This window comes from Orcinus orca, chromosome 10 (assembly GCF_937001465.1).
Source record: "Orcinus orca chromosome 10, mOrcOrc1.1, whole genome shotgun sequence".
NCBI classification, from domain to species: Eukaryota; Metazoa; Chordata; class Mammalia; order Artiodactyla; family Delphinidae; genus Orcinus; species Orcinus orca.
Window position 1 is genome coordinate 84,524,415 of NC_064568.1, and position 59,759 is coordinate 84,584,173.

Genomic DNA, 59,759 nt, shown 5'->3' on the forward strand with positions numbered 1-59,759 from the left:
GTGGGGGTTTGAGCATTTCGCTCAAAGAAAGGCTTGGTCTTGTTGTTGTTGTAATCATCGCAGGACAGGAGCTCCGTGCGTTTTGAGTGATGTCCGGGCCGGAACGGGACAAGTTTTGTCTAGAAGCTTGCGTTATTGTGGTGAGAAACGGTTAGCGAGTTCCTTTCTGGGTAACTTCAGATTGTCAAATTGATCAGTTTAAGAGGTTAAGTATAAATTCAGGGAGGAAAAAAGCTTGCCGTAGTCGGCAGGATTCGAACCTGCGCGGGGAGACCCCAATGGATTTCTAGTCCATCGCCTTAACCACTCGGCCACAACTACATCTGCGCAGCGAAGGTGGAGTGACAGGAATCACGTGGCAGGGACAAACACGTGTCCTTGGTGAGCTGAGTGGAAACGCTGAGGTGAAACGAGAATTAGGAAGAGAGGCCAACCTCGGACATCCCCTGGAATCAGAACACCGGAATGAGATAGAGCCCTCACCGCGTGGGCATTAGCGTTACCAGCAAACTTCAAATAACACTCCGGGGCGCAGCCTCTGGGGAGCGTCTGCAATCCCCATGCACTGGCACCAAACCTAGCCCATATCGAGGGAGAGTCAGGACCTAACCGTTTTCTAGTCCGGGATGTTCGGACTTCCAAGGGTCTGCTCCGGGATGAAGGTCGCTGTGCCAAGTGGGTTCCAAGCAGAAAATTGCTTCCGCTGATTTGTGTCCCAGGTGGACCGCGCGAAAAATGACGTGGAAAGCTGCCTTGGTATTCCCTCGCCACGATATTGCTACGGCTTTAGGCTCATAATCTGGTTTGATTTTTGGCCCGCGCAGGGGCCATTTCTTTCTAAAGTTAACCAACGCAACAGGTTGTTGTGTTTTTGTTTTTGTTTTTCTCCTTATATTTCGACCTTAGTTTCTCAGTCACAATGTTTTCCCAAGTCCTGAAACTGATTTTTGTCTAGCCTACTTAGAAGGTCTTAATCTAATTTTTAGAAGAAGACGGACGAGGACAAGGGGGAAGACAAAGAAGGGGAGGAGGAGAAACCGAAGACAGAGGAATCTGTAAAGCGGTCCAAACAGAAGAGGCGGAGGGAGCAGAGTGGTGAAGAGAAGAGTGCAGCGGCTCAGGGGATGAGGAGAGATTGTTTTCCACCGAAATAAAATCAACCCTAAGAAACCTCAGGGTTTAATGGAAGGAAGGGAATCTGCTCTGAGTATTAAGCCGAGTTTTGGGTAGAGAAGCCAGATTCCATATCTAAGCAGCCTATTATTTGAACTGTCTTTCCTTTCAAAATGAAAATCACATAAACATTCTTCAAAACTCATGGCAAGTTATCACATAACTAATTGCAAATTTAAAGTAAAATATAAGTTGTGATACAGATGTTGCCATATTTAGTCATATCACAGCCTTTTTATTTGGTCTACACATTTTTAACAAGCCTATAACATTGTAGGTAAATTCCTTTGGGACTCTAGTTTGAAGGGAGTTAAACACTGAAGAAATGACAGAACGTTTCATGCTTTAAAAAAAATCTGATCCTCCCCCCTCAAAAAATTGACTGCAATCAAGATGAACTGAATTTAATCATTTTTTTCACTTACAATAAAATAAACAGAGATCCTTGTAAGTTTCAACCTTGTTTATTTTTCTCTCCATTAAATGTATGGACTGAAAAAAAAAAAAAAAGATAGCCTGGCAGAATCGATTCAGATAAAAGAAGTGAATCTGAGTTCAGCTTCATGAAACAAAATCGTTCTACCCATTTTAGTCCCAAACTGGAAACAATCCAAAGTTCATCAGCAATAGAAAAGATAAATAATTGCTTTTTATACAAAGGAATAGTAGAGCAATGAGAATAAATGATTTCAACTGCACACAAATTGGGAGAATCTCACAACATATTATTGGAGTGATGCCAGACATAAAGGCATACATAGCTCATGATTTTATTTATATATAGTTCAAACCAGGCAAAACAAATCTTTGATGTTAGAAATCAGAAAGGTGATTGTTGAAAGCAGAGAAAGGCCATGAGGGGGGCTGTTGGAGATGCTGGGAATGGTTCTGTTTCTCATTCTGGGTGCTGTCTACATAGGTGTGTTTACTTTGTGGAAATTTCTTGAGCCGTAAATTATGGTTTATGTACTTTTCCACATTAATATTGTGTTATATGTCAAAAAATTACTTAAGAAACAAAGACTCTCAAGCTATTTTAAGCAAAAGGGGGATTAATAAGAACACAGAAGCTTACAAACTTTTTGGCACAGAGGGATGAAGGGAGATGCCAGCTCTAATTCACCCCTGCAGAAATTCCCAAAACAACCCTGAAGTAATAGTCTCCCAGAGAGGTTGCCATTGTCTACAATGAAGAAAATAGGAAATCAAAATGCTGCTGCTGAAATCGTTGATTTCAGGGGTCTATTGCCTGAACTGTAGTGGATATCTGTAGGCTTCTGCAACAGCAGTGTTCTCTCTAGGAAAGTTGCTCTCAAAATTCAGTATTAAAGCTATCTATCATGACAGAAAGCAAGCCAGCCAGGTCTTAATTTACAAAGGTGAGTGAGAGAAGACAGGGAGAGGCCAATGCCACCAAAGAGAGGTTTGATGTTACTCACAGTTTCCCTAGAAACAGTTCCTCTAGAAACTACTCAGGGCCCCAGGGGGAAGTACCTGGTGTTGGTCAGGAGGCAGAAAAGAGCAAGAGGAAGGCACAAGTTACAGACTTTATTGGGATTTCCATAGGAAAGGAAAGGCAAGTCAGAGTAAACAGTTTAGGATTAGATCATTTTAATAATCCGGGGAGCTTGGGGGCATAGGGCCTGTCCCTAGTTATCTGGTACCTGGCCCTGGGCTTATTTAGGGCAGGAGAAATATTGGCTTGACGTGTGAGAGCTAGATAAATGAGGTGGTAGCAGGAAATGTAAACAACTCTGGTAGTTAATTTAGACCTGTGGTTAATGGGTGACAAATAGACAAACACAGAACAGTCAGAAAGCAACTTACATTTCTAGGCAAGGTGCCAAATGTTGCTGCTGGTGTTGGTGTGGGGACCACACTTTGAGAATTCCATGTTCTGGAGTGTGCCATGCTCCTAGATGTGAATTAGCAAAACAACTGACACCCCTCAACTGTGTTCCTCTGCAGGAAATCCCAATTTTTCCATAACAATGCTTGTTAGCACAAAACAACTGAATTAGAAGGTGCCTTATTTCCACCTTAGAAAACTCCCAGAAAAAGCTTAAATCACACCTAGCTGCAAGGGAGCTAGGAAAATGTAGTGTTAACCTTCTAGCCTCTGTAGTACAGGAAGGTTCTCTTGGGAGAGATGGAAATAGATGATTACTGGCCATCTACTATACCCTGTACAGACACTGAAGCGGAAATGTTCTGTCAAAAATGGAGGTTCTTCCCAGAGAATTAAAAATAATGTGTCAGTATTGTGCTGAGAGGGAGCTGATTGACACTGTCCTTGAAAGAGGACCCCTACAGTGACCAGCTTATCAGCCATCATCAGAAGAGATACTACCCAGATTCCCACCATCTGATTTATTACCTATTGTCTTTTTTCTTACTGATTTTAAGGAGTTCTGTATGCAGTCTAGACATAAATCTTTTGTCAGATGTACTTATTAAAAACATCTCCTACTCTGTGCCTTTTCACATTGTTAATGGTGTCTTTGGATGTACTGAAATTCTTAAGTTTAAAAAAGTATAATTTACCTATCTTTTATGGTCATTGCTTTTTGTGCTTATTATACAGGGAATCCTTGGCAACCCAAAGTTCATGAAGATAGTCTTCTGTTTTCCTCTGTAAATTTTATTATTTTACCTTGCACATTTAGGGTTTTAATTCATCTTGAATTAATTTAGGGAATAGTTTACAGAAGAGGCCAATGTCCACATTGTTTTCCTTTGTATATCCAGTTGACCCAGCACCATCTTTTGAAAAATCTATCATTTTCCCCTTTGAGTTGCAGTGACACTTTGTTATATGTATGTGGTTTTGTATCAGCATATCTATTTTGTTCCAATGATCTCTTTCTTTATCTTTACGTCAATAGTATATTTTATTAATCACTATAGCTTTAGAATAAGTCTTGTTATGTGGTGGTAAAATTCCTCCAGATTTGTTCTTCCTTTGCAAGATTTCCTTTACTATTCTAGGTTCTTTCCACCTGCACATATATTTTAGAGAGAGTTTGTCAATTCTATCAGAAGTACTCTTTGAGCATTTTATTTCAAATACATTGAATCTGAGCCTTTCAATCAATGAATATGATGTATCTTTTCATTTATTTAGATATTACTAAAAATTCTCTGCACAGTGATTTGGAGTTTTTAATATAGCACTCTTGCACATTTTTATTACATTTATTATTGTATTTATTATTAGGATATTGGTAGTTTTCTTGCTATTGTAAATGACAAAACAGTTGTCTATTTTTGCCAGTATATATGAATACAATATATATTTGAATATGGGGTTTTGTATCTAGTAAATTTGCTATTTTTACTTATTAATTCTAATAGTTTGTATATCTGGGGGGATTTTCCAAGCACTTAATGATATCATCTGCAAATGATGACAGTCCTATTTCTTCATTTCCAATCTTAATATCTTTTAATTCTTTGTCTTATTTTATTTCATGGCCTAAGACCCCCAATACAATGTTGAATAGCAGTGGTGATAGTAGTCCTGATTGTCGTGGTCCCAGTAACTGGGAGAAAGTGTCAAATATTTACCATAATTAGGATGATAGATGTAGGATTTTGTATATATGCATCATGGGATTAAGAAATCTCCTTTCTATTCGTAGACTGCTGGAAATTTATAATGATTGGCATTGAATTTTTTCAAATGTTTTTCCTGTATCTACTAATATGATCTTTTGTTTCTTCTCTTACATTTTGTAATAAATTTAAAGTGATTGATTTTTATATACAAAACAAATTTCATATTACTAAAACAAGCATTACCTTTTCACTTTGACTCTTCTCTCTCTATATTACTGGATCTGATGGCTATTATTTTGTTTAATGGTTTTGCATCTAGAATGCTTAACACAAAGTTTGACCTGCACTTTCCTCTCTAGTAACAACCTTCTCAGATTTTAGTATGAAGATTTTGCCGGCCTCATAAAAAGAGTTAGGAATTAAGTTAATTTAAGTTAAAATGAGGCTGTTAAAATGGGCACTAATTTAACCTGACTAGTATCCTTATAAGAAGAGGAAATTTGGGCACACAAAGAGATGCCAGGGATAAGCAAGCACAGAGGAAAGACCAGGTGAGGATACAGAGAGAAGGTCACTATCTGCAAGCCAAGGGAAGAGGCCTCAGGAGAAACCAAACCTGTGGACACCTTGATCTTGGAATTCCAGCCTCCAGAACTGTGAGAAAATTAATTTCTGTTGCTTAAGCCACTTGATCTGTGGTATTCTGTCATGGCAACCATAGTAAACTAATATAGAAGGTAATTATGATTTTTAAGTTATTTAATGAACTTCAGACTATTTAAACTTTTCATTTCTTCTTGTGTCTGCTTTGGTAAGTTGTGTTTATATAGAAACCTGTAATTTATCTTCTATTGTCAAAGTTATTCCCCAAAACTATTCATTTTATCCTCTGACTCTAATTTGATATCAGTAAGATCTTTAATGTTGCCCTCTTTTTATCCTTGTTTTTTCTTTGTTTCTTTAAAAAAAAATCAATTTGGGGTAGCAATTTTACTAACAAGTGAATTTTTGCTTTGTTGATTTTGTCTATTTTTCCTTTCTTTTTCAGTGATTACAGCTCTTATTATTTCTTTCTTTCTAACTTTTAGAGTTTAATTTTTTAAACTCTAAAACCTAGCTATATTTTTAAGCTAGGTTCTTGAGATGAAAGCTTAGATCATTAAATTTCAATTTTCCCTCTTTTTAATATATGAATCTGGAGATAAAAATTCGACTTTAAGCACTGTTTTGGCTTCATGTCACAAGTTGTGATATGTCTTATTTTCATTATCATTCAGTTAAAAATATTTTATAGTTTTAAAAAACTTATTTGACCCATGGGTTTATTTAGCACTGTATTACTTAATATTGCAACATTTAGGAATTTTCTATTTATCTATGCTATTGATATTGATTTTTATTTAGTTGTACTGTGCTCAGAGAACATATTCTGTGTGATCTCAATCTTCTGAAATTTGTTGACACCTGCATTATGCTTACCATTTGCTGATTTTGTTAAATGTTTCATGTATACCTCAAAAACAGAGGTATTCTTCAGTTGGGTATAGTATTAATCCTATTGCTTAACATTTTCTGACTAAACTTTTGTCTGTTTGTTGCAGTAGTTATTTCTATAGAAGTGTTAAAATATTCAACTATGATTATGGATTTTTGTATTTCTCCATTTAGCTCTGCCAATCTTTTGTTTTCTATACTTTGAAGCAGTTATTATGTGCATATAAAATTGTTATATCCTTTTACTAAATTGACCCTGGAGGTTGTGAAATAGCCTCATTATTTCTAGTAATGCTACTTTCTCGAGAGTCTACAAATACCACATTATTATCACTAAAATGGTTCTGGTCTGCCTTTTTTGGTTACTTGTTCTGATATGTCTTGTACATTCTTTTACTTTAATCCTTTTTTTAAAAACAAATATATTAAACTGTATGCCATATAAAGAACATGTAGTTCGGGGTAAATTTTTTCCAGTATGACAATCTTCGTTTTTTAATTGAAATAGTTAGTCTACTTACATTCAAGATAATATTTATTTAGTTAAGTTTAAGTCTACCATCTTGCTCTTCTTTTAATTTTGCCAGTATGTTCTTGTTCTCTAATTTCTGCTTTCTTAACCCCTTTTAGATTGAAAGTATTTATATTATTTTACTTCTTCTCTTTGGATTGATTTTTACTTATATTTTTATTTTATTAAATTTACTTTTATTAGATTTACTCTTAAACAGTTGTTGTTTTTGATGCTATTGAAATGGAAACTTTAAATTTCCAATTGTTTGTTGTTGGTACGTATTAACACACTTGATATGTCGTATACTGACCATGAAACCAGCTACTATGTTAATTCACCTATTAATTCCAATTTTCAAATCTTTTATTTTTCTTTAACCCAGGAATACCTTTTATTATGTCTTGTAATGCACAGCTGCAAGTGAGGAATTCTCCTTACTTTTGTTTGAGTTAAACCATCCTTACTTTGCTTTAATTTTTCTCATTTTCTAAATTTAGGTGTAATTTGCATACTGAAGAGACCATAAATCTTAATTATACAGTTTGATGAATTTTTACTTATGCATATACTTGTGTAATAATCACCATGATCAAGATATAGAATATTTTCTATTCTCTGAAAGCGTTTCTGTAAGATTGATACTATTTATCTCTTATTTGTATAGAAGAATTCACAAGAGATTCTACCTAGGCCTGGAGGTTTATAGGAGTGACTTTTTAAATTATGGATTTAATTTTTTAATAGGCATAAGACAATTCAGATTTCCTATTGCTTTCTGTGTCCCTTGTGATATACTGTATTTTTCAAAGAATGCATCCATTTTATTAACTGCTTCATGTATATTGACATAAAGATGTTTATGATACCATTCTTATTTTTAAAATGTATCTAAAAAAATAAACAAATAAAATATATCTAGGATATATATGAATATCAACTATTTCCTTCCTGTTGTGGTATTTTGTGTTTTAACTTACTCTTTTTTTTATTAGTTATTCTTGTTTGGGATTTATCTATTTCATCAATTTTTTCAAAGAACCAACCTTTTACTTTGTTGATTTTCTCTGATGTATGTCTGCTTTCCATTTACTGATTTCTGCACTTATTTTAATAGTTCCTTCTACTTTTTGCATTTAAGTTCCCAGTTTTTTATAGCTTCTTGAGTTAGATCACTGATTTCCAACCTTTTCCTTGTTCTAATACTTGCAACTAAAGACAAAAATTTCCTTCTAAAAATAGCTTTAGCTACATTAGACAAATTATGATGTGTCATATTTTCATTATCATTCAGCTCAAAGTATTTTAAAACTTCTATTGTGTTTTCTTCATTGATCCATGGATTATATAGACATGTATTGCTTTCTTTCCAAACATTCAGAGTTTTCTGGTAGTCTTTCTGCAATATACAAAGATTGAGCCTTTGTTATGGTCGGTCTATTTAGTTTTTCTTTACTCTGAAGACATAGCCCTTGCTCTTCTTGTTTGGTCCTTACAGCTGGGTTTGTCACTTACTGCTTAAGAGGTATGCTTCTGAAGTCTCAAATGACAGCTGATAGTGTTTATCGGGTTCCCTCCAACTGGGAGAGGTATGAACTTGTTCTCCAGAACTAAGCAGCTGCTGAATCTCTACAGATCATTAGCCTTCCAGCTGCTCTTTCCTACAGAGTTTTGGAACATCTTCCTGTGTGTGTGCAATTTAGGAATCAGCCGATGCTGTAAGGAGAATTTATACATGGAAATTTGAGCTCCTTCTCTGTGGTTCCCTCATCATCTGAATTTTGACCCTCAGGTCCTATGGATTTTGGTAGCCAAACACTGACGAGTGTCTCCTCAGTCCAGGGCAACTGCTTCTTTCCACTTGGAGTCTATTCTAAAATGCTGCAAAATAGAACATGTCCCTCGAGGGCAAGCTCTTGTGCAACTCATATCATGTGTTTCCCTTCTCTCAAGGATGTGGCCCTTCAAGCACTGCCTGTATTGATTGCTCATCCATGCCCTTATAGTTCTTATCTATGATCAATCATTTTTTCCTCTGTAAAAAATAAAAAAGAATATTTTGTCTATGATGAAAAGAATTAATAGTTAGAGACAAATGAGATTCAATGTTAGTTGAAAAGGAATGGACTTTGATCACTCAACTGTGCAATAGAATTACTGAAGAAATAATCTAGTGTCTGGCAGTGCTGCATAAAAATATTAACTTTTAAATTCGACTAAATTTGATAAAATGTTAAAAATTAATTCTAAATTAAAATTTCAAATTTATTCTTATATTTTGGAAGGATGTTCCTTCATTAAAAAGAAAAGCTGTTTGGCTTTGAACATGGCCCACAAAAATACTGATTTTAAGACTCATCCATTCAGCAATTGGTCCAAAGTATGTATCATGTTTTGAGTGAACATCTAATTCTGAACTTATTCATTATTATAAAGGAGCATAGAATAATTTGGATTATGGCCACACCTTCCCATCATACATGTTACTGCTGTTTTGAATTATAGTACCATCTTATTTTCATATCCCAAAATATAGTCATTATTGAACAATACTGTTTTAGGCACGCACTCTCTATTTAGCTCTTCTCATGGTTATGAATTTTCTTGCTCACTGTAGCAGTTTGCATCCCATTCCTTCATCAATTCTAAACTCTTATTCATTAATTTACTTCTTATCTCTTTTATATCTATGGTTCAAATTGCATATCTGTGCTTTTAAATGTCAATGAATATATTTTTCATTTATAGTTTTATTAGTCCTTTTTCTTTTAACTTTTTATTTTAAAATAATTTAATTTTGAAATAATTTCAGAGTGACAGAAAAGTTACAAGAATACAGAGAATTCCTGGCTATCCCAGTCCCCAAATGTTAGCATATTTAGCATATTACTGCATTTTCTTTTCCTTTTCTCTCTGTCATATACATGAGAGAAAAGTACACACACACATATATATGCTTTTAAAATATATACTCTTAAATGTGTATATATGCATGTATTTTAAAGTACATATGTACACATAATAGTATATATTTACATCACATCAAGATGTAATCTTCACTTGTCACCAAACCGGCTGTATCACTTGGTATTTGTGGAGAGGCCATCCTCTCTTCACGTTACTTCCTGAACCCCAGTCCTTGGTGGTTAACTAGAAGAGAGACAATGGCCAACGTGTAGCGTAATTGAACTATGGTCTCCAGCATGACAGGTAGAGATATACACTACTGCACTAATGTGGAAAACACAGTATGCTACTCTGGAGGAATCTCCATACAGTTGCTCACTGTTGTCTTTATTACGTCACTGTGCAGGCTACGCTTCCTGCTATCAAGCATACATTATGCGATTCAGCGTCCGAGCCGAATCTGTCCAAGTCTAGCCTTGAGTCCACTCCAGTCCGTCCCTCACTTCCCAGAACAGGCAGCACAGAGGGGCGGCCGGCGATGGCGCTATGTGACAACCTTACGGTAAAAGACAAAAAGGAACCAGTGCACCGGTTCCTATCTATACTCACAGCCATGATCTGAATCTACTGAACACGGAGGTAGTTGCTAAACCCTACCAGGGGCATCCGTTGACTCCAGAAATACTTTCAAGTTTCCAAGGAAGGAAGTGCACAGAGGCAAAGGAAAAAGAGGTTGCTTGCAAACCTACATAGTCAGATAATAAATTTCATATTTTGCTCGCTAAAGCTAACGTAGTCGGCAGGATTCGAACCTGCGCGGGGAAACCCCAATGGATTTCTAGTCCATCGCCTTAACCACTCGGCCACGACTACACGAGTAATAATAAATGCTGTTAAATACTTAAATAGAAATTTCACTGGCTGATGTAAAGTAAGGGCAAAAAGGGAAGAAAGGATAAAAATGAGCTGGAGTGCAAGAAAACGCACTCTGCAAATTGGATAGAAACCCTCAGGTGAAGTGCAAGTTTGGCGTGGAGGTCAACCTCGCTGGGCAACTGCAGGAGTCGAGAGCCTTAAAACGGGGTGTCCTCACCGCATCAGCAATAGGTTTTCCAGACAACTTGAGGCCTCTGTAATGTCCTCACCTGGAACCAAACTAACCACCCAACGAAGTGGAATCAGACTGTCATCCTAGTTTTAGGCCTGATACGTGTAGCTTTTGTTTGAAACTTTCAGGCACTGAAGCTCCTTGAAGAGCTAGTGGCTAGTGGCTTTCAGAGAGGAACTTAGTTCGATGACTTGCGTCCTGAGTAAAGGGCGAGGGAAATGATGCAGAAAAGCCTCCTTGCATCCCCTTGCTCTGGTGTCCCCAAGTGCCGAGCCCACATCAATCCTAAGGGAACATCAATCCCATTGTGTTTGCACCGTGCTTTGCATTTCACAGTGTGTTTCCACGCTCTCGTCACGTTAAGAACAAAATTTATAGATGGTTTGTGAGTTCCTGTCGCCCCTGGAACCTGGCTACCTTCTAAAAGGAAGATCCTAGTTTGATTTTTGGCCAAGACAGGAGTTCATGTTCTCGAAATCTAACCAACGCAAATATGTTTCCTTTCCCCCTTCTTACTTTTCCATCTGAGTCAAAACTGCGGGTCACGTGTTTTCCTGAGCCTGTCCAGTGCAAACATTACTGTAATTGGCTTTTGTCTACTTCTTGGTATTATTTACTAATGATTTAAGAAAAGAGGAAGACGATCACAAACAGAGAAACCACGTTGCCTAAACAGAGAAGTGAGGAAGAGGGACGAGAGGGAGAGGGAGAAGGAGAGGTAGAGAAGAGAGTGAGACGAAGACAGAGAGACGTAAGATGTCCAGTGGTTTTATGGCAGACGACCTGCTCTGACAGGAGAGGCAAGAAGCAGTTTTGATAGAAATTATGCTATAAAAGATTGCTGTCCATAATTTATACATATCACTTTATTCGATGTATAGATTTTTATCAAGCATATATATATATATATATTTTTTTTTTTTTCCTGAAGTCATTTGGAACGCTAGTTTTGCCTGAAGTTACATACCAAAGAAAACCTTGTGCTTAAAAAAAATATATGCAGGGGCTTCCCTAGTGGTGCAGTGGTTGGGAATCTGCCTGCTAGTGCAGGGGACACGGGTTCAAGCCCTGTTCCGGGCAGATCCCACATGCCGCGGAGGAACTGGGACCATGCGCCACAACTACTGGGCCTGCGCTCTGGAGCCTGTGAGCCACAACTACTGAGCCTGAGTGCTACAACTATTGAAGCCCACGCAGCCTGGAGCCCATGCTCTTCTGCAGCAAGAGAGGCCACCCAATGAGAAGCCCGAGAACCGCAACGAAGAGTGGCCCCTGCTCACCGCAACTAGAGAAAAGCCCGCGCGCAGAAACAAAGACTCAAGGCAGCCAAAAATACAAATAAATAAATAAAATTAAATATATATATATATATGCAAAACAGAAAGCAATTAGTGATGCATTTGAACCAAAATTATTTATCAACAGGAGTTTGTTTTAGGGTAACAGGGAACAAGGACTGGACACAGCTGCAACTTTTACTGCACTGAAAAAAAGTTTAAACATATCAGAATAGATCTCAGTAAAGGAAGAGCCAGGGTTGAGTTGTAAGAAACACAAAGTAGTCTAGTTATTATTTTAGGCCGAAACTCGAACAACACAAATGTCCACCTACAGTAGAAAAGACATATTGAGAGGTTTTCCCAATGTAATACCACACCACGAGAGTGAATGAATTACAAGTACACACAACCACATGGATTAAATCTCACTAACTAATATTGAGTGGAAAAAGCCAGACAAAAAACACATATTATAGTGCATTCCAACTTTTGAAAGTTCAAAAACAGGTGAAATTAATGTTCCTTGTACAGTAGAAATCAGGGTAATGATTACCCTTGGTAGGTAGTGACTGGGAGGTCCCACTACCCTCGGAAGGAGTTTCTGGGATTCTGATAATGATTTTGGTTCTCAGATTGGGTGCTGGGTACATGGGTGTGTTTGCTTTGTGTAAATGCATTGAGTGGTTCGCTTTCATATGTTTTTTGTGTGTATCTGTTAAGCTATGGTAAATATTTTTCTTTTAAAAAATTATTCATCAATATGATGCAATACTTTTGCTGCCATTAAAAGGCATTCAATGCATGAATATTTATTGATGACATACTAAGATATTCATTATGTATTTTTTGAGTAAAAAAATCTGGTTATTACCAAAATTATGGCCATTGTGCAAAAAGATACATCACTAAGGTAGGGTTGTATCTTAAATCATTAACCTATGCGTTTTCTGTGAATTTCCATCCTTTTCTGTTCTCTATTTGGTAACCGGAGTTAATTAAATGAGTTGATTCAAGTAAAGTACCTAGAGCTAGGAGCCAAGTAAAAACTCAGGAAACTTTGACTTTTATTCACTAGATTATACCTTATATGCAGAGAGTGTTTCTTATTAGTGTTCGGCACATAGTAGGTACTCAATATTTTGCATATACACTCAGGGAGTGTCTATATGCTGCTTGCTATGGTTGCTTACTTTTTTTATGTGTACACCCAGTTGCTAAAACTACAAAGAGAAGTCACTGAGGACAGAAATTTTACATATATATGTTTTTTCAATACATATGTATTTCAATTTGTATCGAAAGCCTCGTTTGTATAAGGTGTGGCTGAAAATTTTCCAAATGATCAAAAAATGGCTCCTTTTGCTTAACAGTTCCTTTCTCAATTTGTCTCTCTCCTCACATATTTTGCTATAAATAGCACACAGAAACCAGGATGCACTTTCCACTCTTTGCTTGGAAATCTCCTCAGCTAAATATTCAAGTTCATTGCTTACCAGTTGTTTTTCACCCAACTGTAGAACACAATTCAGCCAAGTTCTGCCACTTTACAACAAGAATCAGTTTTCTTCCAGTTTCTAACTACACATCCCTCATTTCCTGCTGAGACCTTAAGAGAAGCACCTTTAACATTTACATATTTTTAAAATTAATACACTTTTTAAAAAGTTTTAGGTTTACAGAAAAACTCCATATGCTCTCACCACTGCCCCTCCCCCTAGTTTTCCCTATTAACATTCTTGCATTGGTACGGTGCATTTGTTACAACTGATGAGCAAATATTGATAAATTATTATTGACTAAAGACCATAGTTTATATTAAGGGTTCACTCTGTGTGTCTGACATTCTATGGGGTTTGACAAATGTATAATGACATAGAGCCACCATTACAATATCATACAAAATAATTTCACTGCCCTAAAAATCCCCTGTGCTACAACCATTCATCCCTCCTTCCCTTCCCCAAACCCCTAGCAACCACTGACCTTTGCTGTCTCCATAGTTTTGACTTTTCCAGAATGTTATATCGTTTGAATTGTACAGTATGTAGCCTTTTCACATTAGCTTCTTTCACTCAGCAATTTGCATTTAATGTTCCTTTGTGGAGTTTTTTGGTAGCTTGATTGTTCATTTCTTTTCATTGCTGAATAATATTACATTGTATGGATGTACCGCAGTTTAGCCATTCGCCTATTGAAGAACATCTTGGTTGCTTCCAAGTTTCGGCAATTAGGTTTTCGTGTGCGCATAAGTTTTCAACTCATTTAGGTGAATATCAAGGAGTACAATTGCTGGATCATATTGTAGGAGTGCGCTTAGTTTCGAAACTAAGGACTGTCCTGCCAAACTGTCCTCTAAACTAGGACATCTTGCACTCCCACTAGCTGTGAATGAGAGATGCATTCTTTCTTAAACTTAGGAAATTGTTCATCTCTTTACTAGGGATTCTAGTGTTAAAGATTAAAAGTGGGAGCTTGGGACCAAAGTACTACATTCAAGTCTTAGCTTCCCCATTTATTGGTTATGTCACCTTGGGCAGGTTACTCAACTCATCTGTGCCTTAGTTTCCTTTGTAGTAAAGAAAGAATAATAATGAACAACTTCATTAGATTGTTTTAAGAATTAAATAAGTCAGGTGTAAAGCACTTAGAACACTGTCTGGCACATAGAAAGTGTTAAATGATAGCTGATTTCATGTGGTCTCTCCTTCCTGATGGGCAATCATCCACATGTTGGCTTTCCATCCTCTGTCCTTTATATCTATCACTTTCTTCTATTTCATTCACCTTTTTCTTTTGAACCATGCAGCTTTAAAAGAATATCCTATACATAACTGATTCACTTTTCCATAGCATCAATTCAGTTCTTCTCCAGTACGATTCTAGTTATGTTCCTGCATTTTAAATATGCTTGCACGTGTTTTAATCCCTTTTCATATAGTGTTTTTATTTCAGACTGTTCTCACAGCTTTCATTCCTGTTTCACTTAGGCCACGTCTTCCTGATTTCCAAGTTTAGTGTTTTGTCAGTCAACAGGCTGAGTGACTTGACCTTAGCCCCACTATACAAATATGGAGATGCACTGAAGCACAGTAAAGTGCTTGGGCCACACATTTAAAAATACTGAAACCTACCTACTTCTGTTGGATTCTTTTCTCCCAAGAACACACCGACAGACTGGCGTTGGGCTCCATTTGAGAGTCGTGGTTGAGCGTCAATATAATGGGTCACGACTAGAATTTTTTAAACAAAGGGATAGAACACTAAATACAATGCAGGACAGGTAATAAAGGCAAGTTATGCATTGTGAAATGTTTGTTTGCGTTTTTAAATTATATATGTGTGTAAATGTGTATTCTTAAAATCAGTCCGGTGACACACGCTTGCGAGTCACTGCTCTAACGCATACCTTTACCTGAGACGTGTACGAACAAACGACTAGTGGGTACAACACTCGTCCCCGCTCCACTGGATTTCATACGTTGGCTTTCTTCTGGGAAATGGAGTTTAGCGTCGTGGAGCACTCTGGGAATCGTAGTCCTATGTGTCCGCGGGGCGCGGTTTAACGCTAGCGAGCGGGTGGGGGGGTGGGTGTTCTCTTCTCCCACCAGCGGAAGTGGCCGTTGAAGCCGGCTGTAGGCGTGAAAAGAGCTTGGCGAGGGGGAAAGTCCAGCTGCTTCGGCTCCCTTCACTAGGTCTGGTGATTGTCCCAGAGCTTCTGGACCCGGGATCAGAGTGCGAAAATCGCTCTAGCGGGAGGGAAGCCCAGGTATCACTATGGCAACCGCCAGCCCCTCTGGCCGCGTGACGTCACCCCTCTCTCTCTCCGCTTGAAGCGGCCTCTGCGAGAGGGAGCTGGGGAGTCCTCGAAGGGGGCTCCCCTCTCCTCCTTTAGTGTGGGACTATTCCGCCCCGATCCCTGGGAGGGCTTTGTTCTTTTGTTCCGGCCTAGGAGGAAGGACGCGAGCCGAGCCCCGCCCTGTTTGTCCACCTTCCAGCTTTTCCGCTCCGCAACAGGTGTGTCTTCTTGAGCCCGCGGGGGTGTGAACCCACAAGTGTGCACCGAGGTAACCGTCCGAGTAGGTGGGCGCCTCTGCCCAGATTCTAGGGTAGGCGCCAGGGGTCTTTTGGAATCTGGGGCCGAACCTGCGTACTCGATCTCCATTCTGTTTTTGTTCAGCGGGAGTGCCACATGCCTCTTTACTGTTCTCTCCGGGCACTTCTCTTTTCCAAGGACCTCTTGGCCACTGTGCAAAACTCTTGAGGTGTGATTTTGTGACGGTTGCCGCTGACCCCATCTTGTGTCTTTTAGGGCAGCCAGCTTCACTGTGTGTAAGGGCACAGACTCGTGCCGGACATCTGGGCTCCAGAGAGAGGACCCCACTGGAGGGACGCTGCTTGGGAAACCCTGGTGTCCAGATTTCAAGAGGAACGGGATGAGCACCTGAGATGGAAGGTAGTGGGGACGACTTGGGAGAGAGTGGGATAATGGGGGCAAAAGAACAGCCATGACATGAAGATTAAATACTTGACAGAGCTGGAAGAAGTGGAAGGAGGGAACCTTATATGACGATCGAGAAAAGAAACAATTACATCATAGGGAGAGATTCTTATTTACATTATAGGGAGAGACTTGGAGGAAGAGTTAATTCTGCTTGGCTTTGGGATTGGGGAATGAAAAGGAGTAATGATTCAGAATGTCTGTGACCCTCACATGATTTCTATTTATTAAAAATTGGAATGATAATCTTACAGTCAGAAAAAATCTTGGTAATCATCTCTTCAATGTAAGAATCAGTTCTGAAATATCCTTGGCGGATGACCATCTGTTAAGCCTATGCCTGAACAATTGTGGCATTAAGCTCCATTTTGGGTGCAGACTATTCCCTTGTTGGTGCTTTCTTTTTTTAGTTCCTTATATGAGGCAGAAGTGCCTTTCCCTGTAACTTCTGTGTTGATCTTAGTTCTTAGTCCCCAAAAGCAAGAGACTGCTCTCTCTTTAACATTGCTGCCCTTCAGATATGTGAATTCAGCTGTTACAACTCCTACTCACAGATTCTTTTTCTTCTCAAAGCAAAATAGCCTCAGTTCCTTTGATGGGTCTCCATGCGATATATCTAGACCTCTTCTCTAAAAACTCTACTGCATGATAGCATGCTTCTTAAAATGCATTGCCTAAAACTAAACAGTCATTTAGATGTACTTTGAAAAATACCTTAAAGTGTGACATACTATTTCTTTTGATTTGGATATTTCTGCTGTTTAGTATCAGATTGTATTTGCTTTTTAAAAAATCAGAGATATTATGCTGTTAGTCCTAGATCTTTTTTACATAAACTGCTGTGAACTAGATTTATGTCATCCTTGTATAATAGACTTGTTTTTTATCCTTAATGTCAGGACTTCACATTTATTATGATTGTTCACATTTTTTGGCCAAGTGTTCCAGCTTGTCAGAATAATTAATAATTAATATTAACTTGGTTATTCAGTGTTTTAACTGTTCTTTCCAACTTTATGTCACTAGCATATTTAATGAATATTCCTTCTCTTTCTTCCTATATGTCATTCAACAGGTCAGGGTAAGGACAGAGCCCTGTGATATGTCACTGTAGACTTCTTTCTGCATTGTCATTGTCTTTACATTCTGTAGGTATGGCTATGCAGTCAGGTTTGGTTTAACCTAGCTGCTATCATACAGTCCTTTTTCTCGGATTTGTTTAATATCATTAGAAATCTTAACATTATTTATTTAGGTTTGAGCTATACCTTATATTTGTTCTCAGCTCTTTTTTCTAAAGATACAAAGAATCTCTGTTTTATTTCTCACAACTGCATGTGTATCTACAATTATCTCAAAACAAAAAGTATGATGGAAAAATCAACTGTTTCATTCTATCACCAATGAACAATTAGAAATTGTAATAAAAATAATAATTCCATTTATAATAGCATCCAAAATATGAAACAAGAATATAAACCAACAAAAATATGCAAGATCTCTACACTGAAAGCTACAAAATTTTGCTGAGAAGTTTTTTACAGCTTTATTGAGATATAATTTACCCTGACATTGTGTAAGTTTAAGTTGTCCAGTGTTATGATTTGACCCACCTATATATTGCAAAATGATTACCACAATAAGGTTAGTTAACCACATTGGTTACCACACATATTTGGTGGGGTGTGTGTGTGATGAGAATGTTTAAGATTTATTCTCTTAGCAACTTGCAAGTGTATAATACCGTATTGTTAACAATAATTACCATACTGTACGTTAGCTCTCCAGAACTTATTTGTAACTTAAAGTTTGTACCCTTTATCCAAAATCTCCCCATTTCCCCCACCCTCCAGCCCCTGAAAACTCTCATTCTGCTCTTTGTTTCTGTGTTCGGACCTTTTAGATTCCACATATGAGATCATGCAGTATTTGTCTTCCTCTTTCTTATTTCACTTAGCATAATGCCTTCAGAGTCCATCCATGTTATCCCAAATAATCCCAAATGGTGTTTTCCCACCACCATTTGTTGAAGAGACTGTCCTTTCCCCGTTAAGTATTTTTGGTCCCTTGTCAAATATTAGTTGATCATATATAGGAGACTTTATTTCTGGGCTCTCAATTCTGTTCCATTGGTATCTGTGTCTATTTTATGACAGTACCTTATTGTTTTGATTGCTGTAGCTTTATAATATAGTTTGATGCCTCCAGCTTTGTTTTTCTTTGTCAGGATTGCTTTGGCTTTTAGGGGTCTTTTTCGATTCCATACAAATTTTAGAATTTTTTTTCTATTTCTGTGAAAAATGCCATTGGAATTTTGATAGGGATTACATTTAATCTATAGATGACTTTGAGTAGTATGGACAGTTTAACAATAGAAATTCTTCTCATCCATGAACACAGGATGTCTTTCCATTTATTTGTGCCTTCTTCAAATTCTTTCATCAATGACTTATAGTTTTCATTCCACAGATCTTTCATCTCCTTGGTGAAAGTTATTTCTAAGTCTTTTATTGTTTTTGATGCTGTTCTAAATGGGATTATTTTCTTTATTTCTTTTGCAGATATTTCCTTTTTAGTGTATAGAAACACCACTGATGAAATCACCTCCTCCTGTCTTTACTGATTGGCTTTGGGAGAGAAATATCCTCCATCAGCAATTCTGTTAGGGATTCTGAGGCTTTCTCAGATCCTCTCTGCAGACATCTGCTCCATGCTTTTTGTTCCCTCTTGAGGGGGATTCTTAAGATTGTATGCCTTCTCTTAATCCTGCAAAACCAGGCTGGGTGCTAACAGCTTCACCTTTGCTTTTCCTTGGTGGTGCTAATGCTCAGGTGCTTTTGGTAGCTTTCTCCAAATCATGCAGAGTCAGGCTGGCTTTCTGTGTGTGTTCATAGCTATCTATAAAAGCTCCTCTTGCCACCATTAGGGTGTGCACAGAGAGCTGGCCATAGGTTGTGGGGAGGGTGTATAGGAGAGGTGCATGGAGCATTGCAGTTGGGAGGATCCACAAGTGAAGCATCCCCAGTGGCTCTTTGTCAGGCTTCCTGATTGAGTCTGTGAAGTGGTTAGTAGGATCCATGTTCCTTTGATATACCCTCCAAGTGCCACGGCTGCTGTTCTCCCAGCTGCTCTCTTCCCCTCATTCTCTTAGGACACCTCAGTATTCTGGATGAGGTGAGAAAGAAGTGGGTATCTTTGGTGGTGTCCCATACTGCTGGGGAACCTGGGCACTCACATGCTTTCACTTTTTTCCGTGAGAGAAATCACAGGCCAAGAAGGCCGCCTTGGCACTGAGCTGTACCTCCTTGAGGGTGATGCTGGTAAAATGAAACTGTTCCTCTTACCCTCTTCAATGCATCCATGTTGGATTTTTTGTTGTTGTTGTTCCAGTGGTGTGCTGGAACTTCTGTGCTAGACTCCTGGACTTCCACAAAGACACTCTCAACCATGGATGGTTGTCTAAATCAGTGTTTTTTGTGGGGAAGATGGTAGAAAATTCTTATTCCACCATGTTGATGACATCCCTTCTCCCCTTCTCAGCTCTTTGCCTCTTATATCTTTCATAAATATTCTTTTTAATTCTAACTTCCTCAGAATTAAATCAGCCCAAATGGTTTCATTTTAAGGCTTTGCCTTTTTTTTCTTTTTGGGATTTTTCACGATTGTATAGTTAGGATTAACTTTCATGAGCCTCTGTCCCTTATAGTCATGGTAATATTTGTAACACTTACTGAGCATTTACTATTGCCAGGCACTTAGTTGGTTTCTATAGCTGTTACTGTTGTTGGTTTTGTTGGTTTCTGTTACTTGGAATCAAAATCATCTTACCTAAGACATTTCTCTTTATTCTATTTTCCTAAAGTCTTGGGTACATATCTGCCTATGTACAACATTTCCTCAACTTTCCTCCAACTAACATCTTCATTTTCTTCTCAAGATTTCTTTTACAAGACAGTTTTCCATTACTGGTCAAATTAAGTCTGGAATAATAGTTCCTTTTATTACTTCCTCTACTTTCTGAGAATCAGACTTTCCCGTCAACCATTACTCTGAATAGGCTTCCCCAAGAGCAAAGTTTGTTTCTGTTTTGTTTATTGATGTGTAAGTTACTACATTAAGTGCACATATCTTAAGCGTACCAGTTGATTAATTTTTATATATTATATGCCAGTGTAACCACTACCCACACTAAGATATGAAATGTTTCTAATGCCCCAGAGGTCTCTCTTGTGTGCCTGCTCAGTCAGTAACCCTCCAGAGGTAACCACTAGTCTAAGTTTTTGTACTTAATATACAGGCACACCTCAGAGATATTGTGGGTTCAGTTCCAACCACTGCAGTAAATCAGATATTGAAATAAACTGAATCTCATGAATTTCTTGGTTTCCCAGCGCATATAAAAGTTATGTTTACACTATACTGTAGTCTATTAATTGTGCAATAGTACTATGTGTAAAAAAAAAAAGTATATACCTTAATCTAAAACTATATGTTATTGCTAAAAAATGCTAAACATCTTCTGAGCCTTCAGCAATTTATAGTAGTAGCATCAAAAATTACTGATCATAGATCACCATTACAAATATAGTAATAATAAAACGTTTGAAATATTGCGAGAATTACTGAAATGTGACACAGAGACATGAAGTGAGCAAATGCTGTTGGAAAAATGGTGCTGATAGCCTTGCTCGACATAGGGTTGCCACAAGCCTTCAATTTGTAAAAACAAACATGGTATCTGTGAAGTGCAAATAAAGTGAAGCACAATAAAACGAGGTATGCCTGTAAATGTCCTCATACAGTATGCATTCTTTTCTTAAAAATTTTATTTATTTATTTATTTTTGGCTCGTTGGGTCTTCATCACTGTTGCATGGGCTTTCTTTAGTTGTGGCGAGCAGAGGCTACTCTTCGTTGAGGTGCGCGGGCTTCTCATTGCGGTGGCTTCTCTTGTTGCGGCGCATGGGCATCAGTAGTTGTGGCGTGTGGGCTCTAGAACACAGGCTCAGTAGTTGTAGCCCACGGGCTTAGTTGCTCGGCGGCATGTAGGATCTTCCAGGACCAGGGCTCGAACCCGTCTCCCCTGCATTGGCAGGCGGATTCTTAACCACTGCGCCACCAGGGAAGTCCCAGTATGCATTCTTTTGTGTTTGGCTTATTTTGCTCAGTATTGTTTATGAGATACATCCGTGTTGTTAGGTAAAGCAAGAGCTCATTCTTTTACACTGTGGGATAATATTGTATTGTATGACTATATCACAGTTTATCCATTCTGCTGAAAGACATTTGGATTGTTTCTAATCTGGGCATATTATAAATAAACCTGCTGTGAAGAGTCTTGTACAAGTCTTTTGGTGGACATAACCCCTCATTTCTCTGGATATATGCACAGGAGTGGGATTGCTGAGTCATAGGGCAGGTGTACGTATAGCTTTGGTATATACTGCCAAACAGTTTTTCTAAATGATTGGTAAATGTTTACTTCCACAGCAATGTACAAAAGTTCTAATCTCTCTGTATTCTTGCCAGTAGTTAGTATTGACCATGTGTATTTAAGTTTAGACACTGTGGTAGGTAGGTAATATAGATAAGTATATGTCGGTGTGATATATAATTTATACTAATAGCAACGTTTCAAAGGGCATGGGAAGACTTTTGGAAAGTAATCTGATTATTAATTCATATTTTATATGTAGCAGAGAAGGCAGCAGAAATATTTTGCCTCACTTAATGAGGAATGTAGATTGAGTTGTATGATCCATGTGACTGTAAGTATCTAGGGGCAAAATTGTGAATCTTAAAGTAATGCTTTAATTCCTAAGCCTACCCATGAGAGTACGAGGGTCCTAGTCAGCAGTTACATTTTTTTTTTTTTTTTGGATTTTGAGAAGGAAATGGCTTCTCAAATGGCAGAAATAGTTCCTGCTGTTTTCATATAGAAAAATAAGTGGATTTTGTGGATTGCTGGGAACAGCTAACTTGGACAGGATTCATTGTGGTTTCTTTTTCCTCCCCTAGATCTGTCTTCTCCAGAGTCTGCCCTTCTCCAAGGGGGACATACTTCACTCCCATCAGCTAGTTTTCAGGTAAGTTGGGATTTCCTCAAATGTCATTTCAGTCGTTAGAGTGGGATTGTGTATTCTTTTGCTGTGGGTTATGTTTAGCTGAAAACCAATGTTGGCAGTTCATTCTGGGCTCCCATCTGCCAACCACTTTTTTCTTAGCTCTGCCTCTCCAGCTTAACTAATATATTCACCACTTAACTTCTCGCTTACGTCTTGCCATGTGCCACTGATGAGAGAGCAGAAGAAGTACAAAACTTGATACTTTACCTGAATAGACCAAATAACTGCTAAATATTAAAAAGGTGAAATGAGTACCATGGAAAACAGAGACTCAACAAAAATGTATGTGGTCTGGAGGGGTTAGGAGAGTTTCTGCAGTTCTTGCTTTTTTCCTCTGTAGCTCTCTTCCCTACAGTACTCTGTGTGAACTCTAGTCGCCTTGACTTCCCCAAACTCTCAGCATTACCTCTTCAGTTCAAGGAGTCTGCTGGTTCGCTCCTGGGTTCCCCTTCCCTGCACCCCTGCCTGGACACTCTCAAGGTAGTAAGCTGGAGCAGTTGTAGGGCTCACTTCATTTGTTTACTGATTCTTGGGGATCACTATTCTTTGTTATCTGAGATTCAGTGCCTTGGAAACTGTTGTTTCATATGTTTTGTATGGAATTTGTTGGTTATTTTAATGAAGGAGGGTAAATTCAGTCCTGTTAATCCCATCTTGGCCACAGCTTGATCCTTTTGAGGTTTGGTTTTGAACTGTAAGCTTTGTTAGGGCTGACCTAGTGTAGCCTTATTCTAGGACTGTGTTTCATGGGGTCTGTGACTACACTTTAGTTCAGTGATATGCTAGGATGACCCACCCAACCCAGCAGCATAACTCAGGGATAGGGATCATTACAACAAAGGATACAAAACGCATCAGAAGGACAAAGATATTTATAAGAATCCAAAGAAATCAGGTGCAGGCTTCCAAGTCCTCCTTGTGTGATGATCACACAGATGTACTTTCTCTAGAGCTGTTGTCCATAGAGACAGAGAAATGTCTCTACCCAGGGAAGTCTTCTTGAGTCTCACAGTCCAGAGTTCTTAAAGGGAGCTGATCACATACATCAGCGTGTACTTGCTGTTGACCAGCCATGGTGCAGACCTCAAACTAGGCACCACATGTGCATCGTAAATCTTCATGTATACTTTAAACAATGCTGACAGTCTGGTACATCCTGTCCCAGTGCTCCAGGCACACAATAACATCGTCAATCGGTGACTATATAAACATTAGTTTTCAGAGCTTGTTTAAGGTTCAGAAACATGGATCCAAGTGTCCCTGGAGATTAGCAAGGATTGGGCAAGCCGGACTTGCTGCTTTAACTCTTTCCTCACAGGCTAAACTTGTGCTGCTCCTAAAGCGCGCTGGAACTGTTTGTGGGAACTGATTGTGCGTATGTCTTCTTAACTCTGGGTTCAGTTATGTCACATTGGTAACTTGATATGGCCTGTGGAGATAGTATTTACACCAGAGTTTTGGAGCTCCTCCTCTTTGTATCTCCCTTCTCTCTAGTATCTACCCTGCAAATTCCCTGCCTCTGTAGTCCTGAGCTGCCACCTTTGTTTCCTTAGTTCAGTGAGACCACTGTGTCTTGCTCAGTTTCTGCCTCCAGGCAGGAAACTGAAGGGTCTGTGGGGCTCATGTGATTGTCTCCCTTCTCTCAGGGATCACAGTTCTGTTCTGTCTGCTGTTCAAAAATACGAAAGCACTTGTTTCAGTTTGAGTTTTACAGTTGTTTACTCTTGGAGAGCTAGTCCAGTAACTCTGTCGTGGTTAGAAGTAGAAGTCCCAATAATTTATTTATCTATTTTGAAACAAAATTAACTCACTTGCCCAGTTTCAAATACATAATAAATAAAGAAAAAGTAGGAAGTTCCCCTGCATTGCCTCAAGAGTCCCACTAAACAGTCGCACTGATAATATTCGGTAGTGTATTCTTTTAGCTTTTTCTCTGCATTTACATACAAACTTTCCTATTCATAAAAATAAAAATGGGATAATACCATGTATGCTATTTTTAATATGATATATATTTCCTAATCAGTACATATAGAGACACTTTATTTTTAAAATGTCTACATAAGCTGCTTTAGTATGGATGTACCATGAATTCTTTAACCACTATCCTATTAATAGACATTTAAGTTTGCTTTTTTTTTCCCCTCACAATGTTGCAAGGAAATTTTTACATATGTCTTTGCACCCTGAGGTGTTTCTAAAGAATAAATTCCTACAAGCTATAAATCTGGATTGAATGATATATGTATTTAAAGTTTTGATAGATCCTGGCAGAGTGCCCCCTGATAGATTGCATTAGGGCCCTGTTCCCACCGTAATACACATGAGCACTTTAAGCAGTGTTCACTAATCTGGTATCTCATTGTTTTATTATGTTTTTCTTGGAGTGGAGCATCTTTTCATGGTTTGTTAACAATGGTTTGGGTGAATTGCCTGTTTGGGTTGTCGGCCTTTGTTGGTTATTGTTGTAGGTTGTTCATTTTTTCTGCTAATTAGTTGTAGCAACTCAGAATATTGCATTTTATTTATGGTTTTCTACAGAAGTTTTACATTTTTATGTGGTTTTATGTGTCAGTCTCTCTGTCTTATAATTTTTGCCTTCCACATATCAAGCTTATAAAACTATTTTTCTGTCTTTTATTCTATTTTATTTTTGCTTTTTCTTTAAAATTCAGTCTCTAATCCAGCAGATATTTTTGTGTATGCTGTGAAGTAGGGAACTCACCTTAGTTTCTTTTCTCAAATAGACAGCATTTGTTATGACACCATTTAGTGAATAATCCAGCTTTTTAAAACTAATTTGAAAGTTGCTTAATCCCATTTAGTTCTTATAAACATGGCTATATTTTGGGTTTCTCTGTTTTTCATTGAGTTTTATTCCATACTAGACCACTCTGTTCTAATTTATCTTTTCTTTCGGTATATTTTGGTATGTTACTTAGTATATTTTGAAATGTGGTAGGGTAAGTCTCCTCCTCAAATTCTTTCAAAAACGTTTTTGTTTTTGCACTTACAGGTAGTAAAACATATTATTGATGTTAATAGGTATATTCTTAATACTTGATATATCTTGGAACACAGAGATCATGATGATGATGATTATGAAGATCAATAACAACAATAACAGTGGCCAACATTGACTGAGCACTTGTTATATTCTAGACCTTAAATTAAGCATTTAATATTGAACATTGCTTATTTAATTCTTGCAATAGTCCTATGAGTCAGGTTTTGTTTTTATATTCATTTTACGAAGGAGAAAATATCAAAATCATTTTTCAGATAGCCCAGAGCTTGCCTTACTTCTGTCAGTATTGCTAACTTTACCCCTTTCTGAGGTAAACCCTTTATGGCTAAGCAGAAATATGTTTGGTATTTCAGGAATCAGTGACCTTCAAGGATGTGATCGTGGACTTTACCCAGGAAGAATGGAAACAGCTGGATCCTGTACAGAGAGATTTATTCAGGGATGTGACATTGGAAAATTATACACATCTGGTCTCTATAGGTAAGGATGACTTCTCTGCGTTAATATCTGGGGGTGTGTAGGAGGAGGGTGCTCTTGTGCTTAGGTGAGTTTTGCCATTAAGGAACCAAAGATTCCTAAACTTTGAAAGGTTTTGAAAAGGTTTCTACTCTCTAGCAACTAGAAGGACAAACTAATAATTTTTCTGAACCCAGATCAGTTCCCAAGTTATACCACATCTGGGAATGTATAACATGGAAGCTGTATGTGCTTTATATGCTTTACTCCATCTGATTTGTCCATGTATCCTTTCCTCTAAAGACAAAGTGATGAGACTGAACTCTGATACAGCACTTTTCTCTCAGTGCAGACAGGTAACTTTTTTTACCCCTATGAGCAGGACTCCAAGTTTCCAAACCTGATGTGATTTCCCAGTTAGAGCAAGGGACAGAGCCATGGATTGTGGAGCCCAGCATTCCAGTAGGTGCCCCTGGAGGTAAGTAATGGATACCCGGCAGATGAGTGTTATTGACACTAACCACCAGCGTGATGAGAGGATTTTACGTCTGAAATGTAGATGTACTTCTCTTTAAAGTGGCTCCTGTGGAGAATGGGAAGGCATCTGGACTCTTTTTTTTTTTGCGGTACGCGGGCCTCTCACTGTTGTGGCCTCTTCCGTTGTGGAGCACAGGTTCCGGATGCGCAGGCCCAGCGGCCATGGCTCACGGGCCCAGCCGCTCCGTGGCTTGTGGGATCCTCCCGGACCGGGGCACGAACCCGTGTCCCCTGCATCGGCAGGCAGACTCTCAACCACTGCACCACCAGGGAAGCCCTGGACTCTCTTATGCTTTGTCAAAACAGTAAATGTCTCAACATGTATTCTAATTTTGTACTCCTTTCAAAGGAGTTATTATCCTTCTTGCTTTTTTCTAAAGGCAACTTCTTGACATGGAATCTGGATTCCTCCTTTCCCAGCCTCCTTTGGGGCCCTGGTCTCATAATTATTACCCCACTTTTCACCCTTACAGTTTTCTTTTTGGATCTACAGCCTCCACCCCCAGTACCTTCAAACAGAAATAGGTAACCTAAATTCCAAATACTTTCACTCAACACTGTTAATCTTTCTGGCCACCATCCAGTCTGCCTTCTTGCTTTCCCAACCAAACTGTGCAAAAGTGAGTTCCATACCTGTAGCCGTCATTTCTTCATCACCTGTTCCTGTCTTAATCTCATTGTGTAGCTTCTGACCCTATCACTTATTGGACTGCCCTTGAAATTTTGAATAACTTTCTTGTAAACCATCAATTCCCAAACTGCACAGAGAGACTTCTTCAAAGATCTGACCCTGAAAAAATGTACAAACTTAGTCACTCTAGGTAAGGAATATATCTCCAGATTTAATGAGGTAGGAGTAGGGGGTTCTTTTTATGGGGAGAAACAATGCATGCCATGTTCAAATTTAGCAAGTACTGGATTAGCTAAAATTTAGCAGGTTTCTTACTGGAGGACTACTCAGAATTTTTTTTTTTAATTTGTAGTTGGGAATTATGAATTTCCAACAGAGTGCATAGAATGTAACATTTCTCTCCCCCATCCTCCTAACCGTGATTCCGTTTTTTTTTTAATATTGCACCTTTAAAATCTTTCTTTTAAAAGATGGTTTCATGGGACTGCCGTTGCAGTCCAGTGGTTAAAACTACTCCCTTCCAATGCAGCGGGGGTGTGGATTTGATCCCTGGTCAGGGAACTAAGATCCCACGTGCTGTGCGGTGTGTCCAAAAAAAAAAAAAAAAGATGGTTTCATGGAACACAATTTAGAAAACTAATTTTTTAAAAATAAGAACTTTATTAACTTGTGCTTATAGTTTGTTAACTTTTGGAAAGTTACACTGAGGTGGCCACTGGCCCTGGGCCTTGTCTGCGTCATTTTCCTATCCTCTTCTTTAGGCTGTCTTGGTGACTTGGCCCCTGCAGAACTGTGATTGTATTCTGATATATATTCTGTCTTACTGGTCTATGTTGTTCTTTTACAACCTGGATGTCAGCACCTTCTATTACCTCTCCATGCACATGGGTGTCTGAATATTGTGGTCAGTGCCCTTCGACTTTGCATATAGTAAAGTGAGAATTGCTTCCTGCGGTAGGAATGGTGCTGTTCAGTCTGGCTTTCTGGAATTTTCTCCAATCCTTCATTCATTACCCCACCTCTGATATTCTGGTAACTCTTTTGGTTAGTACGTGGACAATATGACAATATGTATGATATTGGTCACAGTCTGTTGCATGTTTATTGCTTTCAACTGGAACTCCAACTCGAGCTAGAGATCAGTCACTCCCACACTCTTTTTGCCTTTAACAGCATCCGACCATGGTCTCCATATCCTTTTCCCTGTGAAGTACTTCCCAGGAGCTATTTTTTATGGCTATCTGCTGTACAAGTATATCCTTAGTGTCATTTTTGTTGATGAAAACATATCCATTTCTTATACTGATTGGCTGTTCCCCAAAACTTGTGTTACATTAATTGTCTTGTCCCTGCTGGAGAAGCACTGCTGTTGTGAGGCTGCCTGCACTTCTGCATGCTCATGCATGCTGTACCATTTCCCATGGTACCAGGTATGGAGAGGATGGTAGGCAGCTCTAGGTCCCTGCCGTGCTTCTTATGTTTGCAGTGATAATGGTGGTGACAATGACTGGGCTGGCAGCACAGGAGATTCAGGGTTCTCTGGGGGTCTGCTGTACCTTCCCGTTACCAGTGGAACCAAAGAAATGCTGTTTTATTTTATTTTATTTTATTTTAATTAATTTATTAAGTTGGCTGCGTTGGGTCTCTGCTGCACACGGGCTTTCTCTAGTTGCGGCGAGTGGGTGCTACTCTTCGTTGTGGTGCACAGGCTTCTCATTGCGATGGCTTCTCTTGTTGTGGAGCACAGGCTCTAGGCACGTGGGCTTCAGTAGTTGTGGCACATGGGCTCAGTAGTTGTGGCTCATGGGCTCTAGAGCACAGGCTCAGTAGTTGTGGCACGTGGGCTCAGTAGTTGTGGTTCATGGGCTTAGTTGCTTCACGGCATGTGGGATCTTCCCAGACCAGGGCTAGAACCCGTGTCCCCTGCATTGGCAGGCGGATTCTTAACCACTGTGCCACCAGGGAAGTCCAAGAAATGCTGTTTTAAACACAGCCTTTTTTTCTTTACTGAATCTGCCAGCATTGACTACCCTGTCATCTTTCTTGTCTTGGCAAAAGACAAACTATCCCAGAGTAGACAGTAGAGTACTGTAACTCTATGTCCTGATTATGTACTTTTCTGGTTCTCATTTTCTTTTTAACAACTTTGGTTCTGTGTTTCTTATATTCTTTTGTTTGCTTGCTGAAAAACTGCTTTCTTTCATTAGTATATTTTATTCGTCCCATTACCCTAAACATTCTCAAGGATCTTCCTCCATTGCTGCTTTTTTTTCACATACATTCTTATGGCTTTAGCTATTCTTTTCCTTCTTCTTTTGAGCTGATATTTTCTGTCCTATATTTGAACATTTTAGTTATCCTGCTACTTTTGGCATCTTCCACCCCCACAAACACCATTATAGTGTAGTCTTCCATTTCTCTTCCTAATTCTCAAAATGCCTAGTGTTGAACTCGGTATCTTCCTCCACCTAAATTACTTCCTCTACTATTTACAACTTTCTCATTTCTAGCAGTGATATGACTATTTTGTCCGTTTTCTAGGCTAAAAATCATGGAGCCATAGTCATGTCTTGTGTTTATCCTGTCTTGAAATCATGGTTCTTTCTTAGACTTTTTGTTGCTGTTCACTGGCAAGGAATCCCAGTTCAGACTGCCTCCTTTAGATTCAGTCCATCTCTGTCTCCTCTTATCTATCTCTGTGGTCACTTTCTAAATTTACTATCAACTTAAATGGAGTTCCCTTACTGGTTCTTAGAGATTATCTATGAAGTTGAATTAGACATTCTCTTGCTACTCTCATATTTTATTTCTCGTTCTCCTTAGCTCTTTCCAAATTTCTCCCTAAATAATAGGGCTGTGTTTGAAAATCCTCAGAATTTGCTGAGGGCTTTATTTTTAGTTTCATTAGGTCATTCCCACAATAACACTTTTGTTGTTGTGTTTGTTTTTTTTCCCCCAATTCAGAGAATACTGACATTTTCTCTTTCAGACTGGGAGACAAGACCAGAAAATAGCATATCAGTCTCAGAGCTGGACATTTCTGAAGAAGAGCCATCTCCAGAGGCAATAGTAGAAAAGCACAAAAGGGATGATCCTTGGGGTTCCAATGTCTTAGAAACTGGGGAATCTGAAGGCAGTCCAGAAAGGCAACAGGCAAATGAACAGGCCCTGCCAAGGGAAATAAAAATAACTGACAAGACAATACCTACTTTGAAGAGAGACCATGTAAATAATGACTTTGAAAAAAGCATCAATGTGAGTTCAGACCTTTTAACACAAAAAGAAGTATCTCCAGAAGAGACCTCTACCAAAACAAGCGTCAAACAGAATTTAAAGCCGGTTAAAAAAGAGAAATCTTGTAAGTGCAATGAATGTGGGAAAGCTTTTAGTTACTGTTCAGCTCTTATTCGCCATCAGAGAACACATACTGGAGAAAAACCCTACAAATGTAATGAATGTGAAAAAGCCTTCAGCCGGAGTGAAAACCTTATAAACCATCAAAGAATTCATACTGGAGATAAACCATATAAATGTGATCAGTGTGGAAAAGGCTTCATTGAGGGTCCTTCTCTTACTCAACATCAAAGAATTCACACTGGAGAGAAACCCTATAAGTGTGATGAATGTGGGAAAGCCTTTAGTCAGAGGACCCATCTTGTTCAGCATCAGAGAATTCACACTGGTGAGAAACCATATACTTGTAATGAGTGTGGAAAAGCCTTTAGCCAGAGAGGCCACTTTATGGAACATCAGAAAATTCATACAGGAGAAAAACCTTTTAAATGTGACGAATGTGATAAAACCTTTACCAGGAGCACACACCTTACTCAACATCAAAAAATTCATACTGGAGAGAAAACCTATAAATGTAATGAATGTGGGAAGGCTTTCAATGGACCCTCAACATTTATACGTCATCATATGATTCATACTGGTGAAAAACCATATGAATGCAATGAATGTGGGAAAGCCTTCAGTCAGCACTCAAACCTCACTCAACATCAGAAAACACATACTGGGGAGAAACCTTATGATTGTGCTGAATGTGGGAAATCCTTTAGTTACTGGTCATCCCTTGCTCAACATCTAAAAATTCATACTGGAGAAAAACCTTACAAATGCAATGAATGTGGAAAGGCCTTCAGTTATTGCTCATCCCTTACTCAGCATCGGAGAATTCACACCAGAGAAAAGCCCTTTGAATGCAATGAGTGTGGAAAGGCTTTCAGTTATCTCTCAAACCTTAATCAACATCAGAAGACTCATACCCAAGAGAAAGCTTATGAATGTAAGGAATGTGGGAAAGCCTTTATTCGGAGTTCATCTCTTGCTAAACATGAAAGAATTCATACTGGTGAGAAACCCTATCAGTGTCACGAATGTGGAAAAACCTTCAGTTATGGCTCATCCCTTATTCAGCATAGGAAAATACATACTGGAGAAAGACCTTACAAGTGTAATGAATGTGGGCGAGCCTTCAACCAGAACATACACCTTACGCAACATAAGAGAATTCACACAGGAGCAAAGCCTTATGAGTGTGCCAAGTGTGGCAAAGCCTTTCGACATTGTTCATCTCTGGCTCAACATCAAAAAACTCACACAGAAGAAAAACCCTACCAGTGTAATAAGTGTGAAAAGGCCTTTAGCCAGAGCTCCCATCTGGCTCAGCATCAACGAATTCACACTGGAGAGAAACCCTATAAATGCAATGAATGTGACAAATCCTTTAGCCGGAGCACTCATCTGACTGAACATCAGAATACTCATACTGGAGAGAAGCCTTACAACTGTAATGAATGCAGGAAGACTTTCAGCCAGAGCACTTACCTCATTCAGCATCAGAGAATTCATTCAGGAGAGAAGCCCTTTGGATGTAATGATTGTGGAAAAGCCTTCAGATATCGTTCTGCTCTCAACAAACATCAGAGACTGCATCCTGGCATATGACTCTTCTAGGAACATCATAAACATAGGGGATGCATTTACTCTAGTTTGTCCTTTTAAGTACAGAAGAATCAGGGTGGATTGAGAAACTGCCGAAAATATTTTTATTTTTCACCGTCATGCTGTGGAATGGAAAGTACATTGGGCTGAAGTAAGCCAATTACGTTGTTAAGCAACTTTGTGACATTGGCAAATTCAGCCATTTTAAGCTTCCGTTTCCTCTGTGAAATGAGGGATTTGGAGTAGGTCATTTCAAAGGTCATTTGGAGTTTTATATTCGGTTTTGTATATTCACAATATATTCTTGAATAGGATTATTGTACATCAACATTTTGCTATGTTGCATCTAGAATGTATGTATTTATGCATGTTTTGCCAATAGAAAACATTTATGTTTCAGTAACTAGACTGGAGATCAATCATGCTCCTGTTCTAACACATTTAAGTTCTTTAAGTAACCGGTTCCTAATAAAAAGAATTGTAAAGTACCCTCAAATTAATAATTCAGTAATATATAATGGCTTAAGTCAGTACAAGTATTAAACCTTCCTACTATTTTCTCTCCTAGTATGTTTTAACATTCTAGAAGTTTATCACAACTACATAGATCATCTACTACAGCTTAAACCTGTGTTATTTAACCCCAGTTACATAGTGGAATCACTTAAGGAACTTTATAAAATTCTGTTGCCAAGACCCCACCCCCAGTGACTGGCCTAGGGAGTGGGATCCTGGCTTCAGTTCTTTTTTTAAACTCCTAATGTGTACCCTGGAAAGAACAACTGGATTAGATTTCAGTACTCATTTCCTTCGTAGCTTCTTGTGACTCCTCCTAGAAGCTCACAGATTAGCTCTTCAGTACACATAATGTACTGAAGGGGATGTACACATAATGTAATTTTGACTGTTACCTTGTTTTGTAAATTGGTTTCTCATGAACTTTGAGAGGTAAGGTCAAATTTGTTTCCTTACCAAAGTACAGAAATTAAACGGCTGTATAAAATAATGGTCATTTTACTTGCTTTTCCTTGGCCACCTGATATCACAAGCAGATGACAGTGTGAGTGACACTTCTGAAGATGGGCAGCCCACAGCCTGCATGGCCATTTGTGGCAACCCTGGTCAAGATAACATTTGAGCCAGAAATAAATATGGGTCTAGCCATAAAGAGATGGGCCCTTATATTTTCTCTAGATACAGTCTAATTATCAGGTCTGCTCTTTTAAGAGTAACTGACAATTTCCTAGCCTGGCCTTGGGAATAGGAGCTCTGAGAACAGGAGGTAGCACAGAAGTTGATCATTATTTATATAAAAGGAGTTCAAGACTCTTCCCACAAAGGAGGTTTGGGGGAGTGCGTGCTGCAGCTTTCTTCAAGTGAAAAAAAAAATTCAGTCATTTTTGCTTATATAAATGCCAGTGACCTGCATCAGAATTTTGTCACCTCCTTAAAGAAGATGCCAGACAGTGAAGAACAGAGTTCAGGAGATAAAGTAGCCATTTAAATCTCAGGACTTTTTTCTGTCGTAGTTTTGAAATATCTATGAAGAAATGTCATCTTGGTATTTTTTAATTTCTCAAGGCTTCCATTATGTAGGAATTTTATTGATCCCATAGCAGAGAGGTGGACACTAGCAGAGAGGAATGGATCTCAGGTTATAGGATATGCTTTGGTTGGAATCTGAGCCACTCCCACAGTATAAGGAAAAGAAGTTTGTATATCCAGGTGAAGGGTCCTCCTGTTTCAAAGGAGATCCCAAAATAGAGAACACCAGAGTCTGCCTGAAAAGGACAAAAAGACTCTTGTCTTTTTGCCACTATGATTCCTATATGAGGGAACAGAATTTATTTGGGAATTTGTCATTAACCATGGAAGATCCTACTTTGTTCCATTCATTTGATCTATTCATAGATACCGTCAGATCAAATGCAGAGCACCGAGAATGTGTGATCACTATCTGGAGGTTGCTTGTTAGTTCCGGGTTCCTTACCAGGACCTCCTGTTTTAAGATAACTCATGCAAGTGGTTACTATAGGGCCTGGCCAGCACGAGCGGTTTCGGTCAGTGGTTCCCCTAACAATATGACAAGAGGAAAGTCAAAGAAGTTTACCTCTCTCTGGATTTGTTTACATCTCAAGAGGATGGTGTGGAGAGGGGAGGGAAAGGGGGACTTATATGAATGACCTCACAGTGTGATGGAACCTGTATTCTAGACCCTGTCTTGGACACACCTCTGCCTCAGATGGGCTCAGACAGGTGCCTGGGCCATGGATGAACTCACCCTTGCACAGGGGCATTCATCTCGATCTTGGACTACTGAGAAAGCATGAAGGCTCAAGGTCCAGGTCCAAAATATGTATAATTACTGAGGCCTCTGAGCAATGTAGTTCTGAGCAGATTACTTTGGGGCCAGGAGAAATCTGGAACCACAGTTCTGGGAGGCTAATGGCCCAGCATTGCCCAAGAAGACCAGGAAACAAGGAGTGGGTCTATTGGTGAAGGACAGTATTTTCAGGGGCCACTTTTTATTTGGTCCATATTTTTCTTCACTCCACCTCTAGGCAGAGTCCCAGGCAGAAACTAAGGGCCATACTCAAGCAGTTTAATTGAAGAAAATTTAGCCAAGAGAGGGAACCAGCAAAGGACAGTGGAACACTAGCGTCTAACAATTGCAGGAAAACATTACCACCCCTGAGCCTGAAAGAGCAAGAGCAAAAGAAGAATGTATTCATTTCCTATGGCTGCTATAATGAATTACCACAAACTTGGTGCCTTAAAACAACAGACTTCTTTTCACATTTCTGGAGTCCAGAAGTCTGAAATCAGTTTCACTAGGCCAAACTCAAGGTGTTGGCTGGTTCACACTCCTTCTGGAAGTTCTAGGGGAGAATTAGCTTGGTGGCTAAAGCAGTATGTGAATTTAATGAGGATGTTTTTAAATAGGAGAGACATACTAGACTTGTTTAAAGTGATAATGAAATGAGTCACTAGAAAAGGAGAGATTGAAAAGTGGAAAGAGTGTGAGAGCAAAGTCCTAAAGGAGGCAGAAAGAAATGGTGTCTCTGACAATGTTGGGATGGATAGAAGCTAAGTGGTGGGCGTGGAAAGTGTGAAGGACAGAAGGTTGTGCGTGGGGAGCAGATGGCAGGCACCTTGTAAAAGCAGAGGCGGAGGAGGACTTCTGGAACAGGAATTAAAAAGGGAAGGATAAGATTCACCGGTGGGAGAGGAAAAGCACGGGCAGCAGATGCTGCATTACCCACAAGCGTGGGGATTCCTGCCTGCCAAGACCCCAGGGTTCCAGATAAAAGGCAGAATGTTTGCTGGATGATTCATCCACGTGGACATTAATTGATTCAACAAATGTTTACTGAGCAGTTACTCTGTCATGATGTCACTCAGAATGAAATGAGACGTGAAATACAGCAGAAAACTATAAGCCAGATGCCAAAGTCATGTACATAGGGGATCAGGAGGAGACTAAGATGCAGGAGATCATGAAGGTAAAAGGAGTGTTCTGTAAAGAGTTGAGACTTACTTTAGTTTCAGATGTACTGTGAAAAAACTAGTCAGAAGATGGGTCCCAGGAAAAGGAATCAGTCAGCATCACAGAGATGACAATGGAAGTGAAAATTCTTCATTTGGGCAGTGGTCAGATGATGACTTGAACATGAGGTTGGAAGGAATTAGCTGGCCACACTGCTCCAAGAGGAATGCTGGTATACATTTAAAAAAAAAATTATTACAGAAAATTTCAAATAGACACAAAATAGAAAAGTGAACTTCAGTGTATTCTTCACCCAGATTAAACAATAATCAACATTTGCCAGTCTTGTTTAGCAATCCCTCCCTGACTCCCCTTTTATTTATTCCTGGAATATTTTAAAGTTAGACCCAGACATCATTTGTCTCGTCAGTATGTATCTTTTAGCCAGTAGGACTTTTTCTTCCTTTTAAACATAACCATAATATCATTATCACAACTAATAAAATTAACAGTAATTTTTAAAGTTGTTTTGACAACAGCAGACTGAAGCATTTGTTAGGGGTTCTAAATAAAATCACTGGTGTTTAGGAAGCCTAAAAAGAAATGCTTATACAGGGACAGGATTAGTTCTTTGACAGTACCATTAAAAATTATTTTGGAAAATATTAACATGGGGAAAGTTCAAGATGAATGTATATAGTAAATCCTTTGTTACGTATAAACTATAACTTTTTGTTATGTATAAACGTGTACACACAATCCATCTCCATATCTAGCATATGCAGATACACAGATATAAGAAGAAGAAAAAAAGTCTGAAAGAACATTTACTAATATGTCCAGGGATTATCTGAGTGATGGGACCAGTGTTTATTTTTTGCTTTTCATCCCTTTATGCTTTTCAGCGTGTGTGCCTGTGTGTGTGTGTGTCAGGGTGAGGGGTTGGGCGGCAGGGAGAATGTTGAGGAAGGATCGTGGCCTCTTTAACGGAGCTGAATTAATATTTAGCGAAGAAAGTGACTCATCTTCAATCTCACAGTCCACAAATCAGAAAAGCGGATTAATACATAGTAGGCACGGAAAACACATGGTAAATGAATAAAATCTAACGGAAAAGGGTGGAAGCTTCACTCTGATTTATCAATTTTTTAGAAAAAGAAGTGACAGAGATTCAGGCTAGAAGACCATCCAGAAACGAGGCCCAGTGGTATCGCCACATCACGTTGCGTGGCACCGCCCACCCCGCCAGCCTTTAGAATCTTCAGCAGAAAGTCGATGACGTCACATAAGGTTTTCAGTGAGGATGGGAATTGGTCCTAAGACTTCTGGGAAATGGAGTCTGGGCGCTGTGACGACTGCGAGTCTCCGAGGTTTCTGGGAATTGTAGTTCTCAGATGTAGGATCAGCTCTTTGGCCGATCTTGCTTCAGAGCGCCCCCGGGGAAGCGGGAAGATGGCGTCTGGGGTGGTCGCGGGACCCCATCCGGTGGTTCTAGGAGTGGCCATCGCAGCCTTGATGAGGGGAACTGGAGCACACAACGGTCACCATAAAATTCCGGGAGCACAGCCAAAGCGCAGAGCTCTGAGGCTCTTACCTCCGCGGTGGTCTTCGCACTCACGCGCCTCCTTCCCTACCCGGGTTCCCGAGGAATGGCCTAGGCGTCCGGACGTGCGAGGACAGGGACGGCAGCTGGCCTCCGCGGGAGCCACCTGCAGGGCTCGCAGAAGAGGGCCCACGCTGAGCGCCTAGATGTGGGCTCCGTGCAAGGACGGAGATTATTTTGAAGACATTGTTCAGTGTGAGCCGAGTCACAGTGCTTTTGGCTGCATTGGAAAACCCTCTGTTTCTCCTTAGAATAAAGCTCCCCACTCCAGATCGCTCTTATCTTCTGACCCGATTTCCCCACCAGAAATCCCAAAAGTTTTTGGTTCCAAATCGACTTTAAAGATGCAAGTTAATCATATCAGGCGTTCAGCTTTTTAATGTTTTGTATTCATGGCTAACTGCTGAGTGTGTATCAGAAATTCCTCCCTCCATACCCTAGGTAGCTTACAGGAAAGTTAACAACAGCAATTAAGGAAGTGCTGGTCTCTCTTCTTCTTTGCCCGTATCTAGTCACCAGTTTCATAGGATCCTTACTTTATACTATCTCCTCATCTGACCACTGCTCTGTTCCACAATACCACTATTCTAATACTTCAGCTTCTCACCTAGTTTCTGCGTGCTGTGTCTCTCATTTCCAAACCACCTTGTCTCCTCTACCAAATTAATCTTCTCCCCGAAACCAAATTTTTATTACCATGATCAAAAACTTCCTGTAATTCCCTCATTGCCTAAATGATTAAATCCACACACAAGCTAGTACTCAGGGCAGCCACTGTCTAGTTATCCAATTCCAAATAAACTTTCTTATTTTTATTTCACTGAACTCCCTGCCATAGACAGTCCAGTTCATCTATTGGAACAAACAGAGCATTTTCCTACCTCTATACCTTTACTTACACAGTTCTTTCTTTCCCAGGTCTTGCCAGGGCCCAGCTTAAGAGATCCAGTAGTGGGGTCAAATCCTGATCCTTGGGTAAGCTATTTAACATGTGTAAATTTCAGTTTCTTCATCCCATAATGTGGTAAGTTAAGAGACTCAAAAAGAGCTTTTCTTCTGGCACCCAGTAATCACTTGATTATCTCTACCCTCTGCTCCTTCTAACCCCACTCCACCCCAAGAAGAATCTTTATATTTGCCTTTCTGAGACTTCTACTATGAACTAAATATTTATTTATTGGAAAACATACTATATGCTAGGTGTTGTAGAGAACACATAATTTAATTTTAATTTTTTGTTATCAAGCACATTGTATAATTACATGAAGGCCAGTGGAGAAATTCATCTTAACTCTATTAGGCTTTCCTTGAAGAATGGACATTTTCTCCCCTTCCAAATACAATGTAAGCAAATGACCATCTCACTTTCATACCTTAATAACTATCTGGCATACCATAATTTGTCATGATCTTGATCTTCTAGGCATTTTCTTCTTTAATACTGATTTGTATTTTTTCAGTTTTGTATTTTATCATATCTTGTAAGCCGCCTTGAGTCATTTTTGACACACAATAGAGTTATAATAAAATAGATGACAATTGTCTGTGATGGCAGAAGAAATATCTTCTTACTTATTTGACTGTGATCCTAGTTTTCCATTCTGTGGAGTTACAGACCCTTTAGGGATGAAATGAAAGACTACAGGCAGATATGAAGGAATAGAATCATAACAATTAGCATTTATTGAACACTTACTATATGTCAGGCACTGTTTTCATCACTTTATATGAATAAACCCACATACTCCTTAAAACAGTCTCATGAAGTGGAAAGCCAAGAGGCCAGCATCCCAGGAGCTCTGAAGGAGAGTCAGTCCCAAGGCTTAATGTATATAATTCAAGGTAGGACAAAAAGGACAAAAATATTTATGAGGTAATCTCACCACTCAAAAGAGTAAAGTGACTGCATTATTAAATTAAACCCTCCTGATTTAGATTAAAACTACAATCCAGGCCTGCATTGTACTATGTATTAGATGGGGCTTCTAAGAGATTTAAGACAATTTCTAACTTCAAAAAAGTTCATGGAAAAAAGCACCTGACAGAACCAGAGAACAGAATAAGAAAGTATGTAATACAGGAGAATAAGGAAAACCATCACTGTAAAGGACTTCTAAGGGGGAGGGGGGTGCTGAAATTATCACAGAGGAGGCAGGACCTGACCAGGGCCTTTTATAAAGTATGGATAGATTTCTGGAGTTACAGGGAGGAAAGCAGGGTATGTAAAAGGGTGCCACGGAATAGTTTGAAGCGGAGCCAAGTGTGAAGAGAAAGGGTGTCGTAGAGACAAAGGACAGGGCTGCCCAGTTGTACTGGGGAGTAATGGAAAATAAGTAAATAGATCCAACTGTGCAAGGTCTTCAAGTTAAAGTACTTTGAACTTTTTCCTTGGGACAATGGGAAACTGTGGATTCTTTCTGAACCAAGTGGTAGTTTAGTCAGGCAGCTATATAAAGACAGGGAGACAAGAGCAGCAACAATGTGTTTACTCTGGTAATCTAGGCCCAAACTACTGAGGACTTGGCAGCAGCAGTAGGAATAGAGAGAAAGAAATCAACTATCAAGACATTTCAAATAAATCCTAGCAGACTGATTACCCAGGATAGATAAAGAGGAATCAGTAAGCAATAATTTTGGGGCATTTAGTGACTGCTCAGCACTGTGTGATGTTTTATACGGATCTAAAACAAGATTTCTGTTTTCAAGAAGCTTACAATCTAATTGAATAACATGAAGTACTATAAGCCAATAAAATGAAATTATTCTGGTCCAACTCTTGCCCAAGTCACAAAGCTGATCATTGTTAATCAGAGAAGTGCTGGGAGGTAGGAAAAGTGTGGATCAGCACAGAATAATGGATCCCAGAAGCTCACGTTTTAAGGCATAGGAGTGGCCAAAATTACCAATTCTGCAAATGTCAAGTAGGAAGAGGACTGAGAAAAAGGCACTGAGTTTGTCTTTGACAGATCAACTTAACAAGGCTGGTGAGAGTCAGAACCAGATGGTATATGTTTCATGAAGTCTGTAAACAAAAGAAAAGTTTTTAAAATAGGACAGCAATTTTTTAAAAGATAATGGAGGAACTAAGATTTTTAGGACCTTCTTGGTAAGGATAAGATAAAATAACACTGGGATTAGTTAGGCACATTAGAACTATGGGCTATACTTTGAGGAAACTATGCTATAGCAAAAAAAGGTAAGGGAGGAAGGAAGAGAAAAATTTGTCCATATAATTTGAGACTGAAATTTTTATCCCCAAACTGGTGGGAATTTTTTGTCCTAATCTGAAGCCAGCTCTTTCTCTTCTGCCACTGGAGCCAGCAAGCATGAAAATACACACACATGGGATTTCCTCTTTTAAGTGAAGGAGTTGATGTGGTTGGGAAAGAGAGGGTTCACTAGTTGTTCAGGGATCCAAACTCCATGGAATAGATAAGATGAGGAACTGCAAGGTGTTACGTAGCTGTATATTCTAAGATTGGGGCCCTCCAGAATATTAGAGTGAATATGTTAGGTTTTAAAATTCATCCCCTTGTTGGATTGATCACTCATTTGAGCATTTAGTTTACAAAAAGGAAGGAAGGCTAGCTTGAAACTGGCTTAGAGCTAGCTACTAGGAAGGAAAATTCAAACAAGTATATATGTTTCTTTTCAGCTGTGGGAGGTTATGCTGTGTGCTCTTGTGCTAACATTAAGGAAAGCACAGATATTACTCTTTAGTGTGAAGTTGCTGATGTCTGATGAGAGATGAACTCTGACTGAAGGCTTTTCCACAGTTATTACACTTGTAAGGCTTCTCTCCGGTATGAGTTCTCTGGTGAATAATAAGGGAGGAGCTCCGACTGAAACCCTTTCCACACTCTCTACACTCGTGGGGCTTTTCTCCAGTGTGTATTCTCTCATGTTCAACAAGGGATGAGCTCCGACTGAATACCTTCCCACAGTCACTGCATTCATAGGGGTTCTCCCCAGTGTGTGTTCTCTGATGTTCAATAAGAGATGAGACCCAACTGAAAGCTTTTCCACATTCACTGCATTCATAGGGATTCTCTCCAGTGTGTATTCGTTGATGCTGAATTATGGTTGAATGGTCACTGAAGGCTTTCCCACATTCATTACATTTGTAAGGTTTTTCTTGAGTATGAGTTCGCTGATGCTGACTAAGGTTAGTGCTTCGGCTAAAGGCTTTTCCACGTTCACTACATTCATATGGTTTTTCTCCAGTATGGATCCTCTGATGTAGACTAAGGTGTGTACTCCGGCTAAAAGCTGTTCCACATTCACTGCATTCATAAGGTTTCTCTCCGGTGTGAGTTCTTTGATGTTCAATAAGGTGTGTACTTCGGCTAAAAGTTTTACCACATTCATTGCATACAAAAGGCTTTTCTCCACCATGAATTCTACTGTGGACAATAAGGTCTGATTGGTAACTAAAGGCTTTACCACATTCGTTGCATTTACAAGGTTTCCTTTGCGGAAAAAGTTTTTGGTGTTTAATTAAGCCTGAATTATCTTTGGAGTTTTTCCTAGATATGGGGGACATAGCTCCCTTTGGAATTTTCTGCCGTGTATTAAGCTTTGAGCTTAGACTAAATTCACTGGATTCAGGGCCTCTCTCCCTCGTGAAAATTTCCTTGAGGGTCATTGACACTTTTCTGATTGCTGTTTTCTCAAAAGAAGATTTCTTCTGTGGAGGACATTTTGTCTGCCTCGATAACTGGCCCTCACTTTTACAGGCTTCTTCATTCATAGGACGTTGGGCAGTATTCCTTCGGAGACTTTCCATTGCTGACCCTGGAAACTCTAGTTCTTCAGAAATAGCCTGATTGGTGTTGATGCTTTGGTTCAGTTCAAATATCCCTATCTGAAAGACATTTAAAGTGCAAATGTCACCTGTGTCTAGTGTGGAGAGCAAGGAAAATAAACCAACAGGAAAAAAAGACAACTAATTTGCAATTCATGCACACTAGCAACTTTATATGGGCAGAAACTTAAAAGGGACAATGAAAGAGAAGTGAACAAGGCCAGAAGTGATAACAGAGTTTTCACAGTGGATGCACAGAGACATCAAGAAATACAGGTAGGGGCTTGGTTAAATGCTGAGCCCCCAAAATGGACATGAGCAGATATACCAATTGATGAGCAGAGAACAGGGGATTAGAAAGTAAAATGAGCTATTAGCTATTGTAGCCAATTAGTTATGGTAAATGAGAGACAGGAAAGGGATGAGAAAAGTAAAGACTCTCAAATGTAGAAAACATAACCACCACCACCCTGCCAAAATGCAAAAAGTGAGGAAGACTCTATCAAGCTTGGATGCAACCATTTTCTTGGCAAAGAGAGAAAACAGAATTTCAGAAATGCTAACTATTACCCTGCTATCCCCATTTGATCTCCCTTTGATCCCCCAACCCTTCTTCCAGCTAGTTGAGGTACTCTTCTAAACAAGTCTACAACCACAGACTTCAGAGGATTAACAGAGCTCATCATAACAGATCTTAACTTAGAGTTCATCAAGGCCAACTTGCTTATTTGACAGATAGAAAACAGAGTAACTTAAGTCACCCAGCAAATTGCAAGAGCTTAGACTAGAACTCACGTCTCCGAAATTTCAAGTTAGTGGCCTTTTCATGATACTACTCACCTAGACAGATATTTTTGGTCACTCCCCTCTTCAGCTCCCTGAAGATCCAGTGTCTACAGTTGTTCTTTCTCCAACTGGGTGATCATGTCCAATTCACATGCTGGGATCCCTGCTGATTGTAAATGATTTAACACAAGGCTATTGGTGCTGGAGACACAGGGCTATTGAGAGCTCAACATTAATGCTTTGATCTATAGAAAAGATAGTGTGTGGGAATTCCCTGGCGGTCCAGTGGTTAGGACTCCGTGCTTTCACTGCCAAGGGCCTAGGTTAAATCCCTGGTCGGGGAACTAAGATGCCACAAGCCACACGGTGCGGCCAAAAAAAAAACTCCAAACAAACAAAAACCATAGTGTGCATTTTTAGAGGCTGTGGCAGGAGGGGCTGGAGAAAATGGGTATCTGAAAGTTCTGGGCTAAAACTGGTTCCAAAAGAAAGGTTATACACATACCCATCAGAATCACTTATGGAACTTGTTACTCTAGATACTGGGCATTACTTCAGACCTAGTTAAGTACAATGAGGCCCAGGCATTTGCATTTATTAAGTTCATATGACTCGACAAGTTGAATTGTCCAAAATGAACCTTAGAAACACTCTCTAGGTTGCCTGAAAAATGTGTTCACTGGGACCAGCCTTTCTACCAAACATTCTTCTCACAGCCAGAGGGTCTAAAACATAAACTCAGCTTCCCTTAGGACAGGTGACTTCTTCCTTCTGCTGGAAGGGCCAACACTTCCCAAGGATCTCAAGGTTTCCAGGTATTAGGCAGCTAGCTTTCCCAGACGATTCCTTTAAAAAGCTGGCACCCCACATTCAGACTGTACTAAGCAGTCTGTTTATCTCCCCACTCACAGGGTTGTTCTAACACTTGCCTTATAATAAGTAAGGGCAGCAAGGCCCTCTCCTAGAATACTGACCTAAACTCGTGTATAGCAGAGCATCCTGGCTCTGGCAACCTTTCTGTTGGTAAAATGGGGAGGATATGGGAATCTGTGCCTACTCTTCCAGCCCTTCTCTGGACTCTATGTTTCCCCACTGAAGTTTTTTCTTTAACCCATTTTCTTGTAAATTCACTCAGAGCCCTTGGGCATGACAGTAGGCAACAAATTGTATAATAGTTCCCCTAATGTTTCTGCTCACAGCACAATTTAAGATCCACTAGGTTAAGAGTTGATCTGGTTTCACAAGTCTTGCCTTTCTCAGAGACTGGGAACCTCCCACATGTGGAAATGAATCCTGGAGAATGTTCATGAAGAAGCCATCCATGGAGAACCTCAAGAGCAACATGACGATGCTGTCTGTGTCCAGCTTTGCCAAGAACATGCCTTTCAACTGAAAGCAGGGAATGCAAAACTCTACCACTAGGTTGACTGAGAAGTCAGAATTTCTAATTTATTTAGAACCTTGCAATAAAATTCAGTTGCATACTTTTTGGCGCTAACATTCCTTAGTAGGCATTTGTCTTACTGCTTAGGTTGGCTGGCCTACATTCTTGCAGCCCAGATCCTTAAGCTACTCCATCATTATTCTGTTGGCAGTTCACTGTTACTTCTTTCCTCTATTACAGTAATCCTCAAGGCAGCAATATCACCTCCTAGGGAGAGTCTTGGGAATTTGTGAGGGTTTGTGTGTGTGGTTTTTTTGTTTTGTTTTGGTTTGGTTTTGGTTTTGGTTGTCATGTTGATTGGATGGGGCTATTAGAATTTAGTGAGGGCCAGCGATTCCTGTAAAACAAAGAATGTCCCTTATCCTGCCAGACTTTCAAAAGAGTTGTTAATGGTTACCTGAGACTGGAACTACTTTACAAATAAATACAAAGTATTTTGCACAACTTTGCTATGTATTGGAAAATCAAGGAAATTTACTTCTTTTTCTTTGAATGATATTCGGAATTGTTCGCCATTTTAGGAAAATCAAGCCACTCATGATATTAGATTCACAAATACGACATTCACATATCTGTCTGCATTTGTAGCTGTTGTATTCACATGATTCTATGAATAGGTACAAGTGTCTATTTCATCCAATCATTTACATGCTGAAAAACTATTATTCTATTATAAATTACTTTCCTTTTCTTTCTCCTTTATATTACAGTTAAGGTAATGTACTGATATTCTGGAAATTATATCTATAGGTAGTTAATATCTATAAATTTTATTTCAAGATAGTAAAGGGGATGGTAGGTTTGAAAGGTAGAAAATTACTTCTCTAGTGCAATAGAACTAAAGTATTAACAGTTACACAATAGATAAATAGTGACTGTCTCAGGCGGTAAATTGCAAAGCCTCTAAAGCCTTAAAGCAAAAGTCCTTGTCCCCAACAGAAGTCCTTGAAGATCTGAGAACACCCAGACTGCCATAAAGGTGACATAGGAGCAGTGGGAATTTTGTACATAGTGGAATATTATTACATTATTACATATTACATTCCATCTTGGAGAAGAGGTATTGTTGAGAAGAGATTTTGTTCAGGTTTTTGGAGACAAAGGGAAACCAGGAAGATCTGAAATGTGAAGATCTTTAAAAACTGACTCACTAGAACCATTAAAACATAGGACATCTAAAAGTAGGCAGGATCTCCTGAACAGAGAGGGAACTAGGACAGAGTTCAAAGGAGAGAGCCAATTTGAAGTTGAGGGTTTACTCTCATGCTTATTAATACCTTGATGATTGGTAAAATATGCCAATTTGATATAAGATAATTATAATTGAATGTGTATATAGTGTGCAGTACAAGAGTCCCAAGATGTAGTTGTTTTTGCATTTCAAATAAGCTCATGACATGTGTAACTGTATTATGCATTATGTGTTTGTATATGTGACACCTATGACAGACACACAGAAACCACATTGGGGAAAGTTTCTACATTAAAAAAAAAAGAACCCAACTATGAAAGGAACGTGAGTTGGAGGTGCAGCCTCTGGAAAGGCCCGTTTTTGGTCTTTTCTCTTGGGTCTGCCTATTCTAAGCATTTTATGAATACGGACTCATTTTTGTCTCACAACAATGAGAAGGTTACTATTATTATTTCCACAATACAAATGAAGAATTTGAGGTACAGAAAGCATAAGTAATTTGGCCCAAGGCCAAGTGATAAATCCTGGACTCAAACTCACTACACTACATCATACTTACTGCTTCTCAACAAGCAGGGAAAAAACACTTGAGTCATGCTTTCCATTCATATGGCCTCTAAAGGGCCAAGAAACTAAACCACTGATCCCAGGACCCCAGCATGACCTTGACACAAGAGTGACTACCTCTGAGAGATGACTATCCTGAAAGGCTGCAATAAGTCCCAACTAAACGCCCTATCTGGGTAAACTAAGGATTAAATTTCCTGGCTTCCACTAAAGTGCCACCACAAAGCAAGTGGCATCCTTGGCATAAATCAGTGAAACACCAGATAGAGGCCCCGTGGTATAAATAATTACTTGGTATTACATTTACCAAGTAATCTGGATTTTGATCATAGCTCTGTTGGTAGCTAAATAAAAACCAAGGAAAAATAACCAGTCTGGTTTTATGTATCCTCATCTGTAAAAGGAAGATGTTGGACTTGATTAGTCCAGAGCTGTCTGATTCCTGGAATTTAATTTTAGATTCCAAACTCTGAGGCACAGACCCATCTGCCTAGACTAAGGGGATAAGACTAGAATGAACAGACTCTTTTTCAAATCCCCAGAGACATGTGAGAGCCTAAGGTCCATGTTTCAGAGGAAACTGAGAAAGAGGCCAATTGCCTAATGCTGAAATAGAGCAAGGGGGTGCTGAGGAAGACATCAAAAGCAGTCAGCAGGCAACCAGGGACTAATCCCATACTGGGCAAAATTTGCCACACTCACCTAAGAAGGGACATTCTCTGAAAAGAGAAATACATGTGTCTCCATTTGGCGAGATGGCACAAACTTCCAGAAAAGAAGGAAGAATCCTTAACATACATGGTATACAATCTTATAGTGAGATAGAAAGTTGCCTTTCCCTCTTCCACCTCCTCTTCGTTTTCTTTCTGGTCAAGGGCAAACCTGGGGGATAACACGGGCTTCCCTGGTGGTGCAGTGGTTGAGAGTCCGCCTGCCGATGCAGGGGACACAGGTTCGTGCCCCAGTCCGGGAAGATCCCACATGCCGCGGAGCGGCTAGGCCCGTGAGCCATGGCCGTTGAGCCTGCGCATCTGGAGCCTGTGTTCTGCAACGGGAGAGGCCACAACAGTGAGAGGCCCACATACCGCAAAAAAAAAAAAAAAAAAAAAAAAAATCTGGGGATAACAGGTCTTATCCTAAGGTATCCAGAGTCACTGGTCTAGTAATGTCCACACTGGGCCAGGTGAATGCAACCCTAGGTATTAAGAGGTAAAACAAATTTCCCAAAGTAACCCCACCTCCTCCCAGACACAAAGAAAATGACAGTAGCCATTTATGTCTGGGTTTAAGTCCCTAGTTCTTTAATGAGAAAAGGTAAAGGGAATTGGTCTGGGCTGAGTCCAAACTCTCTCTAAACTCTCTAGGTGTTCCGAGGCATATAATCCAGTCTGCTTATCGATTTCCTCACATGGGATGTGAGTTCAAAGGGAGTAGGCAGTAGTCCCTTACTTCTTCCTGAGAGTCAAAACAGAAGGCAGATGATACTGCTCCACCACAGGGCTGTGCATCTCTGGGCAAGCCACTCACCTTTTTGAAAGGGTGGACCCACACTATAAAATGGCATTACTAGTACTCGCTTGTCTTTTCTCAGAAAGCTTCTGTGAATGCTACACGTTATAAATGGCAAAGCTTACTATAAAGAATATCATCTATGACATAAGGAGATATTACTGCTGTGCTTACCTCAAATGAATTAGTTTTTAAATTGTGATAGTATACATTTAGGGAAAGATGCTCTCAGAGGATTTGTGCTGCTGTTCTAGAGTGTAGACAGATGCATTCTTTTTCCTGGCTTTGGAGGATGCACATGAAATGGGGAAGGCAGAGCTGGTGGATATGACAAAGTTCTCAGGAGGAGCCCCCAGATATATTTTAGAGAGGCTAGGAGGTCTCTGTCTCCACAAGGTTAGGACAATACCCTTATCCAGGTTTCATACAAGGGGTTCCTCCACCGTGATGTGGAATGTTGCCTCTCCTTTTCTCTTTTTCTCCTTTCTTCCTCATACTTTAGTTTTATCTGGATCACCTTACTGGTCTATAGATATTGTAACCATACCAAATCATTATTCTCGAAAGTACAGTGGTCACAAAGTGCTGCAGCACCAGCAAAACCCATTCTCCTCTTTATATGACTAACTTTCCAGCCCGCACAGCCCTGACCCCCTCCTGTTACCCTAACCATCTGAAATTCTTTTGACCATGCCACTTTCTCTTATAATCAATTGCTGATCTTGGAATAATTTTCCCTTGTATATACTCCCTTGAATATTAAGAAATTATCTCATTCAGAAGGAAGCAGGTTCTGAAGGTTCTGAAATAGCTCTTCTTCTGGTGCTTTGCTTTCTGGTATCGGGCTGACTACTTCCTGGAGCCTTTGTGAATACACAAGAGTCAGCAGGAGGGCCTAGGCAGCCTCTGTTCAACTCTAAAACAGAGACAGTCAAGTCTCCAGGCCTACCAAAAGATGGTCTTCAGACAACAGTGTCCTTGAAGATTGGTTCAAAGTCACAACAAATTCACAGAATTTGATATACAGCATTTGTCAATACCCCTAACAACATCTACTATACTGAAGTACAACCGTCATCATCAGAACCATAAGATAAATACTACTACTCTCAAGCTCTGTAACTTTAAGTAAGGTACTTCATCTCTGTGTGCCTCAACTTTAAAATCTGTAACATGAGGACAATAATCATACATCTCATGGGGTTAACGCGAGGATTAAATGAGTTGACGCAGGTAAAAACTCTTAGAACAGTGCCTGGTACACGGTAAGCATCTGGGAAACACCCCGAGTACAGAAGCCCTTCCTCGCCCAGCTAGAGCGGAGCGGAATGAAACTCTGAGCTTTTCCATCTCCCAGGGGTTCACCGGAGAACACCACCTGCTGTCACTGCAGCTGAGGAACTAGGTTGTGCCCACCCGCAAGGCGAGCGCTGGGCGCCGCGCAGAGACACCGTGCCGCGTCCCAGCCGCGGAGGCACCTCTCGGCCGGATCTGAGGCCAGACCACCCTTGGACCTCTCGCCGGTCTCCCCCCGAGAGAGTTGAGTGTTTCCGCACCACCAATTCCTAGAGCCTCCAGGCCCACCCGTCCAGGCCCCGGGACCCGGAGCCCTACGTGCCCCACTCACCGGCCGCCTCGGGGCGAGCGCCGGGACACACCCTGGGCCGGACCCACGCTTAGACGGAACCTTAGTACGCGGGGCTTGAGGAAGCCGGAAGGATTAACGGGAAACCCTTGCGTCGACCCACTGCTCCCGCGCTCACCAAGGTTCCCGAGGTCACAGACACTCTTCCACTCAGACCCTTGGTCGTGTCCTTGTCAGTATGTGGGGCCAGTCATTGCCTGATCAACGGCCCTGACCTAATTCTCCTGGAGCAGATGATCTGTTAGAGAACAGAGACGATGAGGAGAATGGGCAGCACACCAGAGGCCGTGGCTCTGCGCCTGCGCTGCAGAGTCCGGGACCGCCAGGTTGTTTCCCGGAGATTTTTGCAAAGCACTTTGCCTGGTGTGTGTGACGCCGAGATTGAGAAGTTGATGCTAGAGGCCTGAGAAAGTTGATACTGGAGACCCTAGAAAGGTCCTGAAGATCTTAATACATTCTATGCAGTATAATCCAAACCAGTGGTTTAGTTTTAAACATCATACCCGCAGAGCTGGTTAAAATGCCGATTCCCAGGCTTCGCACTCGTTGGTCAGAGGAAAGTCCCAGAAACACTGCATTTTCAGGGGGCATCCCAGGTAATTCTTATGCAGGTGGTCCTCAGACCATCTCTGGGGAAACAGGCTTTTTTGCACAGTCTAGATGCTTAGATGCAATTAAATGCAGGACACGTCCCAAATTCCATCAAGAGAAGTAAAGGTAAATAAAATCAGGATCCTATTCTGGTCATGAAGATTTTTACCTATGTTTTATCCTAAGAGTTTTATAGTTTTACTCTTAAATTTAGATCTTTGAATTATTTTTTTGTATTTGGTGTAAAGTAAGGGTACAACTTCATTATTTTGCATGTGGATATCCAGTTTTCCCAGTACCATTTGTTGGAAAAGACTGTTACTTCCCAATTATGTGGTCTTAGCACTGGTTGAAAATCAGTTGATATATATGTGGAATTTGTTTTTTCTGGCCTTTCTTTTCTATTCCATTGGTCTAGACGTATATCCCTATTCCGGCACCACACTGTTGAGATTACCACTGTGTAGCTTTGTGGTAAGTTTTGAAATTAGGAAGTATGAATCTTCCAACTTGTTCCTTTTCAAAATTTGGTTTGGTTTTGAGGGTCCATTGAGATTCCATATGAATTTTAGGATGGGTTTTTCTATTTCTGTAAAAAACATTGTTGGTATTTTGACAGGGAGTACATCAAATCTGCTTTGAGTAGTATTGCCATCTTAATATTGTCTTTCAATTCATAAACATGGTATGTCTTTCCATTTACTTAGGTCTTCTTTAATTTCTTTCAGCAATGTTTTGTACTTTTTGAAGTACAAATCTTTTTCCTCCTTGGCTAAATTTCTTCTTAGGTATTTTATTATTTTTGATGCTATTGCAGATGGAATTCTTTAATGAATAGAGCAACCAGATTAGTTTAAAAAAATAGAGGATTTGAGCAACAATAGACAGTTAGACCTAACAAAATATACATATAGAACATTTCACCCAACAACAGCAGAACACACATTCTTCTCAAGTGAACATGAAACATTCTCCAGGATAGAGCATATGTTAAACCACAATAGCATATGTTAAACCACAATAAAAGCATTAATAATTTTTAAAAGATTAATATCATACAAAGAATATTTTCTGATCAAAATGGAATGAAACTAGAAATCAATAACAGAAGGAAAATTAGAAAATTCATAACTGTGTGGAAATTAAATAACATAGTCAATAACAGAAGGAAAATTAGAAAATTCATAACTGTGTGGAAATTAAATAACATAGTCTTAAACAAAAAAGAACATAAAAGAAATCACAAAGGAAATTAGAAAATAACTTGAGAAGAATGAAAACAAAAGCACAACACACCAAAGCTTATGGGGTGAAGCACTGTTTTTTAAAATCCCCTAGGTGTTGGGAAGCCATTTCAGCTCTTTGGAGTTAAAACTATGGCTGGACTCTGTACTGGCTCCTCAGCAATCAAAAGCAGTGATAAGCAATCAAAACATTAAACCCCAATGTTTAGAGTGCAAGGTCTTTATTGCCTACCACAGCACCAGAAAGCTACACCAGGAGCAAGGCCCATAGTTCCCACTGGCTGCCTGCCACAGTGCTAGGAGATGGGGGATGGTAGCCATTGCATGAAACAGTGAGATTCACCAAAATTTATCAATCTCTTCATCAGTCTCTCTTCTGGACTCTGCAAGTGTTTGACTAGACCCCAGATTTCCAAAAGAGTTGCTTCACACAGTCCTGTGAGCTCAATAGTTGTTTCTATGGAGGGACTGATTCCTGGACATTCCTACTCATCCCTCTTCTATGACATAACTGTCATTTCCTTTCACAAATCATGGAATGGAGAGTGAAATGACACAGACAGATACAAGGCTAGAATTAAATCTTGTGTTCTTTAAGGGGGAAAGGGTCTCCTGAATATAAGGAGTTTAAGCAATATAAGGAGAGAAATTGGTTGGAAGAAGAGGGACAAGAAAAAAATTTTAATCTTAAAAACAGAAGAAATGCTGAGCATACTTAACTTACACCTTTCTATGTGACTTCTTGGACTTCGTGTCTTTACAATTTTTGTACTGCGGAGAAATTTAAAATCCATTTGTAAACAATTGCTGTGAATTTTGAAATTGGACTTTTATGAACTTCTACCAAACTTACCTTTAAGATTTTCCCAATTTGTATATCTGTTGCTTCATGTGAAAGAAACTTCTTAAAATGAATTTAATAAAATAAAGCATTCTTCCTACCATACGACCCAGCAATCCCACTACTGGGCATATACCCTGAGAAAGCCGTAATTCAAAAAGAGTCATGTACCACAATGCTCATTGCAGCACAGTTTACAATAGCCAGGACATGGAAGCAACCTAAGTGTCCATCGACAGATGAATGGATAAAGAAGATGTGGCACATATATACAATGGAATATTACTCAGCCATAAAAAGAAACAAAATTGAGTTATTTGTAGTGAGGTGGATGGACGTAGAGTCTGTCATACAGAGTGAAGTAAGTCAGAAAGAGAAAAACAAATACTGTATGCTAACATATATATATGGAATCTAAAAAAAAAAAAAGGTTATGAAGAACCTAGGGGCAGGACAGGAATAAAGACGCAGACGTAGAGAATGGACTTGAGGACATGGGGGGGGAAGGGTAAGCTGGGACAAAGTGAGAGAGTGACATGGACTTATATATACTACCAAATGTAAAATAGCTAGTGGGAAGCAGCCACATAACACAGGGAGATCAGCTCAGTGCTTTGTGATCACCTAGAGGGGTGGGATAGGGAGGGTGGGAGGGAGATTCAAGAGGGAGGAGATATGGGGATATATGTATATGTATAGCTGATTCACTTTCTTATAAAGCAGAAACTAACACACCATTGTAAAGCAATTATACGCCAATAAAGATGTTAAAAAAATAAAGCGTTCTTCAATCAGCTACGAGGGATGATAAATTGACAAATCTGGCTATACTGTCTATTGAAGGTGACTATACAAACAGGATAAATTTTGTCAGTCATTGAGAAATTTGCAGAAGATTCAAAAACAGAAACTATGAAGTTATTTTTCATTACTGCAACACACTAATATGTGGGTGAGTTTTTTTCATCTTTTCCCAGAAATACATTCATGTAATTAAAAATACCAATCCATTATTTAAAAACTTTTTGGCCTATATTAAAAACTTTTTTAAAATTTTCATAATTACATGTGAAGTGAAATAAAGACTATTTCACTGGCCATTATTATTATTCATTCCATTTCAGGATTATTACTGAAAATAATTTTTCTTGTACAGAGGAGAGAAGTGTTAAAAAAAATTATCTGCTCTTGATGTTAAATAAGCCTTGGTAAGGGTACCCAGATTATATTCCTAAAGAACACAAATGGAACCTGAGACTCTGGTTTTACGCAGGCGTTATTCTCTGCCAAGAAGACGAAGACATGGGAGGATAAACAAAACTGGATTGCTAGCAGGAAGACAGGCGGACTTAGAGTGCTAAGCTTGACCCTTGGTTCCTAGGTTCAGATCAAAAACCGCTGCCTTGAGCGCTGGGACCAATCTGGCTGTTTCCATGGAGACGGCGGGAGCGGCTGGTTGCACAGGATTCCCGGCGCCTCTGTTGCGTCATTTCCCACCGCTGGCCCTTGGCTCCGTCGCCCCAGCCCGCGTTAATTGGGAGGGTGAGTGTCTGTTGGGAGCCTGAATAGTGTGTTCCGGAGTATTGGCTGACAGTACGCTTTGCCCTTTCGGAAAAGCTTTCTATGGAGATGCCCCACTGTCAGTTGTGAGGCTGCGGCACCACAACGCTCCGGACAGAGTCGTGGGAGTGTCTGGATGGATAGCTACGTATCCTGGCAACGGCCTGTCCTCCAGGTGAAGTCTCGAGTTTTATCGCCGATGCTGGGGTTTGTTCCAGGCAAGTGTGCACATCAAGGCCTTTCTTTAGCACTTGTCTGCCTTTTCCGTTCTGTTTTTCCTCGTAGGTTTCCCCATTGTGGGATCTGTGTTGCTCCCTGTTCAAGAGATCGGTTGGGACACACTCAGGACTGTTTCTGCCAGAGTGATTTTGGGGACTCATGCTTTTTCTTTAATAACAACGTCATGCACCTACTTTACATCCTTAAAATGGGCTTTATAAAAATCATTTGGCCATTCTTGTTACCTCCCGGAGTAAGTAGGACTTGAGGATGAAGGCTGCAGTATTCTTTCTCGAGCTGCAGAGTGAGGGTTCTCTCCACAGAGATTCATTTTTTTGTGTTGGACACTTCTCATTGTTTCTTTTAATCTCCAGGTCCCAGAGCCATAGAAATAAAGTGCTTCTTCAGAGTGAAAGCATTTTTTTACCCAAATGGAATAGAAAGTATCAGAGAGCAACACATATAGAAAGGGCAAGTATTTGTTTCGTGAAGCTTTTGTGTATTCAAGTGTGTGTAATGGGTTATAAAACGTATTACTGTGTGGTCAAAAGTAGTCACTGACTTACAACGAACTATATGCCATATAGGAGGACAGAGGAGACACGTGAGACACAGAGAACTCCCTTTGTCAGGAGATAACCTTTGACTCGAGATTTTCAGATGGACAAAGTCCTCTGGTGCTAAGGAATGCTCTGAACAGACTGCCGGGAAAGATTAGCATTTAGATGGTGGCACAGTATCTGAGGATCAGAGAAGCTGTAGTGACTAGTGTTTTTCAAACTTTGGGACCATTGTGAGTTATGAAATCGATCCAGTGGCTTGCAAACAGCGTTTTAAAAAAGAAAGAAAGAAATAGAATAGCAAATATGTATACCAGAGTAGCTTATACACACAATAAGAGTAACAGCAAACATGTATAGTAGGAATAATTGCTGTTTTGTGAAATTTTGGCTCAGACACACACCATACACACATAGAGGCAAGTTTGTAGTAGTTGCAAAGTAAAATGTATTTCTGAATGGAAAGAAAGTACTTCACTAGTAGATGATTAAACTGAAATGCTTGAGGGTTATAGATGAGAATGAAGGGAAAGATGCTGGTATTCTCAGAATGAGTAAAACACAGCCATTTCAAGGATTGTGGTAGAAGTGAGGGACTCTGAAACTGAGATTCAAGGAAAGAAAAGTAACTCTATCCTTAGGGATTGAAGATAGATACTGTTGGCTTGTGCCGGTAAGAGTGTATCATACTTTATTTCTTTTTCAACTCTTCTGTGTCGGTCACCCAGCCACTAAACCAGGAAAGGGAAAAAAACTTAGAAGAACGTTAGAGATAATCATATATAATTTTTAGGGTTATTTTCCTTCTTCCTCCCCCCTCCTTTCTTTCTCTTTTTGCCCCCTTTGGTAGTATGTCTTAGGAGAAGGAAATTATCCTCCTTATTAAACTTATTATTTTTAAAAAAATTATGGAAAGATCCAACCACACAAAAGTACAGAACTTTGCACAATTAACCCCTTAATTTAAGTTGGTATGATGACTTTGGAAATAAGTTTGGTATTAACTAAATTGAAGATATATATATTATGAGCCCATAATTCCCTTCCCAGGTAAATTCTCAACAATGATACATACACAAGTGTCCTAAATCATGTACATGAATGTTCATAGCTGAATAATTTATAGTAGCAAAAACTGAAAATAACTCAAATATCCAAAAAAAGTACAATGGATAAATAAATTGTGGTATTGAATACTACATCCACCTTTTTGTGTTTTTTAACATGGACATTTTTAAAGAGTGAAGGTCAGTTGCTTTGTAGAATGTTCACAATTAAGATTTGGCTAGTTATTTTCTTATGATTAGATTATGATTAAGCATTGTTGGCATGAGTATCACATATGTATCTCCCATTGCATCACATCAGAAGGTACTTTATGTCACTTTGTCCCACTGTTGGTTAAGTTTGATCACTTAGGTTAAGGCGGTATCTGCATAATGTTAAGGTACATTTCTCCCCTCTCATCAATATTTTTATGTCCTCAAGCATTCTTTTAAAAATTCAACATGTTATATGCATTACTGTCATCATTCTTTTGATTCTCAAATTATCCAAAATTTTGCTAATGGGAAGACCTTTAAGTCAGCTTCTGTGTCTTTTTGCTGTATTTTCAGAGACCTTCCTTGTTTCCTGGCATAACTGCCTTTCTGCTCACTATGTATTCCCCACCTGAGACTTGGATCAACTACTTCTTCAGGGAGGCCCCTCCACTTTTTTTCAGTTTGTTTGTTTGAATTAGTCCCAAATGAGGTGCACACATTGTGTTTAAGTCTTTCTCTTTTTAAAAGATAAACTTTGAATTCTAAATATTTTTAGATCTATTTAAATTTAAATCTACAGAAAAGTTGTAAAGATAGTATAGAGAGTTCCTGAATATGCCTGACCTAGTTTCCCCTATTGTTAACATCTTATACCACTATGGTATGTTTATCGCAATTAAGAAACCAACACTGGTACATTATTATTAACTAAACACTACACTTTATTAGGATTTCACTGTTTTCCCCTCATGTTCTTTTTCTGTTCCAAGACTCTTTCCAGAATACCATGTTACATTTACATGTCATGTTTCCCTAGTCTCCTTTGATCTATGCATTTTCCTCAGGCTTTCCTTGTTTTTGATGACCTTGACCTGGTCAGGTATTTTGTGGAATGCCCCTCAATTGGGATTTTTCTAATTTTTTTTCTCATGATTAGACTGGGGTTATAGGTTTGGGTACGAAAGACCACAGAAGAGAAGTCCCAATCTCATCACATCAAGGATACATCTCATATCAAGGATACATGCTATTAACATGACTTCACTGATGATATTATTCTTGATCACCTGACTGAGGTATTATTTACCAGGTTTCCCCACTGTAAAGTTACCTCTCCTTCCATATTCTATTCTTTGAAGCAAGTCAATAAGCATAGCCCATAGAAGGAGTGGGAGGAGAGGAAATTTACCTCCCCATCCTGCAGGGGAGAGTAGCTATATAAATTATTTGCAATGCTCTGTAAGGGAGATTAGTTTTTTAATCCCCTATTTATTTATTCAATTATTTATATCAATATGGATCCATTGATATTTATTTTATACTTTGTGTTATAATACAATAGCACACTATTTTATTGCTCAAATTATTTCAGCTTTGGCCATTGGGTGCTCTTAGGTTGGGTCCTATGTCCCTTTGACATTCCCCCTACCCATTTCCCCATTATTTTTTTAAGCATTTTCTTACTTTCTGTCAATACAAGATGCTCCAGGTTCATCTTGTATTTTCTCTGTCCCAGTCCTGGAGTCAGCAATATAGGGTGTGTTCATTGTCACTGAGGTGTCACTGCTTCTGGGCTCTCTCAGCTGCCAGTGTTAAGACTATACTATATATGTATACTAACCAATATATCCATACATATCTATAATTATTTCTGTATCCATCCATATCTATATTAAGCTAGAGGTGAATACATGCTGATGTCTCTGACTCTAATCCAATACCACGTGTATCATTTTAACCTTCCCTCTAGCTTATTTGTAACTTCCCTGCCCAATAGTGAGAAACCTGGCACTCACAGTCAACCATCCATTTACTTATCTGTTCAACTCCAGTGTACATGTACAGCTGTTGCAGAATTTGTTTCTCATATTCCCAAGAGAAACAAATATACCAACTAGAGTGCTGTGTGAAGTTAATTCCTTTTGTCTGTCTTACAGTTTCCAGTCATTTCCAAAGATACTTAAATCATTCCCTTTATTCTCCATCCTCCTTAGTGAGGTCATGTCATACATTTGTAACACAATTAGAATCTTTTTTCACATCTTACCATCTATCCTAAGATCCCCCAATCTCCTGGTTGGGTTTTAAAACATTCTAATTTATTAAAGTTCATTCTTTACGTTGTAAAGTTGTTGGTTTAAAAAACTGCATAGTTTTGTATATCCAAACTACAATATGATACAGGTTAGTTCCATCACCCTAAAAAATCTTCTGTGCTTCCCCTAGCCAAATACCTTCCTGTCTCCAAACTACTGGCAACCACTGATCTGTTTTCCATCCCTCTAGTTTTGCCTTTCTAATAGAACGTCATGAATGGAATCATGTAGTATGTAGCCTTTTCAGTTTGCTTCTTTCACTTAGCAAAAAGGATTTAAGATTCATCGATATTGTGTGAATTAATCTCTCATTCCTTTTTATTGTTGGATAGTATTGGATCCACAGTAGTTGGGCGTACACCATTTGTTTATTCATTTACCTGTTGAAGGACATCGTGATTGCTTTGAATTTTTGAAGATTATGCATAAAGCATTTATAAACATTTGCATGCAAGTTTTTGTGTGGGTTATGCCTCTCTTGTTTTATTGGGGTAAAATTCACGTAACATAAAATTTAACCATTTAAGTGTATAATTCATTAGTTTTTAATATATTCACAATGTTGTGCAACCATCATAGCTATCTAATTCCAGGACATTTTCATCACCCCAAAAGAAGCTTTGTACACACTGAGCAGTCACTCCTCATTCCACCCTTTCCCCAGCCCCTGACAAACACTGTTCTCTTTTGTCTATGAATTTGCCTATTCTGCGCATTTCACATAAATAGAGTCATACAATATGTGGCTGTTTGTGTTTGGCTTCTTTCACTTTCAAGGTTCACACATGTAACATTTATTAGCACTTCATTTGTTTTTAAGGCTGAATAATATTCCATTGTGTGTATATACCACATTTTGTTTATCCATTAATCTGTTGATGGGCATTTGAATTTTTCCCACTTTTTCCTATTATGAATAATGCTGCTATGGAAATTCATGTATAAAACTTTGTGTGAATGTATTTTTGTTTGTTTATTTGTTTGCTTTTCTGTTTTTCAGTTTTCTTGGGTTTATGCCTAGGAGTAGAACTGCTGGATCATATGGTACCTCTATATTTAAATTTTCAAGGAAATGTCAAACTTTTCCACAGCAGCTGCACCATTTTACATTTCCACCAGCAATGTGTAAGGGTTCCATTTCTCAACATCCTTATGAATATTTGTTGAAAATCAAATTGTTTTGAGTATAGTTGTCCTAGTGGGTGTGAAATGGTATCTTGTGGTTTTTATTCACATTTGCCTAATGACTAATGGTATTGAGCATTATTTTATATGCTTATTGGCTATCTGCATGTCTTCCTTGGCAATATGACTATTCAGATCCATTACCTGTTTTAAAAATTGGGTTGTGTTTTTGTTGCTGGGTTATAAGAGTTCTTTGTGTATTCTATATACTAGACCCTTGTCAGATATATTATTTGCAGATATTTTCACCCATTATATGGGTAGTTTTCACGCTTTTCATAGTGGCCTTTGATCCACAAATTTTTAAATTTGATGAAGTCCAACTTATCTATTTTTTTTCTTTTGTTACTTGTGCTTTTGGTGCCATATTTAAGATAATTGCCTGATCCAGTGTCCCAAAGGTTTATAGTTACATTTCCTTTTAAGAGTTTTAGTTCTTACATTTAGGTCTTTGATCAATTTTGAGTTAACTTTTGAATATGTGGGCATAGGGGTCCAAATTCATTCTTTTGGATGTGAATTTGTTGAAAAAGTGATTCCCCAAAGTGACTCCCCATTGAATGGTCTTGAAGCCCTTGTTGAAAATCAATTGACCATAGTCACATAGGTTTATTGACTCTAACTTCTGTTCCACTGACTTGTGCTCATACCACACTATTTTGATTAATGTAGCTGTGTAGTAAGTTTTGAAATCAGGAAATGTCAGTCTTATTTTGTTCTTTTCAAGATTGCTTTCCCTATTTGGTGTCCCTTGCAATTCCATATGAATTTTAGGATCAGCTTGTCCATATCTGCAAAGAAGGCAGCTAAGATTTTGAATCACAGAGTCTGTAGATCATTCAGGGAATATTGCCTTTAAAACAATATTAAGTGTTCCAGTGCATAAGCACCAGATATTTTCCCATTTACTTT

At 39.2% G+C, this 59,759-nt stretch overlaps 2 protein-coding genes, 1 long non-coding RNA gene and 2 other non-coding genes across 12 annotated transcripts in view; 2 read left to right on the top strand and 3 right to left on the bottom strand.

The window, feature by feature from the left end:
- Positions 1–239: 239 nt before the first annotated feature.
- On the bottom strand, positions 240–321 carry TRNAS-AGA (transfer RNA serine (anticodon AGA)). Its single transcript has one exon. It is a non-coding gene; the product is annotated as a tRNA-Ser (tRNA).
- Positions 322–10,434: 10,113 nt separating this feature from the next.
- TRNAS-AGA (transfer RNA serine (anticodon AGA)) lies at positions 10,435–10,516 on the bottom strand. The gene has a single exon. It is a non-coding gene; the product is annotated as a tRNA-Ser (tRNA).
- A 5,014-nt stretch (positions 10,517–15,530) lies between these two features.
- On the top strand, positions 15,531–33,258 carry ZNF184 (zinc finger protein 184). Of its 6 annotated transcripts, none has more exons than XM_033417041.2 (7): positions 15,533–15,797; positions 15,981–16,095; positions 16,341–16,484; positions 22,547–22,614; positions 26,035–26,161; positions 26,520–26,615; positions 30,295–33,258. In XM_033417041.2, exons 3-7 carry the CDS (start codon positions 16,478–16,480, stop codon positions 32,253–32,255), a joined length of 2,259 nt encoding a protein of 752 aa, XP_033272932.1. In that variant the 5' UTR covers positions 15,533–15,797; positions 15,981–16,095; positions 16,341–16,477; the 3' UTR covers positions 32,256–33,258. The 6 variants fall into 6 exon arrangements, with proteins under 6 accessions (XP_033272936.1, XP_033272932.1, XP_033272930.1 ...); XM_033417039.2 differs by having other exon boundaries at positions 15,981–16,045; XM_033417043.2 differs by having other exon boundaries at positions 15,533–15,723.
- ZNF391 (zinc finger protein 391) lies at positions 27,933–49,473 on the bottom strand. Of its 2 annotated transcripts, XR_004480137.2 has the most exons (4): positions 49,272–49,439; positions 42,987–43,098; positions 35,791–35,968; positions 27,933–30,473 (listed from the first exon to the last, which is right to left on the bottom strand). XR_004480137.2 is itself a non-coding variant. In XM_033417060.2 (3 exons), the coding sequence occupies exon 3, from the start codon at positions 42,126–42,128 to the stop codon at positions 41,052–41,054; it is 1,077 nt and encodes a 358-aa protein (XP_033272951.1). In that variant the 5' UTR covers positions 42,129–42,206; positions 42,987–43,098; positions 49,272–49,473; the 3' UTR covers positions 38,995–41,051. The 2 variants fall into 2 exon arrangements, 1 of the variants encoding a protein (XP_033272951.1); XM_033417060.2 differs by lacking the exons at positions 27,933–30,473; positions 35,791–35,968 and adding an exon at positions 38,995–42,206 and having other exon boundaries at positions 49,272–49,473.
- A 3,812-nt stretch (positions 49,474–53,285) lies between these two features.
- The window catches only part of LOC117198886 (uncharacterized), a 13,259-nt gene continuing 6,785 nt past the window's right edge, over positions 53,286–59,759 (top strand). The window contains exon 1 of one of the 2 annotated variants that reach the window (XR_007469892.1): positions 53,286–53,700. This is a non-coding gene — a long non-coding RNA (uncharacterized LOC117198886). The remainder of the gene's footprint in view (positions 53,701–59,759) is intronic. The other variant, XR_004480148.2, reaches the window with a different exon arrangement.

Excerpts from the sequence above, each read along its gene's own strand:
- ZNF184 (XM_033417041.2), top strand. Across the intron at positions 26,162-26,519 it reads TACACATCTGGTCTCTATAG|GACTCCAAGTTTCCAAACCT; the intron begins GTAAGGATGACT and ends CCCTATGAGCAG. Across the intron at positions 26,616-30,294 it reads TCCAGTAGGTGCCCCTGGAG|ACTGGGAGACAAGACCAGAA; the intron begins GTAAGTAATGGA and ends TTTCTCTTTCAG.
- ZNF391 (XM_033417060.2), bottom strand. The coding sequence starts at position 42,128 with ATGGAAAGTCTCCGAAGGAATACTGCCCAACGTCCTATGAATGAAGAA.